We start from the raw sequence: 72,089 nt of genomic DNA, 5'->3' as shown, positions 1-72,089 counted from the left end.
TGGGGTCCCAAATTGTATAATCAAGAGTGAAATAGGGTCACCCCGACGTCAAACAAACACATTAGCTCAAACCAAATACCTCTACTTCATTCTCACCAGTAGAGAGCGCAGTGGCTCAATGGTTGAGCGTTCACCACTGCTGTATGGGGTCCCTGGTTCAAACACCGCGAAAGTAGTTTTGTGGTGAGCAACATTATGCTCCATTTTTCTCCCATCAATTCATTCATTTTTCATCGTCACCGTCTCCTTTACCCTAACCAGCATAATCGCGGGACGTAAAACTAAAGATTTCATTTGCACCAGTGTTAGTTATCAAAGGGATAATAATCCCCAAATTTTATGCCATAAAATGGAACGAAAAATAAAGAGCATCCATAAACCTGTACTAATTCATAACGTAATCATTCACCAAGACCATATTTTTAGTAATTTTAAAGAACCATCATGTCCTCTAATCCAATACTCCCAATTCAATGACGTCATAGCAGGACCAAGGTACCTCTGACTCATTCGCACCACCGTGCATTGCCCCTGAATAAGCATAAAGCAAAATTTCAATAGGTGACGCAATCCCGGGCCAAAGCATCCATGATTCATTCACTATGGTCCATGGGGACCCCGAATTGGATAATTAAGAGTTAGGTCAGGTGGGGCAATTACTACTCATATGAATTATTGTAATTATTTTGCAAAATTCTGCTATTATTTCAATTTATTTACCCCCAGCAAGTTTTAGTGAGTGATTTTTTTCCAAAATATTAATTGGGAAACAATTCACTCGTCCCATGCTGAAATCACATTCGTTTAGTAATTAATACTGTACATAGTTCCAATTTCATTATTTTAATATTCTAATCCTGTTGTTAATATTAATTGTTGTAATATTGTTTGATCTCTTAATCTCCGTTCCTGCCCCTTCCTGGCTACGTTATTCGCTCTGAATATCTTTCATAAGAAAATTATTTATTGATTTAGTTGTTTTCCAGAAATCCAGTTTTTCAATTTACAAATATTTTGTATCTTTCTGTTTTGTTCTTTAATATACCCTAATTTTAATAATCTTAGGGCTTATAGTGGTCTGCTCTTTTGTAAATAGTTGAAAAGTGACCAAAAATGGCCAAAAGCACACGAAAAAGTGACCAAAATCTCATCATGACCCTTTTTCCTTTGTCAATTTCTCCATCACCTCTCTCTTTGTTTGTTCTTTTGTTTCTTCTTTACTTCTTCTATTTGAGCTTCCTCCTTTCTTAGGTTTTCAAAGTATGCTTTGTAGTTACAGTAAGCAGACTTAACAGATGTAAAAAGCTTCTGAGTAAGTGGAACCAGTTCTGGCCTATTTCCGAATTTATTCATCCCAGACATTATATTTAACTTCGCATTAAGAGTTCTCAAAAACGTGAAATATTCAAATTCATCACCTACTCTTAAGAAGAACATACAAGAAGCATAACACAAGATGAACATGATGAACCACAGAGACACACACACACAACGTTAGCGTTAACTATTATGCGAGAAAACTGAAAGATTATTATGATGGAAGAAAAAATAGACACAGAAGGGTTCTCAACCCCACCTTGAGAGCTTAAGCATCCACCAACCGTCCACTGTGCTTTAGAAAGAATAAAAGCTGAAGTGAGAATAAAGCTGACTGTTTCACATGTGGCAGCAAGTACTGAAGCTTTCAGAAGAGTAATGAGTAACAAGTTTCTGCCTTTTTCCATTTGTCTTTATATTTTTCTTAGAAAACTGCCAATGCAAAACATAAATCACACGAAAAAGTAACTTTACCTCTCAAAAAAGTAACTTTTAGTGACAAAATAAAAAAAAGTAACTTTTAGTGACCAACGTGAAAAAAAGTAAATCTTAGTTTTTAAAAAAAGTGACTCGCTATGAGCCCTGTTCCACTCAATGAATTTACGTGAACAAAAATATACTTTACAAAACATTAAGCTAGCGCCAAATACGTTCCTGCATAACACTAGACTCAGTCTAATATATATATATATATAAATCTTAATTCGACCGACCTCTTCATTTCTAAACACGTTTTGACTACACCCTTCTAACGTCCGTCCGTTGATACACCCACCACTTGCAGAGCAGGCTCGAAACCAGCTACACAGCTTTGGGGGGCCATGAATAAGTTAGGAGGGGCCAAGTCATTAAAAATTCTCTTACAAATACCTAAATTGTGCATTTTGTATTGAGGCCTGGAGGGAACATGAAAAATTTAGGGAGAGCCAGGCCCACCCTAGCCCCCCTCTGGTTGCGAGCTGTTGCAGAGTAGCACTTACCAACTGAATCTGGTATAGGCTTATTACTATACTGTCACATTTTTTCCTTATTGAGGAGGAGGTAGGTGAATGACCTCTCAAGACGTTGCCAATTTCAGTCATCTGCATCTGTCCATCAATCTCTTTTCTCGGAAACGACTGCAGAGTCCAGAAGGGTAGGTATCAGCGGTCTGTTTTGTCAATTGTTTCGATCGAAACACCGCCCAAAACAATGAGGTCATGTAGTTCTCGAAGCCGTACATGAGGACGAAGTCGCTTCTTATTTTGAAATGAAATAAAATAAATAAGAATATTGCCTTCTTTTCTAAACGCTAAACCTTTTTTTATCTTGATGTAATAAATAAGATATGTGATACTGATTGATACAATTGGATTTGGGGGAGCATTCCTTTTCCATCCAGGGATGTGTGTAAAGAAATTTGAAATTTGGAGGGGTGTTAGGGGGTGTTGGGGGGTGTAGATTACTCCCTGCACATGGGAACGTTGCTTACATGGGAACGTTGGTTTTACTTCTTATAGGTCTACGACGAAACATAGATCCATGTCCATGTAGAAATATTAAATACACCAAGCTATTTCAACTAGTTTAAAAACACCTGAATACTAAGGTTATTGTCTCTAACTTATTTAACAGAGGAATGCAATGTTCTCATAACTAAATACTTAATCGAAACATGTTTTGATGACTTATTTTATACCTTAACTCACAAAGAAGCTTTATAAATATATGAGTGTGAAAAATTCCTGAAGTGCAAACATATTTGGGGAATATTGCGCTTCATAGTCGTTTCTCGAACTGTTACAGAATAGAATTACAGAACCCTTAATCAACTCCAAGATATCAGTAGATAAAGAACAGTAGGATCTACTGAATCCCGTACATACTTCGTTTACAATTTTGCAAGGCGATTTTGCTTTTGATAGACTGGTATGTTGTGTAGGTAGTGAAGGCTAAATAAATCAATCAATCTAAATATGTGAAATGAAAATGGATTGCTTTACTATTGCACTCACACAAACATTATAATCATCAGATGTAAGTTTATTGAAGAGTAGTTTTAATTTAATTTAATCAGAAGCAATTTTATATTTCATAAAATACTCCTGAATGCAAGTTCCGTACACTACAGAAAGCATGATCATATAAAATTGGACTTTTTCATTTTCGAGCGACGCTAGGAAAGAAGTATGGTGAAAAATTCGAATTAGAAATGTTAACGGATTTACTTTTAACGGATTTACGTTTCATGACCCCTATGTAATAAAGAAGATATTTTCTGAATGTTCGTCCGTTAGTTTGTCCCATTATATGTGCACTAGGCTAGAGGCAAAACCATTCAATGTATCCACAACAAATTTTAAATTTAACTTTTATTCATTTTCCATAATCCTACACTGTGATACAAGTAATTTCTCCGCGAAAAATCTAGAATGGATAGCTCACTCTTGGAGGTAGGCTAAGTCCCTTTAGCGCTCCTAAAAAAACGACTGCCGTGATCAGCGCCAGCCTTAAGCCGATTGGACCGATTGCTCCCAATTGGGTCCCGCCCTTGTGCCGTCTACTCTACTGTCCAGTCTAATCTACTCTCTAGTGCCATTTTAACAGCATATTAATTCCCAGAGCAAACAAGTGTGTTGTGGTCCCTAATGACTAAATTTTGCTCCTAATCCATGTAATTAATACCTGCCATTCTGCTCGCGGGGCCTCCAGCCAAGTAGCTCTGTTACCGTTAAGTTGGCTCTGCTACTCTCGGTTGTCAAGTACACACAACAACAGGCACATCCATGGATTCCACAAGAGAGGGTATGGCCTCTCCCTAACAAGTAATTGACTAGTTTGTATTAAATTTTCGGGCATAAGCAAATATTTGCTGAATTTAGTGCTCCAGTTTCTTAATTTTTTTACTCCATTACTTCTATTATAAAATATATATATTATGTCCAGGGAGTATTCTGCACACACCCAACACCCCTACCCCTCCCGCAAATTTCCTTACACACACCCCTGGGTGTAAAAATATCGTTTTCTTTGAGGTTGTGTTATTCTGGGTGCACACCCTCTCTTATTTTGAACGCCCCACTAAGTAAAAGTTCCTGGCGTTCTTACTGATTGTCATGTGATACTACCGTGAATACCGAGATTGTAAGAAATAAATCAGCCTCAGTGGGACTTCTTTGCATATCCTTTCTCTTGTTAATGCTATATTATACCTATTATAGCTTATCAACATTATTGACATTTGGGATTCGGATGGATTTTGTCATTTCACTTTGACTGTACAACGTAGGGGAGTTGGGGGGCCCGTCGTTTTTGACGGGGGCAGCTACAATGTACAAAGCCAAAAAATGTGTTGCTGCTAGTGTTTTTGAGGCCTGAAAGAAAGGAAAATTTTGCTTTCCTTCTGGAAAACTAAAAACACTATTTTAGCTTCTTCGTCTCTTCTTCTTCTTCTTCTTCTTCTTCTTCTTATTATTATTATTATTATTATTATTATTATTATTATTATTATTATTATTATTATTATTATTATTATCTCCATAAATTATATTCAAGATAGTTTTTATTATACTTAATCAAGAATCTACTGTCCCGGACCAAACGCTATACTTTTGTTCATAACTATAAAGGTAACCAAGAAAGTTCTGTCCCTTTTCGTGGAGGTCTGTGTTCAATTGGACCTCACACCGTGAGTTGAATGCGAGTGGAGATAAGGCGAAGGTCAGTTGTTGGTGTGGGTATATCCAACATACTACCTGGTTGTGCCAATTCAGATACACCGTGAACTTGCGTAAAGACAGAGGGAACATGGGACATCCACAGAGCGTCATAAGAGCATGTATGCTGAACGAGTTCAAATGGAGGTCAAACGCCCCTGTAGCGGGACAGAAGATATGCCAGGCCTTTGGTGAGGGTGTCGTGACGACGCGGACAGTGCAGCGATGGTTTAACAAGTTTAAGGACGATGACGAAATAACCAAAAACACCACGTGCCGGAAGACCAACACATGTACAAAGAGGAACTAGGACTACAATTCAGTGTGTTGAGAAACAATTCGGCAGCACATCCATCAACTTGGGAAGCACTACAAGTTGGGTCGATGGGTCTCACATGTTTTGACTCCGGGCCAGAAGGCAACGCGGCAGTCGCGTGTGTTTATTTACTATCTCGGAGCCATTTCTGGACAGGGTGTTGGCTTGCGATAAAAACTGGGTCCTATACAAAGCTCCATGGCGCCGTCATCATTGGTTAGCATCCCATGAAGCGATTCCAAAACAGCAGAAACCAGCACTGTACCAGAAGAAGGCCCTTCTGGGTGTTTGGTGCACCATGCATCGGGAACTGCTACCAGCTGGTCAGAGTATCAATGCAACTGTGTAGTGTCAGCAGTTGAGCTGTGCTCAAGAAAAACTCAAAACTCTGAAGCCATCACTTCTGAATTGCAAATGGGTCCTCGTTTACGGAACAACGCTAAGTCCCACGTGGCTAGGATGACTCAGGACACCATTCTCCGCCTTGGATGGGAAACAATATTGCAACCACTATATTCCCCGGGTATTGCACCGTCCGATTATCACCTGTTCCATTCTTTGGACAATCACCTTAGAGGACGCCAGTTCAAATACCTAGTAAAAGTCCAAAATGTACCTGATACCTTCTTCGTTTCACGGCCCACCAAGTTCTACCGCGATGGATTCCATGGCCTCCTAGAACGTTTTCAGAAGGTCGTCGATGCTGATGGGGACTATTTTTGATCTTTCAGGTTAGGTGATATGTCGATGTTCGAAGGTGGTGGGTGAAAAAGCAACAAAACTTTTCTTGATTACCTTTATATTTAAATTTAAGACCTTGTATACAGAACCTATCTACACAAGATTGATTTTCTTTGAAATTTCACTTAATTTCTGTACGGTTTCCTGACAAAAATATTTATTTGTTATTCGTGACTTTAAAAAAAACAATTATTTTATTACACCGATTGGAAATAAAAGAGAGAGAGAACGAAATCCAAGTTGAATAAAAACATTGTTTCTCACAAAATTTTCTATCCTCTATGTCTTTTAAAACACTTGTTAAAGCATATAAAAATATACTGTACTTACAAATCAGTTTAGTACCTTTGTTTTATGGCTGTATTTATAGTACCTTGTTGAAATGTTTTTCAAACTGTCAAATATAAATCGCAGTAAATTGTGTAATCTGCTGTCACAAAAATGTATCCTATTTTTCGATCGGTATAAGGAAGAGATACCATACTATTTTTCGATCGGTATGGGAAAACAATATTTCTCCATACTATTTTACCGTAAATTATTAATTGTCAATAAACTTTGTTACTTTTAAATGAATGAAGCGAGATAATTTTACTATGATGTTTTAAAAGCTGGTCATTTGGGGGGGGGGCAGGAAACCATTTGGGGGAGCCTGGCCCTGATGGCCCCCCTTGGCTACACCCCTGGGGAAGTGGGGGAGATATATGTGAAAAAATAAAAATAAAAGACTGTGACTTCATCTCTCTTGAACCACCGGACCGATCTCAATCAAATTTTGAACATAGATTAGGTTAAGTCCTCGGATGATTTTTATCATTTTACTTTGACGGTGCACCTTAGGGGAGGGGAGGGGCATTTACAAATGATCGAAAATGACCGATATTAGTGTCGAAACTATAGTTTTCGGGGTCACTGAGATACATAGTGACACTTCTGATGCTGATTAAATCCAAATTCAGCACCGTAACTTGAGGGAGAGGAAGGCAGGATATATATATATAAATGATCGAAAATGACCAATATCAGTGTCGAATCCGCGGTTTTCGGGGTCACTGAGATAAGCAGTGATATTTCCGATGACGTGCCTTGCTATATGGGATAGGGGTAGGTGGGGATATATAAAATCATAGAAAATGGCCTATATTTGTGCGAAATCCATAGTTTTCGGGATCGTTAGATGAACAGTGACGCTTCCGATGCCGTTTAAATCCAAATTCAGATCTGCAACTTGGGAAAGGCGAGTGAAAAATATATAAAAATGATTGAAATTACCAATATCAGTGTCGAATCCATAGCTTTCAGGTCGCTGTGAAGAAAAGTGACATTTTCAATGTTTAAATCTAAATTCAGCCACGCCAGATGGGAGAAAGAAGGGAAGAGAAATATAAAAATCATCGAAAATAACCAATATCAGAAAGTGCTTTATTAATAGTAAAAAGTGATTGATTAACGGAATACATTACTATATTTTTCTTAATTTAATCCAGAGAAGCGGGTAATTTATGCTAGTGGCTACATAAATACAAAACCAGAGGACAAACTTTGCCCTCTCCTGCAAAATATTCCGTGGGTGTTATTTTTTTTTCTTTTTGAAAAGAAAATTAAGTCAGGAAAACCTAATATATACTAGTGTGTGCTGAATAGGTGGCTGCTTATGAAGGTTTGTCATCCATCTCGAACAATTCAATGGAAAATATGTCACCTATCTTCCATCAATTCCTTAAGGTTTGTGATTGTCTCATCACTATTTCATTTTTAATGCAGTTGATAACGATTTCAAGCTAATTATACCTTTCATAAGTAGCTACCTACGATGTTCTCACTAGTGTACATTAGGTTTTCCTGAGTTGAATTCTTTTCAAAAAGATACAGTTGTTAAGAAATCTTTGAACCAACGAATTCATATCAATGTGCATTTCCTTATGTCTTACAAATATAAAATTATGGAAACATAGATTTCACCATTGTATTTCTTGTAAAATTCTAGCCCAATTTGGTATATTACATGACCCCTTTCTTTTCTTTTCTTTCTTTTTTTAAGTCGAGCGAGACACAAGATAGCCGACCTCAAGATGCTGGCCATGATAAGCATACCCTCAAATAGATGTCTACTTCCTAGAGGTGTCGGTTAATGTGTTTTTGATCCCTTTACCCGTTTTACAAATAAAGTGAAATTTTCAAACTTGAAACACATTATTATGGCTAATTCTGATTAATCAGGTTTTTGACCACTGTGGCTGTCTTTATGGACGGAAGCACTTTGAATTTCGCTTACGCTCGTTTCTTGATATTCCATAATTCTCTGTCAAGTTTGGTCAAGAAACTAGCTTTCGACATCAATAGGTTTACTTGCAAGAGAAGAAAACTATGAAGTACTGATACAGATCCTTCTTCAAAAATTGCGAGGTATAAGGGTGACATATGTACTTGCATTTTAAAATTCATTTACTGTCTCAATAATTCCATTTGAGTTATTTCTCTGAAAAAATTAGGTCCTGTAAGCAATGAACAGGGTGAACGTTTTCACCAGAACATTTTGCAGATGGAAAAATATTATAAAGGGAAATGGGTAAAACCAATATATATATACATATATATATATATATATATATATATATATATATATATATATATATATATATAGATAGATAGATAGATAGATAGATAGATAGATAGATATAGATAGATAGATAGATAGATAGATAGATAGATAGATAGATAGATAGATAGATAGATAGATAGATAGATAGATAGATAGATAGATAGGGTGTTAATGAACTATACCGACGAACTGTAACAGGTGATTCCTCACATCAAAATAAGAGAAAAAGTTCATATGGATCTATGGCGAAAATTACATAGTTTGACAACTAGGGCTGTCCAAAATCGCGAAAAAGCCAAATTTCAACAGGCCCTATTTCGAATTCCAGAAATTGTGGATGGTGGTCCTTATCAGCATAAAGGAAGCCATGCATACACAATCCAAAATTGCATATTTCGTCAATTTTCAATAGCTGTAGAGGGTATTCCCTACAGGGTGTAATTCTCAGATATGCTCTTAGAGTTTGCAAATATACCCTGATTTCAAAGAGGGTCCAAAGTAGGCAGAAGGTAAGCCTTGACAATAATGGACATACAATGCTTCGGAAGGAAATCGGAAGTGTTAGAAACCGGCAGCTCCATATTTTGTTGTGTTTGGAATAATATGTGATGCGATGTATTTCGTCATGGTATATTTCATGTTTTCTTCACTTATAAGCGTGAAAGAAAACATTGCAGCATGCATTTTCCCGAGTACGAGAAACCGTGCTGCTGACGATCCTTAACACTTCTGATATCGCTCCAAAGGGTTCGTGTGTTCACTGCAATCAAGGCTTATCGTTTGCTTACTTTGGACCAATTATAAAGTCAGAGTATATCTCAAAATTCGCTTGATGGTATGTCTGGGAATTTCACCGTGTATGGAATACTCGGTACACCTACTGAAAATTTACTATTGTGCGCATGACTTCCTTTACGCTGATAAGGACAACCATCCACAGTTTTTGGAGCCTGTTGAATTTTGCCTTTTTCACGATTTTGGACAGCCCTAGCTCTGAAACTATGCACTTTTCCCCACAGGTCCATATGAACTTTTTCTCTTATTTTGTTGTAAGGAATCATCTCTTACAGTTTGTCGGTATAGTTCATTAACACACACACACACACACACACACACATATATATATATATATATATATATATATATATATATATATATATATATATATATATATATATATATGTGTGTGTGTGTGTGTGTGTGTGTGTGTGTTAGTTGTACAGACCTTGGTGCAAGTTAATTGTAAACCTGGGGCACCGGCCCTGGACGTGATTTTGTTCATATTTCATAAATAACCAAACAATCCGGCATAACTCATTTGTAATCAAAGAATCCACAAGCGGAAGTTTTTGTTTATTTCTTTCAAAATATTCTGAAAAATAAATAAATAAATAAATCATGTGATTTCATTCATATTTCATAAATACAGGATTCATTATTAATGATTTCTTACTTTAAAAAAAGTCAGAAGAAGTAGTTTGCTTACGGAGGTGAATTTCTTTTTGGATGAATTTTCAAAGACGACTCAGGCGATTTTGTTCGAATTTTATAAATAAATATTTCATTCTTAACCCTAAAATGTTGCGTAACTCATTTCTAAAGAAAACATCCACAAAGGGTAGAATATTTTTCAAATATGACTCATGAGATTTTTATTTCATAAATAAATATTTCATTAATAACCCTAATGTAAATCATATGAGAACGAAAGGAACGTAACTCCAAGAATGGAATTTTTGTTTGTCTGGATTATGAACACAATTCTGAAAGCCCCACTTAGTGTTATTTCAGTATTATTGAAATTGACTTTATCACTGACTTGTCTGCTATGAAATAATGTGTTTGCCAACTTATTAAAACAACATTTGTTTGAAAAGAAAAAAAAGCAATTTTTCCCCTCTCTCCTGTAAACCTACGAAAATGGAGTTGCGTTCCTCTGGTTCTCATGCGACGATATGGCATAAGTCATTTCCCATGAAAAATCCAGAAGGGAGAAACTGAGAGAAACCTACAGACCAATATAACCTTTCATGAAAATGTTATTATTTCAAAACATTTCTTAGATATTAGAAAGGTAAATTCTTAACTCTAATACATTTAGTTTCTTTTCTGATATTCGCTTATAACTAAAAAGAGGGAAGACTGTATGACTTGATTTACTGAAAGTCTTCCAATTTGCTATTCTTTTAGTCCTGGGGGCTGCAAAATTATATTTATGCTATAGAGTTTTAAGACATTAACTAATACAAGCTTATCATGTTTGTTGTCTTAATTAACTATTTACGCACTATTGTTTGAAACAATGTTTTACGTTTTTATTCACAACTGTTGTAATTTTAAACAGTGTTTAGTCCCATGTACTGAAGAAAACACAAAATTGATTAAATTTACTTCCGGAGTTTAAATATTCGGAACTAAAAATTCTAACATTAAAATATTTTAGATACGTAACTTGACAAATATATAAATGAAATATAGGCCTATGTATTTGTTCATATACAATGATGAATATACGCAGTTACACAACAACACAGTAGAAGAATGTACCGTACATAAATTATCAACCAAAATAAATAACATTTTAATGTAAGTACACATCTGTACTTCAATTATTACCTCAAGTCAACTTCACTCAAAAACAACGAAAAAGAAGTTTTGCGTAAGTCAAGTATAAATATACTTATTTCAACAAAACAATTATTTCTAAGCTATCTACATTGTCTGATATCTCTAAGTGGTTCTTTCTTGTTTCACAACTTGAATCTTGTTGAACCACAAAAGTAACTAAATTATACGTATGTACCTATAATGCACTCATGATACTCATTGAAAGCAAATACATTCTTGTTTCTCTACCATTTCCTCCCTAAGGATTTTTCAAATATGATGCAAACAAGCAAACAGTTCGATTTCTTACCAATGAATACCACTGCAGTTAATTCCAACTGTTCGAAAAATTCAATATTTTTTAGATCGTTTACATCAATGATACCCATTTATAATGCATTCCGAGCGAGGATAAAATGAAAATCATACATAAGGGTCATTTTTTAATTTTCCTGTCGACCCCTTTCCCCTGAGGCGACGGTTCGATCAGTGTTATATATTTTTTTTTTCATTTTTAATCTTTGTTCTATTCTGAGTATCCTGTTTCTTGTTTCATGTGTCTAGGACAATTAGGGTTTAAGCCACAAAAGTTTAGAAGTGACTGCTGTATATAAAATCTGAATTTTCTAAACAGCGCCCTAGTACCAATGGTCTTATGTTGCAGAGAAAATAATTTTACGCTTAAATATCAAGTCTCAATTCAGGTATATTGATGTCCAGTTATACTTTTCTTGTTATGCATGGAGTTAAAGAAAGAACAAATCATGCACTTTCTTCATTTTTACTCGCGGACCGGGAATAGGGATGGTCTGTATTATTTATTTACGAGGCTGTTCAAGAAAGGCTAAACACTATTGATGTCAACAGTTCATTCCTGCAGATGTATTGATACTGGTCCCTCAAAGTACTCTCCAGTCAATGGAATAAAGTGCAGAAACCTATCCTCTGACAGTCACTTGAGACTAGTGTCGAAAGCTTTCACTGACTGAATTTCTTCTTAGAACTGACGTCTATCAAGATCCCTCCGGCTGCAAGGTACAGAGAAAATCGCAGGGGACAAAAGGGACAAAGTCGGAACTATTCTATGGTGATAATCTACTATAGAGATACCATTTGTGTTGAGGAACTCAAGTCATTACATGAAAGACACGGAGCTCCGAACTGTCTTGGTTAACCTTTCACTTTCCAACAAGTTCCCTCGTTTTCTCCGGTATGAGATCTTTCACTAACTGTTGCAAAACGTGTTTGTAGTACACGACAGTAACTAAATGTTCTTATTTATTTACTTTAGCCTCATTTTACCCACTTTAAGCTGCTCCATTTCATCTCTGAGTAGTAACACTATATTAATGTCACGTAAGCAGTGATAAAGTTTTGCCACCAAGAACTGAAATCATCTTCAAAATACTGTTTGCAGTAGCGTCATATAATTCCACATTTACTCAGGAGTGAGTCGCACTACACATAGAGCACACTCCCAAAACATGTATAAATTACCATGAAATATCGTGTGCTTTCCACTCCGATATTGCTTGTGCAAGTTCTAGAACAATTAAACCTGAGTCATTGCAAAATAATAAACTGCAGTACTTATACACAGCTATCTTGGTGCTTTACGGATCAGAGACGTGGACATTGAGAAAAGCTGAAATATCCAAGCTGGAAGCATTTGAAATGTAGTGTTGATGCAGAATGCTGCGCATATCATGGACCGAAAGTAAAAGGAATGAAGACGTACTAAAGAAAGCTAATGAAGGACAACAGATCATGAAGATAATCGGAGAAAGAAAGAACACCATGCTTGGCCATTTTATTCGGCACTCCGACTGGATCACCGTGTTGACAGAGGGAAAGGCAGAAGGAAAACCAGGAAGAGGAAAACCAAGGATAGAATATCAAGATGTAGTTATGAAGAAGGGATCTTATCAAATATAAAATAACTCTTCCAAAGGAGAGAAAAGTTTAAAAATTTCCATGTTGCCCACCAACCTATGATTGAGATGAACAAGAAGATCTTGAAATACTTTTACCATCGCAAATAGGCTTGTCGAGATAGTACGCACTACAAGTTTTCCTCAGTTCTTCATAGGTGACCAAAATATGCTAGTTCAAAAGCATACAAAACTTAATGGTATAACGCTTCTCTCACTAGTTGCGCATCTTGGAATTTTAGAGACGGCAAAAACAGACAACTGCTACAGCTCGACTAAGCTTGTTGTCGTTACAGAAGTTTTAAAGGTTTTTGGTGCAGACATTTTCTAACGCCGAAAAGTGAGGTAGAGATGTTGTTATAAGCCACGAAATGGTAGTGTGATTCTTTATTGAACAATATTTGCATTAACCAAGTTCCAGATAAATTCGGTATTTAGCCATTTTATGCTGGACACATTAAGGTTGAAGTCACATTTAATGGCTTGGTCCGGAAGGGTAAGGTTCTTTGCCAAAGAAAGCGTTTAAGTCGTAAAGCAGTCACATTATGAGTATCAGAGATGTTTACATAGTAGCAATGAGCAGACATGGAATCAAAAGCTTAAATAGGTTATTTCAAATAATGCTTTATCACTTGATAACATCTCAAAACTTTATCACAGAATCGACACACTTGATTGGCAAACAAAATCACTTAATGGTCAATATTTCTGCATTAAGATAATGAACATACGTTAAGCATGTATAAACGCTTTTCTTTCGGCGTATTCACTATTAGTAATTCAAACATAAATAATAATATTCAACTGCTATTGAATTAGTTCTCAATGAAAAGTATTACCTGATCACGGGCCGAATAGTTAAATGTGACAATTACTTAACAATGCAATTGGGAAGGAATTTATCCCGTCAATCTGACAGAATACATAGAGAACTCTAGTCTGAAGGAGTTATTACAGAGTTCAAGCCAGAAACTTTCTAATACGAAGAGAAAATATTAATCTTCACATATTTTGGCCCAGCAGAGTATTAGCTTCAATCAAGGACAGCGGTGTTACAAAAAACTTGATTTTTTCTAGTTTCATCTTTCTCAGCATTGAAGCTATATGAGATGTGAATCCACAGCTTAATATGGAATCTGATCAGGCCCGTATCCACGGGGGCAGGGGGGCAAGAGGGGGCTGCCCCCCTAAATTTTTTTGGCCCTCCTAAAATTTTCATGGAAGGCTTGCAAAAAAACTCGATTAATTCTATGTGTAAACACTAAGAATAAAATGCAATATAAAAGAGATTATTCCAAGAATTTTTCCATTTTAACTATTTGATGAACACTTCTAAACATATTTTAAAGGAGTTGAAGTAAAGTTTATCAGTCTTCTCGAATCTCGATATGAAATGACACAATACATATTTAAGCAAGTTTTTACGAAAAGAAGGAATATGTTCATAATACTTCATGCCACAGTTGCAATAGCGACCTGGGAAGTAGGAGAGGAAGTGTGAAGTGCTTGCTGCAAGCCAAATCATAAAAACAGGAGCAGGAACTAAGCGTTTATCTTTTGTCGATTGCAGTAACGGCGGTAGGTTATTGTTATTCTATTGTATAGTTGCAGTACATACATGCATTGCAAAATCCTCGTCAACAGCAAACCTTAAATTAACTGTGGAACAATTAGTTGTGAATTGAATTAAGAGCTCCGAGTTCCGTTAAAGGCGATTGGTTCTAGTAGGGTCCAAATTATTGTGGCGTGATATGTAAAATAAGAACTGTGGTGGAATATTCACCGAAAAAGTAATGGCTGTAAAGACTTTCATATGTTTGTTCTTGTAGAAGAATAAAGTAAAGCTAAATTACCTTAATTAGATGAGTAACTGAGCAAGTGAACATATTTAACGTTTAAGTTTAAGGATTAAATTCCGGGTTGTGGACAGGGGCGTCGTTAAGGGGGGGTAAAGGGGGGGAGCCTCCCCCCCCAAAGTTACCAATCGCTTGACAAGTTGGCAAATTAAAATACATAGTTGGCAATTTGAAGAATGCCGTTTTGTTCAATTGACTTATTCGGTTTAACATTTTCTTAGGTAGCCAGTTGCTGTAAAACATTATCAGTTCTTTTATAGACTTGGCATAAATTTTGTGTAGTTACCTATCTTGAAATAAATTGATTTATTCGTTTATAGCTTCTTTACTTGTTGCAAATGATTACACTTCACTTTTCTTCATTTGATATTCGTAAACATTTTGAAGAATCTTTAATGAAAATCGGAAATTGTACCACTGACAAAAGCAGAATAGAGTTGGCATGCAAAGACAGACAGAAGAGGCGTTTCGGTGGCAAGTAGAGAATTGACGCAAAAGCATTTGATAAAAGAGCGTATACAAGGCAACAGGTAGTGACTGGAAGAATTGATATTAATAAAACAAGAACTAGGCAGTGACTGGTTAGTACTAAGCCTACCATTTGTCCCGTAAAAAACGGGACAGTCCCGAATTTGGTCCCGAGAATACCGCTTCTCAATAAATTTATTCGGGACAGACAAATGTCCCATATTTTAATTCAATCCCATTTCTCCTATCAATATAAGCTTATTCGAAAAGTAATGAAGTGGTTGGGATAATGTGAATGAACGATAAAGTGTAGCATGTAACAGTTTTGATCAAGTTATCACAATACCCTGTCCGACTTGATAGCGAGAGAAATTCGCAACAATGCTTTTTCCATTGTACCTGGTGGAAACTCGGACACTCTCCAACATAAAAAAAAAGGTAAGATGGCTTTGAGTGTTTCTACATGTACAAGCACAGGAAAGATGAGTGACTTTTTCTTCAGAGAGACATTAAATAAAGTAACAAGAATTATAATATCTTTGAGATGCTATGGGCACAGAATTATGCTTGGTCCAGGGCTTAGAAATATGTAAATCTGGTCCTGACAATTATACACACCACAAGGAGAAAAATCAACTTTTCATCAGATTAAACTGACAAACGTAATTTTGGCAAATACTACCATGTAAATAAATATTGCTAAACGCGCGAAGAATATTGAATGTAGATTGTATCACTGATTTGAATCGTTTGCATATTGTTTTTCTGTAAAGCATTTTTATAAGACATTATCTTAAGTTTGTAAGGCATTTTTTTTTTTTATAGTAGTTGGATTGTAAACATCTTCAGTCCGTAAAGTTAATTGCAGGGAACGACGAGAGAAAAGTGGCTGCAGCTTAGGGAACTTCCGCCTATTATATTGTTGAAAAAAATAAATATCGGCTAGGCTAAAGGAGATGGTGATGATGAGAAATTAATGAAATGAAGACAGTGGGAGGAAACGGGAGGACCCCGAGACGCACACGGTGTTTTTCCACTACAAAGCTTACTGGAAGTGAGCTGGGATCGAACCAAGGACCCCATGCACCAGAAATGAACGCCATTCCACTGAGCCACCGCGGCCTATTATACTGTTATTCATAACCAGAGGTACAGTTTATTGGATTTTGTTGGAAAGTTTTTTGGGGGAAGGGAATCTAAGATGTCCCGTATTCCCATGAAGAAAACATGGCAGGTTTATTAGTATAAACCTTTTACTATGTATAGTATGTGAATTTGACAAATTTAAGAGTTTCTTTCTAATTGTAAAGTGTCAAAGGGAAGTATATTTTGATACGAGAGTGAATATATTTTGTATTGTGTAACCGTGTATGCTTTGTGTGTGAATAAACCTTTCGCTTTGAAACAAAAGGTGATCATAATAATATAGAGGACAAGAATAGCTTATTTCAGTTCTGTTTTGCAGTAAGACTTTCTATTTACAGGGCTTTTCGAGTAGGGAGAACTGAACAAAAGTGTGTTTTGGAAATGCTATCATCAGTGCCTTGCATAACGGGCTCCGAAGAAAGGGGGCGCAAAATTGGGGAGTAAAATGAAAAAAGAGAATGAAAGAAAAAGAGAGACAGGAAAAATTATTTGGAATACAACTAGTATGTACTTAAATCCTCTTTCTGCTTTAGGAAATGGTCCTATAATGTTACTCATGTTAGGAAAATATATGTGCACATATATAAAATGGAAGGAAAAAGTAATAAAAGGTGTTCAAAATCAAGGTAAAGCAGGGTTTATTTTGGAAAATTTTATTACGCTTCGCGCCAACCATGGTGGCGCTTTGCGGATGATCTGTCGCCCTAACTCATATGTACGAGGACGCCGTCGTATACTCTCGCCCCGGCTGCTGATTTTCCATCCCACGGCACAGGGGGGCATAGTAGGTTTCTGGAAATGTTCGATGGACGAAAGCTACAATGGATGAGTCAAGTCGTTCTGTCTCTTCCGCTATGAACCTAAGTGCATGATTCCAAAAGTCACATTTTGGGGGGCCAAACAATACGTCTGCTGGGTGAAAGCATAGACCGGTGTGTGTTTCACTTCATTTTCATATAAATGTGTTGGCTTTCCTACTTTATTTTTAATCACGTAGTTGGTTCTTTCGGAAAGTAAAACAAAAATTGCAATTCTTCCTTTCTTTATAGTATTTATAAGTCAAAGTATTACGTAATCATTGTATGTTACTTATGTAGCTCATGGGGGAGCAAGCGAGGCACGTGCCCCGGGCTTGTGGTTGGAGGGGCGCCTAAAAGGGAGGTTATATATTAGTATTTTTCTTGCCGGTATTTAATAATTTTCATCAGAGTGCGAAATTATGAAATCGAAGTGGGAGGAGACTGGAGGACAGAAGAGAAAAAAACTCTCCGCATTTCTGGTGAGGACTGACTGGTGCAGACTATCAAAACTAGCCATAAGTTGTCAAATTAACAGTTGTGCATCGTGGGAGATGATAGTGATTCTGAGTTGAGGTGTGAAATTTTACTCGGAACAGGGGGCTGTTCGTATTCGTATCTCAGATGGGGCGAATATGAAAATAAGGTTGCTGTGAAGTTTTCCGCAGGGTTGGTAAAAGTGAGACTAAGATTTTCGAAACACTTGATATATATATATATATATATATATATATATATATATATATATATATATATATATATATATCAAAACTTGGCATTTTTAAAATCAAGACTTGGCAATTCAAGTTTCATCCCCCCCCCAATCTTGTAATGCTCGCTACGCCGCTGGTTGTGGAGCCAGAACTAGTAAAAATTTGCAAGATTTAGAGGAGAAATTAAGTAGCAAAATGTTTTGTATTGTACTTGGGGTGGGGGATCCCATGGAAGTAGCTAGTTTTCATATAAAAACGTTGTAAATTGGAACTATTTCTTAGTCGCGTACGCGTAATAATGTTGTATTTCAACATGGAAGAAGTAGTGATGCTTTTACTCGATACTAGATGGGTGTAGCGTTTTACTTACATTGAGAAAAAATCCGTTCTCCGGCCAGTGGTATATTGTACAAATATACGGAATCCTCTTGCTTACTACAAAAATCAGAACGGAACATACGTTATCCGTATGCTACATAGGCACTGCCCTTAGGTGTTACATCATGCCGTTGCAGGATGTTTGATATCTAACAGTACATACATATATGTTTGTTACCTTCCTCAGCTGTTATATACGTCCATTTGTATGTGAGATCCTGACTGCCCATATTATTTCATACGGAAAGTATGTATAGATGGAACACTTATACAGAAAGTACTATAAAACATGCGTTTTCAGTTATACGCTTGCTGTACGTTAAGTCCAAAAACTACAGGATTTACAAATATAATGTACGATATTACGTACGTCGCATACATTTTTTTCTCAGTGTAGCTTTGAATAACATTATAATATTTTTTAACCTGTTTTGGTATAAATGTGTTTTCTTGGTATAGCGTGCAGGTGGTTCATTTATATAAAACGAGTTTAATAAAATATTTTAAACAAGAACTTAGTATAAATATTTTTAAAAAATACAACTGTAATTGTAAACAAGGGACTTACTTCAAAGTTACCCGTCCACCTAATTTTCAACAAAAAACATAATAAAATCTACAATCATCAATTTCTACTTAAACTTTACTCATTTATGTTCTGTTACGTTACCTCGAGGGTGTGAGTACGGGGGAGAAACCACAATTACATATGGAAATCCATTATTAACCTAAAGGGGAGACTGGCGGGCCGCGCGGAGCACGGTTGTGGGTAGTTAATGGGGAGTGCGTTGTTGAGGGAAGAACGAGCGAAGCGAGAAGCCGAAGTAAGGTGGGATAACGCACTACTAGGTTACTTAGGTTAGGTTATGTCTAGTTCGCACTTACCTTAGTACGTACTTAGGTTTGTAGAGCTCTCCTATCTCAAGTAGAAACTCGTGAAAGATTGTTGTGGTCTTTGTTCTTTCATTCATTAAGCCATGAATATTCAAAAGATTAACCTCATTATCAACATCATGTTTTACAAATGTTAGTACTGTCAATTCACATCCAGCGAAAAGACCCTGTACACTTGCAGGCATGTTTACTCGAAAATTATCCACAATCCAATCGTCCTGAACCTAGAGACAAGTAGTTCCCTCTACTTGCGAACTAGTCCCGTCTTTATAACCACTTATCAAAAGGTATTACACATAAATTACGCTTCACTTACATGTTATCAAGCAGACAAGTAATCAAATTATCAAATTCTTCTAGGTAAATTTTCAAAATTTTGATAAAAACGGAAAGGCAACTTCGCAAGTTAACCCTAAACAAGATCCTAAGTAAAGTTGAATTTCCTTATTTCACAGTAGATCATCTCTCGTTCTTGGTCTTAATGTTAGTATTACATGTGGGACTATTAAAACATTCATATTTCAATTCTAATTCGTGTAGTTAGTAATACCCATTCAATAAAATTCGCGTTTTTTTTTTTATGTAGAATACAGAATGTTAACTTAATGTGTGTGTGTAGTGGGGATAATAGAATTAAGTAAAAGCAACATACTTAAACATTCAAGAGCAGATATGATGAATTGCTGATGTTACTATTTGATGAACTATAATATGGTTGGCTCGGGCCCTCCCTAACTTCTACCGCCCCCCCTACATTTTTGAGCTGGCTACGGGCCTGAATCTGATTCAAAGGAGTTCTCGCTAGAATCCGAACCGAAATCTCCCTGATAAAGAACTGGAACGACAACTAGTTAACACACACGAAAAGAACAAGTTTGACTGATTGTTTTTATATTTGAGTAACGTATGAAAAGCAAAAATGGGTGTCAAGATTGCCTGGTCTTTGCCTCAATCTTCTAAGAATGTAACTAATGTGCATTTGTAGCTTCTTGCTGTGCAGCTTTGTCAAAAATGTAAAGTTTTCGTGGCAATTTTTATACCAAATTATAATAGAACTGAAGATTTTCAATGCAGAAGCAAAATGACAATAAAAATGGCATAAAAACTGATAGAGCAATAATAACAGACAGAAAAAAAATGTTTTAATGGTGATATCGACCTTAAACATTATCGTTAAATTTGTGAATTATCGAAGTTAACATGTTTATTGTTACCAAACAATAACACAAACGTTTTCCCTGTACAAATTCTACTATTTGCTAAACGTATTTTCCATAATGATCTCGAATTTTGGGGGTAATATAGAATTTTGCACAAAACTAGGACAATAATGTCCGAAGTTTTGTTTTGGATGCGTTTTTTGGATTTAATAAAAATTATTATTACTTTTCAATATTTTATAATATTCACACTTAAATTTGCATAGATTCTATTCCTCATAACGCTGTTTCTAACTTGCAAAGCTGAGATCATTTGTAACACAGTTTACAGTGTTTTGTTCATTTTTCTACATATCTAAATCGCAAAATTATTACTATTCAAGTTGCTGAGTTGTTGTTATTGAGTTTAATATTAATATTCAGCAAAGCATAATTAGATATGAACTTACAACTTAACATGAGGATCAGAATATGTCCTTATCAAGGATCACATTCGAGCTCACGCATATTAACCACACACTTACTAAAAAGCCAACGTTGTGAAAGCTGAGAACAGAGAAAATAATATAATGTAATTACTTTTCAGGTAAAAGACTGCAGGGTAATGAGGTTTCTCTTTTGCATCAACCAACTTATTTGCTACTCAGAGAAAACCCAGTCATACAACTTGTTATAAGCAGGGGCGTCATTTAGAGGGGCCAATTGCCCTCATAAGTTTCACTCACTTTCTCTCTCTCTCTCTCTCTCACACACACACGTGTATTAGAAAGATAACATATGGAGAAACATAGTTCGAACTGAATAGAAATGGACGTTAATTGTTAACTTGTTTGTTCTTAGATGATTGATTTTAAGATATGCAGAAAAATGATCAATGTGTCAATGATGTATGACTAGAGGTATTTAGTAAATATAAGCACACACTTCTGCGCTTTTCCATTTGTGTTTCACAACATGAACCATAGGTGATATAATTTAATGAATATATAGCTAACACACGGATATAGCTTTAAAATGATTTGAAAATGTACAGCGCCAAAAGATCAAAGTGCAGATGAACGATTTTTTCCCCATTTTTCAAGAAATAATTTTAAAAAGTGGAAGTTTACACTCATTTGAACGGTGCAAATGTTTTCTTTAAATATTTATTGTATCTAAACATTAGGTTAGATAATGCCTAGAGTCAGGGCCGGATCCAGGATTTCTGAGGGAGGAGAGCACCAATTACTACCAATACATTTGAATTAAATTTGAGTTTTTTAAATGCCTTTAGGCATTTATAATGTGGATGAAGAATTCCTTTGGAAATGCTGTGTGTCTGCTCTCGATGAATTCTTTTCCTTCAACCTTCAGAAAATTTGCTTAAACTGTTGATTTTGCAAAACTCACTCTTAGCTTCTCACTTTAGATAGCGTATATTTACAACGAAGGAAGAGGGGCGGGTGCACGTGCACCTTTGCACCCCCTAAATCTGGCCCTGCCTAGAGTATATATAAGGCTATAGGCACAAACGATCTAACCATTGTAGTACGTTCAATGTTCTCTTATTGGGGATCTAATCGGAACCTTGTGAACGCACGCCAAGTACACACTAGACTAGTGGAGATGTACACTCATGTCCAAAATTATTGTCGCATACCTATAAATATGTTGTAGTAATATAATTTGATAACGAATTCGCCCGGTATATCTTATAACGTTAGTAGGTGTATAATCGGCAAAGACATGTATGTGGAAAATTTAATGTCAAAAGAGCAGTAAATAACAACAATAAAACGAAAATAAAACTTTCTTGTTCATTTAGCAACATTTTGTTTTACTCATTCTAAGTTTCGTATTTATAATTCTTTTCCTATGAAATTTAAGAAAAATATACATTTCTCAATTATACACATAGTATCAGTATTAAAAGTATCCTGCAAAATGATTATCAAATTATATTCTTACAAGAAAACAGTTATAGATATGCGACAATCATTTTGAACATGAGTGTATATCTATTTATCGCCTCTCTTTCTTTCTTTCTCCCTCTCTCCCTCTCTTGCTATATATATATATATTTTGCCCCCTGGTTATAAGCTGAGATCCAAACTAAAAATAAGTTTCGTTTCGCATTATGCAACTACGATAACCTTCCTGTTTATGGAGACCCGACATTGATCTAGAAATACGAACAGAGATGGACCTGTTCCTGGGACGCTGAAATCGTATCAAAAAGACATATCTTGCTATATCTTACTGGTTTGCTCTGATACCTGTCGACAGTCCGAGTCATTCGTAGTATAAAACTTACAGCACTTAATATCCAGATTAATCAAATAACAACATGGATTTGGCAAGTGAAATATTCGTCCTATTGAAAACGAATAGGAAAAATTCTTGAATCGTCTTGGTAGTACCGTAGAACTAATACAAGACTTTGTCGTAATGAAATGAGAACTGGAAATTTGATACACGTTTATTTTTGCAAATCTTACAAATTTTATGAACTCGTATCCAGATTTTGGAGTTGTAAACAAAAGATTTGGAATTACCAATTACATTTAATTTAATGGGTTACAAGATAATAGATATTGTTAATTTCTTTACTGTATCTGCGTTATTAACAAAAATTAAAAGTGGTCAAGAGCACATCATTGACAAAGTATTCAAATAATCAATAGGGTTTCACTTACTGTATATGGTATACAAAGAAATTGTTGTGATATAAAATTGGTTATTTTCCTTATTTCACACATACAATACTGTGGATGTTAGGAGTATTGTTGCTCACATTACAACTATTGCACGAGAATCTATTTAAGCAGTACATTCAACAATGATCATTCCTGTTTTATTGTTGAAAATTTTCAGTACGGTACAATTCTTCTGATTCTTTACTTTACAAATCAATATTTAAAACTGTTAACAAATACCAGTAAAAATTATTAGTAGTCATTTTCTTATTTCAAATCCGGTAAAATTTTCAAATTGATATTGTTTACTCTGACTTCAGTGGAAGACCTACCTACATAAAAATAATAACTACAAAATGTGCGTTAACATTAATCCTCCGAGTGTATTATTATGGCAGCTTCATTTCTCGTAACTGAAATGTAAAATAAGTATATATATATATATATATATATATATATATATATATATATATATATATATATTTAAAAAAACTATTGGTTTTATGTAAAAACTTTTCTTTGAGGTGCACTAAGACTAGAATGTAAAATTCCTGTTGTTTGTTGAAGTTTAGCGTCTATTTCCAGCATTGAGGATATATGATACTTGCATCTCCAATTTAAGGTGAAATTCATACCAAAGTAATGCATTCAAATTTTAATACTTTCCCAGCAGAAATCGAACATGGGATCACATGCACTTAACAAGCACGCGTTGGCCATTGTACAACGGGGCAGGGCAGAGTTTAACTACCGAATTCAAGGCCACTCTTACCTTATACACCTTAAAATGGATCACCTTTCTGCATATCTTATGTTTCTGTTATCTTTTATGACTTTTCACAAAGGCACAAGGTAATGTATTGTTCTATTAAATAAATGCATTCTTTTCTTTCTATCAATATTCAAATGTAGTCTCCTTGATGAAAAAAGTTAAAATAACACACGTAAGATAACATGGACTCTGAAATAAATATGATAATATATTACATTGCATTGTAGTGAAAGACGCTAAACCTAAGCAAACACCCCATCCAATAACAAAACGAAATGTTCGTACTTACAATGCTAATAACGTTCTGTCTAACCATTTTATATTAGCTTTTCAAAAAGGATGAAAGAGCAATAAAGAACTATGCTTTGGTTTTGAGTGTCAAATAAAACTAAGGAATGTACTTACAACGAAGGCTGATACTAATAAGGTCGTCCTTAACATCTACGTTTATGGAAGGCAAGTTATTGTTATGGCAAGTTAAGAGCAGTGGCATTTTGATTATTATTACTTAGGAATTCACGAATTACGTGTCAACACCGCCTTAACTGTGTTGAAGTAAAGCATATTAATTTAGAAAGATGTACTGAAAGTGATCAGTTCATCAGTAAGGTGGAAAGAAGTTTTGTTTCTAAGGGACACAACTTTTGTATACGACATTACAACATTCCAATAATGATATTACAAACATACATCCTCTGAAGTGATGGAAGTTACACAAATAAGAAACATTTCTCAGTTATCACTATAAAACCTTCAGATAAAAATTAAACTAACTTAATATTCACTTAGAAGTACTTTTGTGATCAATAGTGTGTCATTAAATACTGACACTATCTTTTGCCAAATTCACAATCTACAGAAAAGTAATTGAATATTCTCCCCGCAAATATGACGGCGATTCAAGTGAATTAATGAACTTGCTTATTTTCGTGATTGTGTTAATAAACAAAAAGATGAAACTTCACATTTTCGATGTTGTTTACAGTTTCTAACGTTAACCATGGTTCACCTTTGTAGAAGTTAGCATAGGTAAATGATTTGATCCTGACGTAATTTAAGCACACTTTAGATCCAGAATTGATATTAAGGAAAACATATACACGATACACAGTTTGCGAGAAGTATGATACGATATCAATTATTCACTCCCTTGGAAATTATTCACTAATGTAATTAATAAAACTACTCCAATGAACAAATATAAAGTTCCACGATTTAAAAATCACATTTAAAAAGGTTCTTACAGACATGATTAATTGTTCAACTTTTACTTATACGCGTAAACATTAACATCCAATCAGACACTATACACACACAAACACGTTATTTGTCAAACATGTCTGATATGAAAATTCACAACATATTCTGCATTTGTTCTTTGTACACTGATTGCAAATGGGTCCGTTGGATGAAACGTAAATGCCACCAGACGTCGTGCAGCTGGAGGAGGACTTTTGCCCAAGACACCTGCATATATTCTAAACTTCAATAAACCTGAGTCACGAGCATAAAATCTGAAAATACACAATACAAAGTGTGAACTTATCAAAAATTGTTCATAGAACAAAAATGAACTACTGACTATCTAAATTAATTTATGATGTTCTGTGAAATTTTTATGGACGCAAACTCTGCCGAGTGGCTGCTCTACTAAACCAAATTAATCGAACAATGGCGGATATTTCAGTTGACGAAGCTTAGTGTGCAGTACATTCAATTATTTAAGTGTTGACCAAGTGCAGTGATGACCAATATTCACAGAAAAGTGAATCTTCCACTTGTGGAGACACGAATTCTGACAAATTAGTTGGTAAAGCAATTGCCCAGCAAGCAAAAGATCTGCATATTGGTTTACCAGACGTTCAGTTTCGAAGGAGTAAATTGATATCCTCCCTTGTACGCAATCCGGACTCGTTTTGTCTTCTTTTTATGATAATTTTTAATAATTTCATAAAGATAATTTTTCTTAATATTTGAGGATCTTAACATGAATGAATTTTATAACGAATATTATGGGGGCACGGTGGCTCAGTGGTAGAGTGCTTACTTTGCTGTGTGAGGTCCCTAGTTTGATCTTCTGCCAAGTCAATTTGTGATGGATAACACTGTGTTCGTGAGTTTTCTTACGCTACTCCTGTTTCCTCCCACATTTTCATTCTACTATTTTTCCCATCATCATTCACTTGCCTTAATCATCTGTCTCCCTTAGCTTCAAGGACACATTCGTGGGACGTTAAACAGATACATTTCATTTCATAAAGAATATTGTTTGGTTAAGGAATAATGTCATCTGAGAGAAGCTAAAGCAAGTCACATCAGAGGATATACAAATATAAACTCATTTTTAACGAATGTTTCTCTATAAACTTAAGACATCACAAAACAACAGCCTCTCATATTTAATGCATTACTGACTGTGAGAGAATAGTTTGGAAAATAAAGTTTCTGTAGACAGATACTAGAAATAAACTCAGTGTTGATGCACTGAAAGCAAGACAAATTTTACAAATTATGGACAAACTGGTGATGATGGAGATAGAGAGCCTGAAACAGGTTTGTGTGCTGCAATGTATAGCAAGTTTTTAACTGACAAGACTCTACTCGAAGCAACTCAAAGTGACAAGAAATACCACTAAATTTGGTCTCTTTCGGTGAGTCACAAGTATATACAAATTTCTCTTTACATTATCTTTGTTATTCTTTATAGAAAAAAATATAAAATGCAAGAGTTACTTATACGTAAATTTAACTATAGGCAATCGCGGAATATTTTAATGGTAAAGAGGCAGTGTCCTTTTTGAGTTTAAAAATCTACCATTTGTATCTGGATAGGATCTTCATCAGTTGCGTTATTATTTCTCTCGTTGTTCTCCACCTATTGGAACTTAATGCATCTGAAATTATTTGCGTAATTATAAAAAAGTTATCATAGCAATAATGACTACGATACTCCATTTATAATTCATGTTACATGCACATCTAATGCAGTTGTCCTGACACACGTTTCGGGAATATTTATTTTTAGCTGCCTTCTTGCTTATTCATAGTTTTCAACTTAGTTCTTTCTTGAGAACTGACATTTATATCATAATTTTTAAAACTAATTGCTTTCTATTAATATAACATCGGTCAATAGAAATTGAGAAAGAGCAGATTGTGTTTTGTTTGTTTGTTTATATGTAATTCCTCGTTATAACGTTTTGATTTTAACTACATGGAATATTTTAAAACCCAAAAAGTACGAGTGTTACCATTGTATTAACTAATAAAACTAAAATTTCAAGATTACGCTAGAATTACAAATAAAATGAAAATTAATCTCACGATTTTTTAAAATAAAAAAAAAAAACGTATGCATGAATTTTCCGAGAGTTTTCCTTTTCCTCTCGCTTTATTATTTTACTATTTCGTTCATTATCATCATCACTGTCTCTCTTAGCCTCGAGCAAAATAGTGGAACATTAAAAAAAAAAACTTACTGACATAACCATATTTCACAAAGTACTGACTTATCTAAAGTATTTGACATTCCGATTTGGTGAATTCAATTGCTGAAAATGATTGCTGTCACTAGATCCAGCATCAAAAGAAACAGAGAAAAAGAGGATGTTTAGTGGCAGACCGTATACAGTGTGGGAGATAAGTGAGTGCAAAGTGCAGAGATGGAACGTAGAAAATGTCTAAAAATGTCATGTTAATTTTGAAACGAGTAGAGGGATTGAGGTCAAAAGTTGGATATGAGTAATGCATGTAGAGCTGCACTGAATAGACGTAATGTGAATCATGGGGGACATCTGAAAAGCCTCCATGTTGGAATTAGCTCAAGAAGATATGCGGGAAAGGGGTCATGTGACATATGGCTCTTGACGTACACCGTCTATTGAAATTACTATTGGCCAATACAGTTTGAGACCTCTGTTTAATTGCAAACGTTATGGACCTTAAGAATGATTATGTGGTTGATACAAAAATGGAGACAATTGAGGGCACATTTGAGAAACGATAAAGATGGATAATAGGGCTCATCACAGCTGTCTTCGGCATTGAAATTGAAGCAGTAGTCGACAGGTGTCATGAATGCGCCAGGTGCTGTAAACTGGAAGTGAGTGATTGCAAGTTAATGAAGTTGTCTCGTTGTCATATTTTGAAGTCAGATGACAGAAAAACTCTCTCTCATATATTTTACGAAATTCTTATATGGACGGAAGAAGAACACAACCAACGGTTGTATAAATGACGTGCAACCATCAGGGATAAGGAGTCGGGTAAGTTCAATATTGTCTGGTTTCTGCACCAACTCTTCACCTTTATTTGTTCTCCATGAATCGACGAGGAGCAGCAGTTTTATCTGCTCTATAGAAGGCAATAAAATGTCAGTCATGAACTGTTTTAGGTTGTCCTTAGTAATATTTACACTTTTATCAGCATATGAACGAATATTGGGTGGATCGTAACGTTTGTTGGCTGGAAAGTGGCCTCATTCACGTTTGTAGTTGTTCCCCATTTATGTCACCTTTACGACAGTATTGGCATTCTAAAAAAAAATGTTTACAGTCTATTAGTGTGTGAAAAAGCATTGAGTAGCAGCAAATTACCCTCATTTACTTAACAGTACTTCTACACTATGTTCCCAACAGAAAGAAATTCCACCATTTATAACGTGAAGTGTAACAAATCAAAATATCTTCATAAATTACATTCTTAATATTAGAAATAATGTTGTGTACAACTGTACATGAAGTAGTAACTACTTTACTTAACAAGTTTACATACTATAAATACAACTCCTAGAACTCAACGAAAAACATTTATTTGTAGTGCTTCTTTCAACAAATAATGACTGAATTATTGACTTATCTTAACAAATAGGTAAGATGGACAATAGTTTCATTTCCTGACAAAAATCTCCAATTTTCCCTGATTTCCAGGTTAAGCACCACTTTACCTGACATTTGACCTTCGTTTCATTTTCTCTGACTTTTCCCTGTTTTCCCAGTTTTCCAGATTTGTAAGAACCCCTTTGGTATATAGCGAATTCAACGTAACGTATGGAACATTCGTGGACTGGAACAGGGATGTTACCCAGGTTAACAGCTGCAAAATTCAGCTAAACTGTTTAAGTTACTAATTTCTGTCAGATATTCAGCCATTTATGACTAATTTGAATCATAAAGAAGAAAAGTTGAATTAACAAGTGTTATATCAATCAGAAAGATGTATAGAGTAAGGTGGATGCCTAAGCATTAGAAGAGGCACTTACTCTCTCCTTTCCGCATGTACACTCATGTCCAAAATTATTGTCGCATGTTTATAAATATGCTGTTGTAGGAATATAATTTGCTAACGAATTTGCCCGGTATTTCTTATAATGTTAGTATGTGTATAATCGGCAAAGACATGTATGTGGCAAATTTCATGTCAAAAGAGCAGTAAATAACAACAATAAAACGAAAATAAAACCTTCTTGCCCATTTAGCAACATTTTGTTTTAGTCACTCTAATTTTCGTATTTATAATTCTTTTCCTATGAAATTTACCACAAATATACATTTCCCGATTATACACATAGTATCAGTATTAAAAGTATCCTGTAAAATCATTATTACATTATATTCTTAGAAGAAGACAGTTATAGATATGCGACAATCATTTTGGACATGAGTGTACATGTATGCCTATGGCTACACCACGTATTGGTCTGACAATTTTTTCCTAATGGTACTTGAAATAAAATTAAAATTTCTTCTTAACAACTAGAGAGCTAGGATTTTACCCACTTTCATATCTTTATTGTACAATACACAATTTTTCACGTGTCTATCACAAGATTTGAAACAAAATTTTACTACATTTTACACAAATCATTTTTATGAACATAGAAGCAAATTCGAAACACGAATAAGACTGAAGCTACCTTCAGAGAACTGAAAAACCACCAACAGCTTACCTGATAGGGTGTTCCCCGCAAGCTTTTGGTCTTTCCATTACAGATACCCACTTGTCATCGTAACTGAAGAGTGACAGATCAAGGTATGGAGAACTGCTATATGACTGTGCACTTATTGGAAGTTGAGCTAGTAACCTCTTTGTAGCCTCGGTGGGACCGCCAAACCTAGCACTCACTATTGTCTGTTTAAATCGTTGTTGAATTAATCTACATGAAGATAAGAAGATAGATTAACAGATTTTGAATTTCTTTTATTCTATGATTATTCACATAATACGCTTGGTCATTACACATTAGCTCATTCCCTCGAAACTCTATAAAAGAATATACGATTTGTACGCTAGGACAAAGTGGTAAGTCTAAAATTTATAATAAAATCTGTTTTGTGTGTAATGTTATTTCTCAATTATTGTCAAATTTATTTCTTCTTTTTAACCAATCTTCGAGAACGTACATAAAATCTGAATCCTTAAAGCCGGAATACTATCAGAATATTGCACTTGATATTTCGATGCATCTTGTAAACGTTTCTTTTCAGAGTAGTGTCCAATTATTAACATATATAAAAAAGTTCATAAAAAACAGTCTCAATAAGTTTGACTTAAGTAATCTATATATTCCTTTTTCCCCTTATCTTTTCTGCCTCCTGCACAATATAGTATTTTTTAAACTTTATTTAAAAATATAGGGAGATAGGGAGCATTCACTGAATCCTGTAGAACAGACATGAATCGTGTTGCTCAAATATACTTCAGAGCAACTACTGATCTTTAATCATTGTTCCTCTTGCCTTTTTTTTTTTTTTTAATTATTAATTTTTTGAAATATATTAGTCAAAGACAGTTTAAGTTGGAAAGCAAATATATAATACAAATTCAAAGTAAGGCAATAATAATAATAATAATAATAGCCTTTCTTGTATATTCAACTCACGTTTATATATATATATATATATATATATATATATCGGATCCAAGGGGCTATAGTCCCCCCTTAACGCTCAGGTATACACTAGATAAAATGAGCTTCAATTCTGGTTTCCACTGGATAAAGCGGCAAACTATCGTTTAACCCCTCCCTTGACCATATCCTGGATCCCCCACTATATATAATTGCCCTGTTTAGAGACAAAGAATTGTTTTATTCCATTCTAATAAGAAATGAGCACATCTGTACTTCTTGCTTAATCGAGTTACATGTGTAAAATACATAGAATTATCAAAATAATGGAGACACCTCAATAAATTTCGACTGATTAATACGCCTTTGGACTGTCTTCATTCTGTAGCATAGTACAGCTTGTTTTCAAAGAACTGAGGCACGCTACTTATGAAACATTTAAAGAGGATTTCCGGATTATTCAAACAGTTCAATATTCGTTGCGTACGCGATAATGGAGGAGATAATCTGCATAGGATTTGCTGATCTCAAAGTAACTATAGACGTTTGAAGTTACGCAACTGAGCGGATCATGGGTTGTTAAATTCCTCTTGAACTCCTCAACAAACTACACATGAAGAGGCCTGGCTATGTGCAAGGCGTACTGTCATTTTGTTAGGAGCAACACCTTCATCATAGAATGCCCCAAGTCACCTAAAATATTCATACAATAATGGAAGTAATTCGTTCCAAAATTGTAATAATATGATTAGTGGAGTATCATCACACTAACGCGCACTAAGTCTTCTTCATTCAGTTTCTACAAGTTTTACGACCTTTCCCAGCAGACAGGCTGTATTGGTTGCTCTTTTTTTTTCTGCGTGAACATAAATATTTTTACATACATTCTGTTGAGGTATTTAGAAACATTCACTTGGAAACCGTTTGGCGACAAGTGGCTTCACTTGTGAACTTGTCGTCAGAAGAATCCTTAAATTTGATATATCGTTTAATATTCTTAAGCACACTTACTTATCGTTTAAAGCTTTCACTGGTTCAGTATTTAAAATTAGAACAAAAATCCCAATGCACAAAAAAAAAAAAAAAAAAAGTATATCTATGTGCATATATATGTATATCTCAAGCTCAATGACTGAGAAGCTAAGCACAAAGGTCTTAATCTTGTTTCCATAAAATAGCATGAGAGACGTAAAACTTGGAGGCCAGTTTTCACGAAATTCTACTTTTGTAATGCAATCTATATTATATTATAATGCAATCTAGACCACTCTTACTTTCAATGCCTCATATTGAAATATCTTTGTATAAAAAATTGATAATGTTAATTTTTTTCACATTTGTATGATGAAAAAAGTCATCCCTTTAAAATCCGGCCTTCATTTAAACACACCTAACTATGTTTTTAAGTGCTAAAATGGTCTAAAATATTAGTTTCTTTGTGTAACTAATTTCTATTCTTTGGGCCATGAAGAAAAAGTTATGAAAGGAGCTATAAAGTTATGAATAAAGTTATAAAGTTTATTTATGATGTTTATTTTTAGTTTTATTTTATTTTAAGATAAATGCTAATCTCATGAGACAATCAGTAGTACTTGCGTGTACTCGATTCAAAGGAAAGCATTCGCATGATACGATAGCCAAACTACTTTTGGACATCTTGCACGAATACGACATTCAGCTGACCAAGGTAACAAAAATTGTAAAGGATAGTGCATCCAATATGGTGAAGATTTTTGGTGATGGATCTACACTATCAATGTGAGGAGGAATCTTCAGACTCTGATATTGTGGATGTAAGATAAACTTTAGCACTACTAATTCATTTACATTGCCAGCTCATCAGCATTGTTGTGCTCATAGTGTTAACTTTGTTACATCCGTTGATAGTAAAGATGCTTCCAAGGAAGTAGGTGGAGGGAACTTCAACAGACATCAACACTCTGTCTTCGCAAAGTATAATGCTCTCTGGAACTTCGCTGTCAAAATCCCCGAAATCATGTGAAATTTTCAAAGATATTGTTGGTGTGTCTGCCACAATATCTTGTCGTACAAGGTGAAATTCTTATTTTGATAGTTTAATGAAGCTTCAAAACGTAAAAAGCATGTTAAATGATGCATGCCTTGCACTGGGAATTCCAACTTTTAAAAATAACGAGTTGGAATTTCTTGACGAATACTTAAATTGTATGGAGCCCATCGCACAAGGACTTGATCCACTCCAATCGTCTGACTATGGCGACCTCATCCCAGAACTTATTCGCATAAAGAAAGTTCTGGAAAAACTGGAACTCCGTTCATTAAAATACTGTAGTCCGCTGGTGAAGACATCGTTAAAGGCCATGCACAAAAGATTCCATGAATATTTAAAATTGGAGTCATCAGTAAATGATGCTATTCTTGCTTCTATCACTCATCCGTTTTTTAAACTTAGATGGGTTCCCAAGGTAAAAAAAAAAAAAAAAAAAAAAAAAAAAAAAAAAAAAAAAAAAAAACCTGTGAAAGATGCATTTATGAAAGAGATTCGCCATGAACACCCAACCGACAAGATTGTACCATCAAATGAGAAAGCAGATGATCTTAATGATGAACAATATTATTTGTTCGAATAAGACACCAGCGATTACGAGAAGAATATCTGTGCGTCCACCCTTTCAGTTACAATGTTTCCAGTACCTTGAGGATTCAGGTATTTCATGGTGTGTACTGGAGAAGTACCCGCTTGTTCTCAAATTATTTAAGAAGTTCAATACATGTGTGCCAAGTTCAGCAGTAGCTGTTGAGCGACTCTTCTAATTTGGGAGCCTCATTATGGGACCCCACAAAATGAATATGAGTAACAAAATGTTCGAGAAACAATTGTTGTTGAAAGCGAATAATCATTTCCTTAAATGAAAGAATGGTGTTTGATGTCTTAAACTATTACACGAACCATAGTCAATAAAAGTATTTTGCAAATAATATATAAAATTAGTGATACCTATTTTGTATTTTGCAAATGTATTTGAAATACGTAATTGTATTTTATATTTTACATACATTTCTGAAAACTGTTTTGTATTTTAAATACATTTTGTGATACTATTTTGTATTTTGTATTTCAAATAGGTTTGCTTACCTATTTTGCCCAGCACTGATTATAATTAAAAGAAAATCAACTTTGATATTTCACCCCTGGAATTTGTTAAATTTTGATACTAAACTTAGAGCGTAATTTTCACCTATTAGGATTCAATTATGGCCTTTTATGTTAAAAGACAAAATTAAAGACAACAAAATGCTAAAGAAAATGGTGTTTGTTGCAATGTTTCTGAACAATCCAGTGTTAGGACGTATAATAAGTTTACATTAGCATCTGCAGCGTCACTAATTAGCACACGCTGCTCAACAAAAATGGCCGTCACTCACAAACAGGTTGGGATTAGCTTTGCTGCCAATGTATATAGTAACAGTATAACATACATATACATATAACCAAATAATAAATAAAATGTTCAAGTAATTCTCATTGGATCTCTTCATGGGCTGGCCCAATAGGAAATAGCAGCACGAGGTATACACCTCTTTACGTATCCAAAAAAAACTGCTCATTGTAAGAAAAAGACGACTCATCCGATTTTATTACTTTCTTCCAATCATTCATGGTCCATGTTTTATATTCTCGGCATCATCTATTTCGGGTTACTGCATTGGTGTTGATCATCAGAGGTATTGAAATTGCATCCCGATCGGGGATGTTGAGATCATGGAGCTTTTTCTAAACTCTGATTGTAGAAACAAGTAATTTCAGATTCTGATTGACTTTTGTATTGTGCCGCATCATTCCTATTAGCTCTATGATTCCTTGTGACAGGCTTCGCGATACCTCTCACCTAGGCTTAGTTTCAATTTACTATCCTTCTTCTTTGAATCGTGCCCCTGAATATTAATGCTTTCGATTCATTTAACACACTAGCATGTCTTGGATACATTTGGCCTAACTGCCTGCACACTCACAATTTGGCATCCTTAAAAACTGGAGAGGTCTACCACTTTACACCATAAAAATCGGACTTATTGTGCACAGAAATCACTTAATACTCATTATCAACTAAAATCAACATAAGACAGTCTCAATACACGAATTCGCAGTCTCACTGACTCAAACGATTATCTGCTGCCGGACATGGATGTTTCCATTATTTTGATAACTATAATATATGTATAACTTAAATACGTTTAAGGAAAATACCTATTACTTATGGTTAATAAAATCTGATCTACTTGAAACTTTTCTATCCTTTTATATAAAATTTCATATATACTGGTATAGAAAAGATATATTAACATGATATGGAAGTCAATTCTAGAGAAGCTGCTTTTCCTATTTATTCGGTAGATTCAGTCCTATTATCGGAAGATGTTAGTTACAACAGGTATTTTAAATTTGAATTTAATAACGAGAAACTGACACTCAAAATTTATTTCCCCGCTGAGAGAATACTAAAAGATTTGAAGACATTACGGTAGTTCGAGTCTATCTGTAACTGTAGGTCAACGTCTCATATAGTCTCGGTGCTGAAAAGAGACGCTAAATTTCATGAAACAAAATTATTTTACCGAACATTATTTTTCTGAGTAAATAAACTCCCCTTCCGTTCTGAATTCAAATTGCGAAAAGGACGGCTGTAAGATTACATGACATATTCGTGCTAAAAACTAATAGTTAAAGTATCTATTGAAGCTTTCCTGGCGACGTATTGTGAACAGGTCTTCTCGGGCCACCAATCAGAAAAGTCCAATCATACATACATGAGTATATATATTTCATACACTCTAGTGCATCATCATATTCGCCTGAAGATGAGGACGATGTCAGCCCTTGAAACGTCGCACAATATAACGTTATTTACCTGGCTGCTAGCCCGAGAAGACCTGTTCACAAATAGTCAACTGATAACTCTGTGAATTTAAATATGAAAATTACCTTCCTTGACACATCTCACGACAGAAAAACTAGTGGTTTCTTACGAAGAGGTACCTTTAATGTGTGATTATTTTAATGAAGTGAATGTAAATATGACTTGACATTATTTTGTGAGTTTTGAGTACTTCAACACACTCATTATTTTCGAATTGTCGATTTTCCTGAACAAAATAAATAACTGAATTACCTTGCATAAATATTATTCGATGGAGAACACGTAAACTGTGACTCAGAATGGAGTTTAGCGTTTCTGAACAAATCACAAAAGTTTTCAAATAAATTTAACAATTCTTCTGATGTATTTTCGAACACTGCAAGTACTTCGGCTGTAAACATATTATACACAACAAAGAAAGAAGACTGGGAATTAGGCTCCGTCGATTTTAAAGTCACAACATCCTCCCCAGCGTATTTCATGAGCAAATGGTTCTCGTCTAGCAACTGCATTTTCCACATTCGTAAAGCTTTAAACTGGTCAAAATACTGGTAAAACTTTCTCAACTCAAACGGGTCACCTGTAGTGTCTGAAATATATTTAGCTCTTTTAAACAAATACACCAACAGTCGATGTTTCAAGGAATTAATTGTAGCTTCTCTAAATGGCCGATGTACACTCGACCCAGAGCCTGCTGAAATAACGGAAGACAACAGGAAATCATCATCTTCATAACAAAATCTTCCTATAGTGCGAACATCAATGAACATTCCGTCAATTAACTGAAAAATATGAATTGTTTGATGCTGCACTGAAAGCACTGCTAAAGTGTCTTTATACAAATATAACCCTTGATTATGAGATAAGAATATTTTGTCAACTTTAAATCTTCTTGTATCACATAACTTTCCTTGTGTTAAATCAACTAAGTGCAACGAATAATCCTCGAGGGGGGATCGCGGATTCGGTGTCACCGATTCATTGTTTGTGTATATTTCATAAAAATGTGGTCTTAGATCATCTGGCACATACGCAGCCGAGCCGACAATCACGTAATGACCATCGTCAGTAAACAGACTGCATTCTCTATTCAATTGTTCACCACTTTGAGCAACATTCACTGTATACTTAATTTTGAAAAACCTCTCGAACACTTTACTGCGAATGTAATCACCTTCTCTGTCACTTTTATTTCCAATATATTCACCTTCACAATTTTGAACAAGATCTGCTGCAGCTGCCGGTCCTTGATATTCGTATATTTCAAGCGAGGTCTGATCAGAAGAGAAGGCAATAAAATGTTGTCCATCGGGACTAAATTTTCTTAGAAAGCAAGGTGGCTTCTCAACATTGACGATAGTAAAATTAGGGAAGACATTTTGATGAAATTCTCTAGCAACGTGAAAATGAGTTCCAGGTTTAATGCAGCCAAATATTTCTCTTCTTCGTAGTCTGTTCACTATATTTTGCGGAGGAATGCGTCGTGGCTTCAAACTGTATTTTACACTCTCTTCCGTTCCACGAGATGAACCCATTCTTTTTACATAATCGTTTGCTGCTTGTCGTCGCTCGGCTATTCACTCTTCCAGGTGAGAAATACATTATGATCTGCAAAAATAAAATAAAAGAGATGGAAGTATTACGATTATTAATAATATTATCCAGATTACAGAAAAATCTTATACAAGATGCACGCCACAAGTATGTGCCGCTTCTCCATAGTTCATAAGCTAAAAAAGGGTGGATTAATACAATCACATTTGAATTAACTTTAGACTTAAAATTTAACTGTGCTAAATTTCAAGCTTCTATGTTTTTCATACATTCATCTGTGAAAGTAAAACCTTTTTTGATACTGACCTGAAATGACGGATTTCACCATAGAAGTGACTAATGGATATTTTCTTTATGTGTTGTGAAAAAGGTATCAATATTCATCGTCAGTTAAAGGATATTTATGGGAACATTCTCTTTGATAACTGTATTATGCGGAAGTGGGTGTTGGAATTCACGAAAGGAGCGGGGGTATCAACTGAAGATATACCAAAGTCCGAAAGCCCAATTTTTGGAACCATCTTTAAAAAAAAAATATTGCTTTGGTCATGAAGCATAGAAGGCTAACTTTATGGATATGTATATAATAAAACGATTCTTTCATTGCATCGTAGTGGGAAGAATTTTGACAAACCCCTTGAAGCAGTCAAGGTTGGTTGTTAGATCCCTCGACAGTTGGATGAAGAGAAGATGGTCTTCAGATAAGAACATTGAAGTGGTCCCTCATCCAGTCTGCTACTAAGAAATATCCCGCAGTGAACACTGTATATGTTGAAAATTGAAGATTCACTCCGAAGCAGTAGTTTTCAGTCCAGAAGTGTCCTCGTAAGTGTTTTTTTTTTCAGCGTTTAACCCCCCCCCCTCCCCATAAAGACATCTCAGATGCTTTAGGCAGTGAGATACAAAGATTGCAGTACTAGGTAGAAAGGGACGGGAACTGTGTTGAAAACTGCCAGAAATATATAACCCGAAAATTGAAAACTGTGGGAGTTATCGGAAACGGCACGTACTTTTGATGTGCATCTCGTACTTTTTAAATCCTTTTCTACCATTCTTTTCAATACACTGGTGTATTATAAGTAATAAAATACATACGCCACATAAAGCAAAAAGCTTGTCCCTCATGATAGTTTAATGATATATTCTTTAATTAATCGATATAATGGATATCTAATAATAAATCAAAATTCAGCATTCACCGAAGCATCCAAAAATGCATTACTCCATGCAGTTGTTTCAGCAGAGATTTGAAGTACTCCGCAATACCACCCGATTAACAGTGTTACCAACCCAACAAACTTGCCAATATGACGTCAAGTTATTGCATATCTCAAATCTACATGTTAATGAAAACTCACAATATCGCATTTATTATTCAGTGTTAATACAGTGTATTAAACTAAGGACGCTACAATATCACAAACATTAGTAAACATCCAAATTTTTGAAATAACAATAATAACGCAAGTGAGACAGACGTGCCATTCTACATCGGAAGCCTTAGTGTCGAATACCATGTTATAATGTATTTCCAACAAGTAGGGGAGAGCACGGTGGCTCAGTGGTAGAGCGCTTACCTTGGTGCGTGGGGTCCCTGGTACGATCTCCGGACAAACAAGTTTGTGGTTGACAACATCGTGTCCGTGGTACTCCTGTTTTCTTCCACATTCTTACTCCACCGATTCTTACATCATCATTTATTTGCCTTAATCATGCGTCTACCTTAGCCTACAGGGCATAATCATGATACATTAAACTGAAAGATTTCATTTTCATTTTCTAACGAGTTGAAACAAACTTAAAAAATTAAAAACTTACTTTCTTCAAAAGGTTATTTCGAAAAAGTGCTTAGATAAGATCATAATGAATCAAGTAGACGCTTTTCAATAAACGTAAAAATGATAATGCTGTTTACAGCAATCTGATATCTCGTTAATCCCTTAACCCGTTCTGGAGATATAATGAAAATTAGTAAAATTAGCAACACTGCTTAAAATTATGTAATTGTGAAAACTTATTGTAACTATAACTATTGATGTAATATTACAGAAAAAGACGAAAGTAACATTTTTAAAAACAATTTCCTATAACTACATTTTAAGCAGTATAGATATATCTACTGATATTTAAAACTACCTCCGGAATGGATTGAGATACCAAATTGCTGTAAACGGCAATATGATCTCTACATTTACTGGAAATAATCTATGTGATTAGATGTGATTCTTATCTAAATATCACCTTTTGAAGAAAGTAAAATTTTCAATCCCTTGTAATTTTGTTTCTATTTGATATAAATGTTTTTTTTTTATTATTATTATTTCAGAATAGTATCCCTTTCAGTAGCAAGGCTATACGAGACGTGGATCTACAGCTTAGCGTGGAATCTGGACCACATGAGTTCCGGCCGGGAATCGAACCCGAGTCTCCCATACCGAAGGCGTATACGTTAACTGCTCAGCCACGAGAGAGCTCTTCTTAGAAATATCATATCTTGGTCATCAAGGTACTTCCAATGTTTAGTGAGACTGCAGCATCCTTAGTTTGTAACACTGAATAAGTAAGATATTGCATTGACATGCACATTTGAAATATGTAATAACCTGACGTAGTGCTCTTTAAAAAAAAAAATACATAATAAAGAAGCTATTACATTACAGTTTATAGTACAGTTTGCTTCATTTTTTTTTTTAAGTTGGCCACTCATCTTAAGTTGGTCACTTTTCAATGGAATCTAATAGTGACCAAATTTTAGACAGGTTTCACTGTACTGCCAATGAAGTATATTCTACGCAGTAATTTGCTACTCGTACAAGCAACTTTCAGTGTTTAGGCTAAGCATTAATCTGGGAAAAGCAACGGAATTATAGTACTTTAAAAAAAAAAAAAAAAAAAAACTTTAAAAAACATGAATATATATTGCGTTTTTCATTGAAAAACTTGATAGATTTTTTTTTACAATACTAGCTGATACATACTTAAAAATATCAATTAATAATTACATTAAATCTTTATCTAAATTCACACAATTAAAACGGCGAAGCCCATGATTACAAGGATGCTGCGGAAATACACACGGTGCATAGTCTGTGCTGTTTTGTCCGCAACGTCGAAGCATTAAAAAAAAAAAAATGCTTATGTTCCGCAAATGGCACAACAGAAATGTGAACATAACGGAGGAAATAAAATTATACGAAATATGGGTGGCAAATAACAAAACAAAAAACACTGAAACCAAGGTTATCACCGTAAAGAATTCGTTCTTAACCTTGTTTACCTATCGCCCCTCCTTCGTCAATCCCTTGCGTTTAAGATGCAGCTTTGAAATCTCAGTTCCTCAATAATAATAATAATAATAATAATAATAATAATAATAATAATAATAATAATAATAATAATAATAATAATAATAATAATAATAATAATAATAAATAATAATAATAAATAATAATAATAGCAGGTAGTGTAAATGAAGTGAGATTTTGTACACGGATTCAGTGGTTGCTTCGCTTAAGTTTTGTACATATTCAGTGAAAATGATACTGAATTCAAGCAGTGGGTATCTAGACCGAACCATATTTGTAACTCTTGTAAAGTCAGTGGAGGACTTTCAGAAGTTAATTGCAGAAAAGCAATTAGTTCTGAAGAAGCACCACTATGTATGTACAACACAGTCAGTATATCTAAAGACACTGAAGCAGAATTTATCAGCTGACCATACCTTCTTCCTCGGAGATTTTTCTAAAAACTATTTTTTCATACTACAGGCTGCTGTACGAGGCTTCTACTGGAACATACACCAATTTGTTGCGTACTTTAGAAATATTGAACATTCAGATATGCAGCACATTTGTATGTTGCCGTCAGTGATATTATCCATTATGACAATGCTGCCTTCTACACATTTCATTAATTCACTGTCACAGAAATAAGAGAGTAGTTGCCTCATGTAACGATGGTCCATTACTTCAATGATGCAGCAATTTCGCATTATAAAAACAAAAGAATTTTTCTAAATCTGTGACACCACGAATGGAACTTTATCCTGAAAGCAACATTTTTTTTTTTTTTTTTTTTTTTTTGGTACAGTTACAGTAAAAGCCAATGTGATGATATAAATGGAATAGTGACATCAATAGCAGCAAAGGCCAGTCTACGTGGAGAAGTTACTTTGACAGCACACCAGCTATACCAATGGGCTAGAGAGAACGAAAGTGGTATCAGGTTCGGTTACATACAAGGAAGTGTAACAACAGTACTAAACACTATCTTGCAACAAGTGTGAGAATGCTATTATAATCGCCGAGACAAGGGACGCACACTACTTTGTTTCGCTTGACACAAGTCAGTGGTGAGTGTAAATATTCGTGATACATCAAGAATTGTGACTGTGGGAAAGTCTTCACATCAAAATAATGTCATGTTATAAATCTGGAAATCGTTATAATGCTACTAATATACAGGTAAACCTGTAGAGGCACAAGATAACTGACTTTGTCAATGAGTCAATGAAAAGATTCTATCTTTAGACAGAACATTTAAATGGCCGACTAGCTCACTATGACTTATCTCTTATGTCATGTAAAACGAAACAATACGCCACTTACACTAGTCCATCGTGGTCAGTTTAGATTCACAGATCTTTCATTGGACCACAATGAATCTTATAATAATGCAACGATTACAATGTACACCTTGTCTCAAAAAGGTTGAGCGCATTCTTTATTGGTGTTTTGAGGCAAAAATTTTCTAAGTCCAGCTTCGGGTATCTTCGGGAAAAAGTAAGCCAGGTTCGAACCTCCAAGCCAGCCTTTGCAATCGGGAAAAAGTTTGCAGATGTGTTTTTCTTCTTTTAAATATAATAGGACTTGTTACCAAGTGTTTAAAAAAGCAACATTGATTGAAATACTTAATGATACAGTATTTCGAAACCTTTTATTAATCTGAGCACATGCTTGTTTGTCATTTAGCTCTCTATACGTAATGGAACATTTAAATACGTTAAAGAATCTTTCCATATGTAAAAGAATGCTCAAAATTAAGAAATAGAACATAATTATCGCCTGAGTACTAAAATAAAAGTCAAAGTAGAACAGAAACAGCGTTTGTAATGGATATAAATGTCATAATTATCTTGAGATCCGTTATACATCGCTAGAAGCTTATTTCTAGAAGTCCTTGTGTTAGCTCATTGGTAAGCTGTCGGATTTCAAATCATCAGGTTATAAGTTCGAATCCCATCTGGGTCAATCCTTTTTTTAAAATTATATTTTCCGCAATGCATGAAAAATTATATAAAATAATTACATTAAAATACATCAGTTGTATATATATATAACATAATCATTGCAGAACATAGTAATTATTATGTTTAAAATATAACATCTAAGATAATTTTCACAGTAGGTCGGTATTATATATGAGAATGTTAAATACAAGTTAGGAAAATCGTTTAGTAGCAATAAATAAGTTATGTAGTGTATTTATTTGCAGCTATTTGTCATACAGATTTAACTTCTCAATATTCTCATTACAGTATGTTATTTATATTCGTGAAATACAGTATATTCCTACGGATATAGAAAGTATATAAACAGAGTATCCAAAGTCGTATCCTGCTTCAAGACACAACTTTTCCCGATCCCCTTAACGTCACGGGAAGAAACACAAATTCTCTTTAGAAAGGAATGTCGTTACTTAGAGTCTCATTCGAATACGTTGAATATGCTTTTGTGTATTCATCTCTCTCTCTCTCTCTTTCGCTTTGTTTATGTGTGTGTGTGTGTGTGTGTGTTGCGGAATATCCCAAGTTTAATACAACATTTGCAAAGTATATGAGCATCATTGTCATCGAATACCAGAAATTGAAAGTCGTGTTTCTTCAGGTTGGGTTTGTGTGTTCATGTTAGCTCACTGGTAGAGTACGGACTTGCCACTGAAGAGATCTTGAGTTCAAAGCCTACAGCTAATTATCATTCTTTTGTTAGTAGGATTGCACAGAAATCGGATACAAGGAGTGGTTTACTTCTAGAAATATTTTCAGAAGCGTTTAGGTAGTCCTGAAAAGGGCTGTTTTCGGGAGTTAAGGCGTCGACATTAATATTGTGTCCAAGACCCTTCTGAATTTATTACACGCTCCATTCTTCTGGGCATGGAATCTATTACATGGGTGACAAATCTATCTCCTTCCCCTACCTCCAGCCATGCTTCGGAAACAAGATGCCACAGGTCATCCTGAATTCTTGGTGGATCTGCCTCAGGCCAACTTTCTCTTAGAGTACGCTTCATTTCTGCCCACATATTTTCCATGAGATTGAGGTCTGCTCCACGAGGCGGCCAGTCGATTAAATCAATCTCAGGGTGCCCTGGGAACCATTCCTGAACCACACGGGAAGTATGTATTGGCGACTGGTATTGCTGGAACTGAATTACACCATCAGGCTGAAATACTCGTCCAGATGGCACCATGATATTACTGATAATGTCTAAGTACTGAGCATTCTCCAGATGTCCTTCAATTCTATGAAGCTGTCCTGCTCCGCGACTGGAAATCCAACCCCAACATAAAATAGATACATGGCCACTGCGATTGCAAGCAGCCACATATCCATGGTCATATCGGGTGCCTCTCGGACGATACACGAAACGGCGTCCCTCCTTTGATGTTGTGAATATGGATTCATCTGAGAAAACTACGTTTTCCCAATTGAGACCCACATTCGCCTGTGCAAACGCGAGACGGTAAATTTTGTGGTCGTCTGAGAGTTTTTACTTCACGGCAGCAACACGGCCACGTAACCCAGCATGACGAAATCAAAGACGTATGATATAAAACTAATGAGAACTGTATATAGAAATACTAGAAAAATACACATGAAACAAAACCTGCACATTGAAATACAATTAAAATTAAAACCTAATGAGATACCTAAGCATGGTGTAATTTCACTAGTGCAGCAATGCCCGGTTCAATCTTCATGACGAACATTATCAAGCCATTTTCAACTGATAAGCGATTTCTTATCTTTGTTTTAATGTTTACCATAAAAAAAACACACTTTCGCACAAGTACGATATAGCAAATGGAATTATTACTTTCAAAGCAGCAATCACCAGACCAGGATATTCTTCTCTCCTCATCAGGCAGAACTTGTCCAAGTCTTCGTTACAGAAAACCTTGTCCAAGTCTTCGTTCCAGTTGCAAAGACTTGTCGCATGATCATTCTATTATTTGGTCAAGAAGTTGTGGGCTTAGATCGGATACGTTAATGGCCTCTTCAATGAAGGAGTTTAACATCTATCTTGAACCAGCACCTTCGTCATTGGGAATATAGATATTACAGTTACTGTATCCACTGTCAGTGCCGGGCGCCGAAAAGAGGGGCCACACATTTCCGAGGAAGTGTGTTACTCAAGTTAGGAAAGTGCATGTGCACATGTGTAAAATAGAAGGAAAAACGTAATAAAATGTGCTCAAAATTAAGGAAAGGTAGGGTTTATTTTGAAAATGTTATTGAGCTTCGTGCCAACCATGGTGGCGCTTCGTAGCTAGTCTGTAGACGTCACTCATATATACGGTGACATCGTACTATACTCTCGCCCCGGGCAATGATTTTCCATGTGACTGTTCACTATAAACAAAAAAATGGATTCTACTATTATAGAAATAGGTATGTTAAAAATCCCACACAAGCTTATTGTAAAACAAATTATAAAAGGGTCGCTGGCAAGAGCGTGTGATAAAAGGGGATCGTGATAGGAATTAGATTGAGAACCACTGGCCTAGAGTAATTTCAACCACATTTCTTATAGTTTCAAAAAGAGTGTTGTCGGGTTACCTATGGTGAATGGGAGGGGGATACATATAAAAGATTGCTAGAAAATGATCGATATTAGATTCATAGTTTTCGGGGTCGCTTAGATAAATAGTGAGACTTTCAATTTCGCTTAACTCCGATTAAGCTCTCATTAGTAGGGATGGGCACGAACGACTTTTCTTTGAAACTCGACTCGACTCGAAACAGACATCTTTGAGATCTACTCTTGGACTCGGCGCGAAAAATATCTTCCAACTCGACTCGGATTAGAGTCAAGTCGAACCAAAATGAGCCAAATCCTGTGTGTAGTCCTACCTAGACAATACATAGACAATAATTATTCTATCATCAATTATACTACTGTTACTACAAATAATAATAATAATAATAATAATAATAATAATAATAATAATAATTATTATTATTATTATTATTATTATTATTATTATTATTATTATTATTATTATTATTATTATTATTATTATTATTATTATGACAACACCGTGTACAAACATGAACAGTTAGTAAAGGAATACTAAAAGCTAGTTGACTGCCGACGTTGGTAGTCATGAAGTCTACAAGGCAAGGACATCGTTCATTACCCTAAGCTGTAAGCATCGGTGGACTACAGATGGTCAACTATTAACGTCTCGCCAGAAATTGGTGGCCCCGCAGCGACGATCCGTGATGGCCCAAGTTCCATTTTGAAAACTTTACTACCAGCGGCAGAGACGCGATGAAACGCCAACGAACCACAAAATTACTCTCCCAAAATATGTTAAAATGCCTATATGAGTGATTTGTTTATATTTAGGTGAATCTAAAAAACACAAAACAAATACCCCGGGATGGACGCGAACTATCAATATTACGATTACTAGGCACGTGTTCTGACTTCCCCACGGAAACGATCATAAAAAGCTTGGTTGTTGAAGGATAAATCATTGACGTCTTAATTTAGCCAATCAGACAAACCCCTACATCTCGAGTTCTAGGAGGTCATACCGTGAACCGTTTCAGATTTATTGCTTTCTGGTGGAGTACTATCCATGCGCAAAATTTGAGCATAATAGCCGACATGCATCTTCGGTGCCTCTTATCTTTAGTACAATTTTAACCAGAGATGGTGTGGGTCAATGAAAATTTGATCCACGACCCACCATGACCCACTATCACCCACCACCCAAATGACCCATTGGCCCACTCTGACCCATCAACCATCGTGATCCACTCTGATCCACCACCAACTATGAACCACTCTGAATCATTGCGACCACTCCGACCCACCAAAACCCATCGACATCAACTCTGACCGATGACCCACGTCCTCCTCTCCATTGACTAAAGAGATTACACTTGTAATAAAACAAGACTGTGAAATTATCACTTATCGGAGTTTGAATTTCTACCGTCATTGGCTCAAGCACCTCTTTGTTACAATACTGGTGGGTCTGACCTTTACGATATATAATGGCAAAGTGTTTCTCATCTTCCGAATTAAAATGAATTTAAATTTATCATATTTATTTCTTTGTTGCCTTACAGACACATTTCAGTAGAAAATAGGGTGAAATTTAAAAGTTTCGAATCAAGGAAAAGTAGACCAACGTAAAAAAAAAAAAAAAAAAAAAAAAAAGAGAGAGAGAGAGAGAGAGAGAGAGAAACTAATTTTCTATATAATTAAGCATGCCGTACTAATTGAAAATGCCCATGTAATTAAGTTTAGAATACAAATTTTATGGCCATTTTTCTCTAACTTTATGGCTTGATTGCCTTATGCTCGGAACGCTCCATATATTAAACACCAGCTTCAGCGATTATAAATAGAAAGCAGTGGGTATAAAATTCAAAAAGAACTTTAGTTTGCATTACTCAATTTTTTTCTCAACTAATATCAATCGTTTTCGATTATTTTTACAAATCAACCCACTACCAATTTCCAATATATAGAAAATGCACCCCCGTCCCCCGCTCATAAAAGACAATTTTAAAAAATGCCAGGGCATATTCTCTTTATTTTTAATAGAGTTATATGCTGAATTTCAGCTCTCAGTTGAACGGCTTGTGAGATACTAAATTTTTCGCAAAAATTCGGACTTCTACTCCCCCTAAGGATATGTATTATAATGAAAGTGATACGCGTATGATAACTTCCCAGTTGGGATATGAGCCTGATTATATACCAAACGTCAATTCATTTGACTTTGCAATTTGACCGTGATGATTACGCAGACATAGTTACTTTCAATTTTTTATGATACATATCCTTATTTCATATGTTACAGATGATTCAAAAATATTTTTTCAAGCAGTTAGCTCCTCTAGAATCTCACAGGCTGCATCCCAAAATCCAACTCCTACAATCCTATGACAATCCAAAAGTGACTGAACTTTTTTTTATTAGGAACAAATGACAAAAGAAAAATGGAGATCTTGAAAGTAAAATGTAGAAAAGCTCGGTGCCCCAATAACTACATATTTCTCCGCCCCTTCATTCGGAACTTAAAAATAAAACTTAATTCGAATATGGTTAATTAGTGAATTTATTACAGTTAAATTCCACTCACTACATGCTACAGCTACAACTATGTAACAAAAAATAACAACTGTGAAACATGTTCTGAATTACTATTACATTTCTTACGCTATTATTAAACATATTAGAATAGTAAAAGAGAATTGTTCGTGAAATAGTATATTTGCTCATGATTTTTAACTTTTTCATACGGAAAAAATTATAATATTATTCAAGTTTTAAAATTTGCACTCTGCAAATATGTTGCCCTCTAGGCAATGGGACTAATGTGGACTCATGGGAAATGCTGCACTGTTAGCGGCGCTGAAAACTTACGATTCAATTCTAATATCGGTTGATTTCGATATCTTTATGTCGCTACGTAACCACCCTGGGTGCTAATGGGAGCTTAATTGGACTTGAATTGAAAGTAGAGTTATTCACCTAAGCGACCACGAAACTATGGATTCGGTACTAATATCGACCCGTTTCTAGCATTTTTGATATGTATCCCGACAGTACCCTTTTTCCAGACTGTAAGAAATATAGTTAAAATTGCTCTAGATATATCAGAATTATGTTGAAACACACACATAAATCCACTTTTATATTCTGTATAAATAGAGAGTGAGCGAGCGAGCGAGCGAGAGAGGGCGACTCAAGGCATCACCACTTCCACATTGCAAAAGCATATATCAGGAATTGAATTGAAAATCTATGTAAAGACTTTCTGCTGTGGCATGCTTCATAAGGACAATTCCAGTCTTCTCACGTGATCTTTGGGGTTCATGAATTTTTTTTCGAGTGTTCCGACTTTGGATTCTCTGTTTATACCCTCTGTTTATGCATCGAATAACTTTTCAAGAACATAAATGACATTCTGTATTATGAATGTTGAGAATTACTCTCTATATGACAAATAGCTGCAAATAAATACACTACATGATTTATTTATTGCTATTGAACGAGTTTCTTAACTTGTATTTACATCCTCATATATAATACCGACCTACTGTGAAAATTATCTTAGATGTTATATTTTAAACATAATAATTACTATGTTCTGCAATGATTATGTTATATATAAACAACTTATGTATTTTAATGTAATTATTTTATATAATTTTTCATGCATTGAGGAAAATATAATTTTAAAAAAAGGATTGACCCAGATGGGATTCGAACTCACAACCTTATGATTTGAAATCCGACAGCTTACCAATGAGCTAACACAAGGACTTCCAGAAATAAGCTTCTAGCGATGTATAACGGGTCTCAAGATAATTATGACATTCATATCCATTACAAACACTGTTTCTGTTTTACTTTGACTTTTATTTTAGTACTCAGGCGATAATTATGTTCTATTTCTTAATTTTGAGCATTCTTTTACATATGGAAAGATTCTTTAACGTATTTAAATGTTCCATTACGTATAGAGAGCTAAATGACAAACAAGCATGTGCTCAGATTAATAAAAGGTTTCGAAATATTGTATCATTAAGTATTTCAATCAATGTTGCTTTTTTAAACACTTGGTAACAAGTCTTATTATATTTAAAAGAAGAAAAACACATCTGCAAACTTTTTCCCGATTGCAAAGGCTGGCTTGGAGGTTCGAACCTGGATTACTATTTCCCGAAGATACCCGAAACTGGACTTAGAAAATTTTTGCCTCAAAACACCAATAAAGAATGCGCTCAACCTTTTTGAGACAAGGTGTACATATACAACTTTCTTGCCTTCTTTCAATTGTACAAGTACTGCTTCACCCATTTATACACACAACCGATTATTGTCGGAGATGTAAAAAACACTACCTTATATTAATTGGTGGCGGTGATATTCACAAACATTTATATTTCTAAAGATTGTTTTATGTACAAACTAATTCTTTTTGCCTTGAACTATCATTGACGTAGCTGCTGGATATTATTTTGTTCTTGGTGCTGGCATCAAACATGGGATACAGTGTTGCCATGTTGCCAACAAAGTGAGTTTTATTTTTTTTACTGTTTGAGGTGTTATATTTCGTGTTTGAAAAGAGAGTTACAATTAATATATCTAGTAATCACCTACGAAGCGTGAATTCTAAAGATCATGAACACTTGTACCTTTGCTTCACAAGAACGAAAAAAAAAAAAAAAAAGTTGAAAATGGGACATTTTTCATGTTTTTCATATATATATATATTATATATTCGAACACTAAATCCGATCCGAAGTTATACTATGTTGAAAATACGCCAAAATACTTAGGTCAGCTATATTGAATCCCCTCTCCCACTGCGATCACCACTGGGGTGACAGGGCAAAAACTTCAGATTTGTGTTTCTATTATGATGTACTTTCACATATATCAGGCTTTCCAGTACTAATGAAAAAAAAAAAAAAAAAACATAGGAAATCACGACGAAAAAATATAGGAGGTTTCGTCAAGCTGTGAAAAATGAACATTTCAATTATCCAATAGTTTTCGCACGTAGCTCACCAGTACTAAGCAACGACCATAAGGAAAATACAAAAGAAGATCTGCGTCAGAAAATTGGTGTTTACAAGTATACGTCTCCAAGATGTGAATAATTTCATCACTTGCAAGAATGGAAAATAAAATCTAAATGTAAACATTCTGCAGCTGGCGCTTTTAAGGTAAGATTTGACTATGTGTAACATGTTCTACAATTATTTGCCCACAGTTAGTGCAAAAAGTATTGATACACCTAAATAAATTATTTATGTCTTTAAAATAGCTACTTCATAGAACTTTTTAATGAATATAACGAAATTAGCTTTTTTTTTTTTTTTCATTTCATTTGGTAGGTGTATGAATACTTTTTGCGCTCACTGTATATTGTTTGGTGTAATTATCTTTCGACAATAAGCAGGAAAGGACGAAACACAGAAGTCTCTCCATTCAACCACCCTACTGTGGAGACAAAAGGCCCTCCAACCGTATTTCCTTATGTTATTTCCACAAGTGGAAGTAGCAATGCCACAAAAATTTAGGAGGTTTCGTTAAAATATAGGAAATATAGGAGCATTGGAAAGCCTGCATATATTTGTAAAAGAAAAAAACGGAAACGAGCCACAACTAGGGCCGTATGCATAGTTCTGCGGGCTACTTAGAGGCTACGTACGGGACACGTGATAATTTGCGTTGCAGAGTTCTCCCGCAGGGTCAAACAAGCCCGCAACCTCCGCGTAAGTTAAGCGAAAGGCTAGGGGTGCTTCATCGATATCTAGGTATACATTGTGGGTAGAAATTTACAAATATCATTAAGAATTTCCGTCGCATATTTTGTAAGTGGTTCCTCCACATAGTATGTCTATCTTAAGCGTAAGGATGATGGGTTAAGTGTTGCAGAATGGGGGCAACGAAATAGGCAAAATTTACAGAAGGAACGTAATGATTGAAGAAGTTTTCATTTTGTTCCTATGAACAAACATGGTTTAATATAACTTACTGAGTATTTTAAAGCAAATTTTCATGGTGTGAATAAGAAAAGCGTAATTGAGCACACGGAACACGTTATAACATATCAAAAGGTAAGCTGGGTAATGTTCCTTTTTAAAAGAATTTTGCCGATATTTTCAGTATGTCCACGGGTACTCTTCTTCGGTGCTAGGCTTGAGAATATCCTCTTTGCTGTAATTCACATGTTAATGTTTTAACAAACAGTGGTGTGAAAATACACACAAACTCTTAATGTTATAGTAGTTACTGTACTAACCCTAAGAGCCACCTGCTCTGAATGTTTTAAATAATATCTAGTCCTGTGATTTTCTGCTTTCCATATGTCTTCCAATCTCGGTAGGTTTAAATCTTGTATAAGCAATGTTGTCATGCTTATATTATTATTATTAAAGTATTAATACAGTATTTGTAGTCTTAATTTTTGTTTTCATTAATGTTATTCGTAATAATTATATCCAAGTCGTCCTCAAGGATTTCTTTTCCGGTGTTAAAAAGCGGGTTTTAATCCTAATACAATAAACTTCCAATATAGTTGCCGCAGCATTAAGACGGCCTTAGTGGGTAGTAATCGCAATTGTCCGAACAGTCGTATCCTCTTACTAGTGACATTGTAACTTAATGTGTGTCCAACGACATTGCCATAGTTTTGATCCCCGTTACACTCCGATTTACTACTCACACATGTGGGATTAAGAGGTCACTTTTCATTTTCCCCCTTGCCCAGGGTTTGAGAGAAAACTTTGCTGTTTCCTTCCCTTCACCAACAAAAGGTAGATGCTCCATTTGCGTTGATGCTAGTAAATAAAATGAAATAGAAATAAAATATTTTCACGTACACTTCTACACCAATATTTTAATATTCCAGAGTACACTATATTTTTATTGTTTGTTTTATCCACAGCATGAAATTGTGTGTAATATTCACTTTAATTTAATGCAACTGTTATAATTTATTCTTGAATATATGTTTAAAATACAAAATATACATCACTTTAAACTACTAAGAAGAATGAATTCTTTTTATTTATTTATTTTGCTTATTTCAATCTTGTTTCAATAATTCATAAAAGTAAGAATATTAATTAAATAAAATGCACTACGTCCCGTTTAACCGAATCTCCGGGTTAACAGAATCGCTAAAAGAAATAAGCACTTACTCGTACACAACCTTTATTTTAAAACACCAACAATGAGTAAAATATTTGTTTTTAAATGAGTAAAATAAGAAACGGCTTTTTGCAATCGATTTAGTGTCCCAAGAATACGTTCTAATCTCCTCCTTGAATTCGCATAGCTTGGAAATCTTGAAACGTACAGTGAAACGATACTCACTTGCTGTCATCTAAATCATATACTAAAGTGGAGGAATAGAGTTAAAAATGTATGTCAAAAACAGAGTATTTCACGGCATGTTAGGAAGATGAAACTTTGTATATACTCATTATTAAAAGTAAGTGGGCACTTGCTCCAGCATTTTCTGAAATTTCGCTTTTAAGAGGGAAAATTTTATAATTATTTTCTTAATATGTAGTAAAAGATATAAGCCACTCCACTAAATTTTCTCGCTCCAATTTCTTAAACTATATCATATTATGCTGCAGTTATTGCTTAAACGTGAAATACGAACAACATTATGTTTTGGGGAAATTTTGGTCGAAGAAAATCACCCACATGAAGTTTTTCATAAGAAGTGATTAATGACACCCTCGTATATCAGAGTCATTAATTAAATATCTGTTTATGAGGTATCAACAAAATTACAAAAATCGTATTAAGGAAATTGCAAAAAAGAAAGAAAAAATACTACCTCCTATAGATATTTTCTTGCGAAATGATTTATGCAAGATTATAGAATTATTAATGATACATAAACAAAATTGCTTAATAAACTCACTGCTCTTAGGAAACTACCTCTTGCGGATTTATTCGTGAGAAATTATTTAACCCATATTATAGAGTTATTAATCAAATTATTATGTATCGCCTGTTTTATTTCTTGAAAAAATCGTCCGGAATAAACTTACCCCCAAAAGTAAACTACTTCTTGTGGATTTTTTCAGTTTTGTGACATTCTTTGTTTCAATCCCGTGGTCTTAGAATGTTTTTATTCTTTCAGCGAAAATTCAGTTGCCATTAATTTCTCCAAACGGAAATTTAATAATTCTTACGTCAAATAACTAATGACTACATACCTCTATGAAATTAAATATATAATGAAGTAAGAGCGAAAACAAGAATCTTTGTTGGCGTTACATTACTATAGTAATATAGCGATTGCTAGTTTCTTTCGTACAAGTTCCATATTTGGACGATTATTATCGTTGTATAATTTGTTTTATTTATCACTATTACCATTAAAATGGTACAATGAAATAAATAAATAAAAAAAAGCTACTTTCTTCTTATCATTCAGAAATACCAAAAAAATAGTTCCCAAGACTTAAGACGACATTAGATTAATAATGTCAGAAATACCCATAAAATAATAATGTTATTAAGTATTCTGTCAGGCGCGCACCCAAATATTTTGTTGAAGGGTCCGAAATCGAAAGACCGGAGGGGGTCCGAATCGAACGGGCCCCTCGTAAGTGTGCCCCTGGTGTGTAGACGAAACACAAGTACGGTATATTATTAAAAAGAAGTACGAAGTTCTTAGATTCTTGGTCTGAATCCAATGGACCCCTTCTTGGACACGTCCCTGGCTATCGCTAAGAGAACAGTTACAAAGTGTGAAGATTCCCTACGCCGTGATCTGCTAATCTTTTAGCATTAAAATAAAATTTATCCTGTTTAATAACATATATCAATTGTAATTCCTCTTTCTCTTCTTCTTCTTTCTGTCACACCCTCTATCGCATTCATTATAATACACTTCTCCGTAACACACTTAACATTCTTCTTCTCCTTCCCTTCCCTATTTTTGCGAACATTAACATGAGCGGCTGGACGGAATTCTCTTTGTTTTACTCTTTCATTTTCAGACTAGCTTTTCTCCAACCATGTCCTGAACACAACACTAGGAATCTTTCCTATCTTTATCGAATAAGGAAGAGAAAGAAGCAAATTTAATACTGTAACAATGTTCCTCTGGTGCCACAAGGAATATCAGTTAAAGAAAATTAATTAGGACGGCGTATGCTCTGCTGGAAGATTTTATAAAAATAATCGATGTAATATAATGTAATTATGTAATAAAATAATTAAATATAATGTAATAAAATGTAAAATATAATTAAAATACACTATTCATAAATTTTTGATCTCTTGTTGCCTTGTCTATTATGTAAATGAGAAAGTTAGATACTTCTTTATCAAACATTTCAGATATTATTACTTGATTAGAATTCAAGAGTATTTTGTATAGACTAAAATCCCATTCTTCTTTCTCAATAGATGTATCCATGTTTATAACTTTAAAAGAATGAACACTCCAAAATAGGGAAGGGGAAAATGAACACATTAACCACTCTTCTTGCATATGGTTCATTCCTGCTCAACGGAAGAAGAAAGATCTTCCGCTGAAAGTGTCAAATAACGAAACAACACAAACTATTCGGAGTTTCTAGGCTACTCTTTTTTCGCCAAAACATTTAAGACATTCCATTCTTTTCACAAGTAACAGAGAAGATCAGCCTTTACTCACCCCTATTCTGGCCGAGAATTGTCAGCTAGCTCGAATTTCGGAGAATATATATGTTTCACTACCATGTAGCGGGCGGAGAAGGCTAATATGTCAATTTTCTGGACACCATACTAAGGCAGTCATGTTATTGCAAAATGTCTACATTCCTTTCGATGTTATTGGTGGCCTAATGTAACACCTCTACCTTTTGTACATAATGTTTTGTGGTTTGCAGAAGTTTATATTGGCCCCAAACAGCTTCTTTGTTCTCACGAGACTCTCTGAGGTGTTCCGAAGTTTCTGGGAGCTTTAAAATTATTTGTGGCTTTAAAATTAACTGTAAGACTGTGTTCTTTAGCTATTTTATTCAGTCCGTTATATCCACGGATAAAAGGAAATAAACGTATAGGACGTCTTGTTTATAAATTTCTCACCTACTACTTTCGTTCATCTTTAAAATATATTGGACATTTTGTTTCCATGTTTACATAATAACAGAACTGCACACATTAATAGACCCTAGATTTATTTTCAGGTCTCCTTCCAAATCTTCCTGAAATGTTACCAACCTAAAAGCCCTGATAAACGTGCTTATCCATGTTGGCTTTTGTCTATGCACTGAATTCCTTTTTACAAATGTATTGCTTGTTAAAGGTTTTCTGTATACTTTAAATTGGAATTTATTGAATTTCCTGAAAAAAGTAATCGGCAAAATTCTTTTAAAAAGGATCATCACTTTTGGATACATAAGAAATGCGTAGTTCACAATTTTTTAATGGCTGCATCGGAGCTGTCCAAACCCCGAGATAAATATGTTAGTGTTAAATACGAAAGCATAAAACAGGCAGTGTCAGCATTAACAACCTGACCCAATTTGGTTTTCATTATCCTCGTATACCCACCAGAACGAATTCGTTGACGTGCCTGCTACCACAGACTCAACTCATTAACTTCGCCCTGCTTGACTCGGTTAGACAGTATTCGTGTTTTTCGGTGGACCGCTAGCACAAGTTGGTTTATGTTTTTTGAATTGTCGTTTTAAGATAAATGTCCTCACGACAAATGTCAAATAGGCCTAACGGTAATGCCCTCTAAAGTGAATCTACACCCATGAATGTAATTCAACCCATAAGGAAACAAATTATATGACAGTAGTAGTACATTTCCTAAAGGAATAAATCATAATTTATGAATGCAAGTATAGATACCTAAACTAGAATAGTGTGAAAATTTTACATTTTATACAATTAGTGCCTAACCTAATGTAACCTGCTTCTACTTTGAAGGAAAATTGTGAGAATTTTACATTTTACGCAATTAATGCTTCCCTCTCCCTCATTCTGTTACACAATAGCCCAGATGGCAATCCTATATATAGTACAGGTGACAAATCGTTACTGGGATCGTTTTAAAAGCGTTTCTACTGTACTTGTAGCCACTAATTGTTTGTCTTGAAACACGGTGATGGCTAGTCTTTCAAATTTAAACTTATAAATAAAGTAAACGTTATGCCTTAATTGTTTTCAAGAGAAAAATTTTTTTTACATCATTACTGTGCTACCATGGTGTAAATTTGTGCAAAAGAAGGTCCAACACAATACCCTGAAATATGAGATCCTTTTACTCTTACATACAGGGTGTTAATGAACTATACCGACAAACTGTAAGAAGTGATTCTTCACATCAAAATAAGAGAAGTTCATATGGACCTATGACGAAAAGTGCATAGCTTCACAGCTAGGGCTGTCCAAAATCGCGAAAACGCTAAATTTCAATAGGCCCTATTTCGAATTCCAGAAACTGTGGATGGTGGTTCTTACCAGCATAAAGGAAGCCACGCATACACAATCCGAAAGTGCATATTTCATCAATTGTCAATAGGTGTAGAGGGTAGCCTACAGGGGAAACATATTTCACATGTTTTCAATAGAGTTTTCAGAAATACCCCGATTTCAAGAAGGGTCCAAAGTAGGCAAGAGGTAGACATTGACAACAATGGATATCCAATGCTTCGGAGGGAAGGCAGGAATGTTGGGAACCGGCAGTTCCATGTTTCTTTATGTTCGGAATAACGTGTGGTGATACGTATTTCGTCACGGTATATTTCACGTTTTCTTCACTTGTAAGAGTGAAAGAAAACATCGCACCATGCGTTTTCGCGAGTACGAGAGACCGTGCTGCTGACGGTCCTTAACACTTCCGATATCGCACCAAAGGATTCCGTGTTCACTGCTATCAAGGTCTATCGTTTGCCTACTTTGGACCAATCATAAAATTAGAGCATATCTTAAAATTCGGCTGATGACATGTCTGGGAATTCCACCCTGCAAACCTGTACACCCATTGAGCATTAATAAAATATGCACTTTTTGATTGCGTATGCGTGATTTTCTTTACGCTGATAAGGACAACCATCCCTCGAATTCGAAATAGGGTCTCTTGAAATTTGGCTTTTTCGCGATTTTGGACAGCCCTAGCTCTGAAACTACGCACTTTTCGCCATTGGTCTATATGAACTTTTTCTCTTATTTTGATGTGAAGAATCACCTCTTAAAGTTTGTCGGTATAGTTCATCAACACCCTGTGTATATATACACAGGATGGCCCATTTTAATCTTTCACGAAAATATCTCGAAAACGGTTGAACATGAATGAACCAAACAAAAACTCAAATAGGAAATACAATGGGGCAAATCGAATGGTGATGTTGCGGCGCCCCCCAGGGCCGCCCTTCATGGGGGCCCACGGCCCAACTTTAAAATTTTAAACGGAAACATGGGGCGAGTGATACTTCGTTCGATAGATCTTTAAAAACTAAAAAGCACTGTGGCAAAAGATTTTCCATGTAGGTCACTGACTTCAAAATGGCCGCCAATACATGGTACCTGTATCAGATAAAACGCTCAGTACTACTAAAGTGCTTTCAAAACTAGAAACAAATTGACAGCTCAAAAACACGTGCAGATTTGTTTTGAAGAGAATCTACGTCACATAGTTATTGCGATCACACAATGAGGGTCGAATCATAAAATCATTTTAGCAACAGTGGGTGGAGGGTTTCCTTGGCAACCGATCTTACATTCCAATGTTGCCGCTAGTAAACACGTTTATTCAGAAGGAAAAAATCTATTTCAGTCTTTCGTCTCATTGTGCGTGGAAATGATTAAAAACACACACACACACACAGCCCCCCTTCCCCACATGCACAAGCTGGGTCGGGATGTGCACGAAGTGGCAACAGCGTACCACGTGTTTCTCCAAACGTCAATTTGTTTCTAGTTTTGAATACACTATAATATGAAAACAGTTCGAGATAAATGAACAAACTGTAACTTGTATAGGAAATCACAGAGGATATTTATCATTCCTCGGCTCAAGAATAATGCAACGGAGAAAAAGAGTATTAAAGTATAATTGACATAATGCAAAAGAGGAAATGTGATTCTTAGAAAATTATCTTTCTGATCTCCCTCCGTAAGTGGGTGAAGCGGTAATGAATGGTAAAATCTCAAATGAGAACCCCCACTTTTACCTGCAATAGGTATGGTTTGGCTAAAACACTTTTGTGTGTACAAGTGACTGGTACTGGAATGAATAAAACAGGTGAAATACGGTGAATAAAAATAAGGTGAAATTCAAGTTTAACACTCATTTGAATTCCAAAGTGTGATTGGATGGGAAGAAAGAAGCAACTGAAATGAGAAGAAAAGGTTTCAATAATACAGTTTTGGAACTTGCATACATTTTGCCAGCCCCTTCGCCCTTGATAATTTAACGCGATGCGTGCAAGATGTTTGGGAGGCATCTGCATTACTATGTTCCGTTTGGTTACCGAGGATTGCACTTGAGATTACCGCTGAAAGTTATTCGGAATGTAACTGTGGACAAATTTCACTTAAGCTCATATTATATCACATGAAAGCAGACATAGAAGGAGAAGAATCGAACCAATACCGTGCAGACGACTGTTGAACAAAATTAACGTCTGTACACATTGTTCTAAAATTGCATTGTTCATTAAATGTGTTTCGCATTTCAGTTGTTTCATTTCTGCAACAAATCATTGCCTGCAATCAAAATGGAAGGTAAAGAATTTTACGTACTTTATCCGATTACAGAGACATCTATCTCTTATAAACACACATTTCAGGCCCGATGACAGAACTTTCTTTGTATTTCTGCGATGAGCTTTTGTAAGTCAAAAATTTTCTGCAGGAATTCCAAAATAAAAAATCAAGATGATCAGTTCCAGCAGAAGAAACACTTGTGATTGCTAAAAATATGTTTTGTACGATGTGATAAACAGTTCAAATGCGAGTCGTCCGTGCATTTAAGACATCTATACATAGCAGGCACGTTTTTATACTTTTCTGTTAACTATTTTATTTCCTCTGGTAGATTTTTCTGCAAAGGTGCGGCACATTTTCTGCGATCACATCGCAGATCGCTGCATGTGCTGCTATGGGGATTTCAGGTAACTTTGTTTCATAGATACAATTTGCAAAAACTAAGGTTTTCATGTGTAATTTCACCGTTCCTTCCCGTTTCACCCACTTACGGAGGGAGGTTGGAGCGATACGAAATACTAGTAACCGGAAATGCAGGATACTTACGCTAACATACCACACTACTACAGTAGTTTTCGGCTGAAAAAAATTCTGCACTGTGCCGTTTCGGTTGTTTGTCAAAGCCAAATGGGGCCCGCTTCATGACTTCGAATGGCAGCCTCACCCATGTTGCAAACACCGAACACTTTTGAGCAAAGCACACATTTTGCACTGTACTTGTCCGGACCCACAGTCAGCCACTCTTTATATTCTTTTTTCTTCAGCCAAGTTTCACTGAACGTGGATTTACCTTTAGGCATTTTTTTTTTTTTTTTGTCTAATCGTTAAATAAAATAACAAGAAAAGTATTGCTATTATTCAACCACATGAACAAAGCACAATCTATCAAACGAAGATCACGAGTTAACTAACTAGACATTTCTCTTTCCTTCGTTATGGATATTGCTCTGAAGGCGGTTAAGGAACCGTAAACGCATAGTATACACAATGTTCAGTCTAATGCACTCTCGCTTTTATACAATGTCATTGCAGATTAAGATGTGACGTTGCTTAGTTGTTACTTCGACTACACAAAAAGGCCAAAAACATGATACGAGAAGCAAAACAGTAATGTTTTTAAATCAATACACTAAGCACAGGAATCTCTAATGAACACATCTCTCCACAGAACGGAAGTGTATTACACCGAACATGGTGTATACTGTGCGTTTCCGTTTACTTCAGCCGCCTTAGAATGCGGCACTGAGAGGGAAATGTCCTAGATCTCGCCATTTTTATTTCTCAGGACTGCTTTCGTTCGCATTCTATTGCATGTAATTGCAACTAGTTAGGAAATTGAAAAACTTCCACTTTTCCAGGATTTTTCCAGGACTGAAAAGAAATTCAAGGATATTTCAGGACATTCCAGGGTAATTTCAACTTCCAGGGTTTTCCAGAATTTTCCAGGGGCGTGGGAACCCCGTGGATGTGTAAATTATTATGCCGTGTACAGCACTTTGATATCTCAAACCGTTCCGTAGATATGATAAACATTGCTAGTTTGCAACACTGCTTAAATCGTGTAATTGCGAGAAATTATAATTACAGCTACTAAAATCCATTGCTGTATGCTATAGAAGAGAAGGGAACAACAATCATTTTAAATATTTTCTACAAATACGCCATTTTCCGCAGGACAGGATAGGTAGAATAACGCAACCTTGAGAACAGATTAACTTCCGTAACTGGAATTGGATTTCAATGATACTTTACTGATACATTAAGTGCCTTAATACCGCGCTCTAGTTCGACGATCGGTGTCGTGGGTGCAAGGGGGAGCTAACCCTCTTATAAATAGACGTGGCAATGATCATGGAGCTAGAAAGATGCAACAAACGCCACTCGCAAGTTTTGCACAACATAACACTAACAAAAGCGGGTCAAATTGCTGAACCATGCGTGGTTTCTGAGATCTAGCATCAAACATATCCAAGACATTTAAATTTTTAGGGCTAAGACCATCGTCACGCGAGTGCTTTCTTCGTGTTTTTACGATGTCCTCACTTTTTCCTCCATGTAATAACAGTCATGATTTTTTTGTAATATTTAATTCACATACAGAATTTCTTTGTGCTCTAAGCAACAATCTTTAGCAGTTTGCCCTCCTGAGATATTACGCCACCCCTCAAAAAAAAAAAAAAAAAAATCACAAACTTCAACTTTCGGACCTCCATAAATCTACGATGCCAGTAGTATCATAGCTGTGGATATTTCTGCATACGCTTTATATGCAATAGTATTCAGTACAAAACTTATGAACCCCCCCCCCACTTCATGTCATTTCAAAATTCCTTTAAAAGTGTATTTTCTTTACTTTTTCTAGTGATTTCATGTATTGGTTCGCAACTCTGCATATTTATTTAGAAGCAAGAGTATATATTCTCCGCATATTTCAGTTTCTCCTCTAAACATTCGTTGTTGTTTGGAGTTTGTCTGATACGTACGTCCTGAGCAACTGTGGTTTTCGCAAACGCTTGCAAATGCAAAAAATGGCACTACATCGACAAGGATGGCCGCCATTCAGAAACACTTGTACATACGACAACGTGAATGATGTTATTGACCTTCTCATACACAAGGTTCGTCACACTGAAAGTTTTATAATTTTCGGAGATGGTCGAGCAACCATCTTCCCCATCTTTGGACCACTTCAGATGGATTGACCCTATTTGACGTTTTATCTGATGCAGGCAACATATCTTGGCGCTTATTTTGAATACGGTAGCCGATATGAAAAATCTTTTGCAACAACGCTTTTTAGTTTTTAAAGATCTATCGAACGAGGTATCACTCGTCCCATGTTTTCGTTTAAAATTTTAAAGTTGGGCCCCCACGAAAGGCATCCCTGGGGGGCACCGCGACATAACCATTCGGTTTGCCTCATGATATTTCCTATTTGAATTTTTGTTTGGTTCATTTATGTTTAACCGTTTTCGAGATATTTCCGTGGAAAGATTAAAATGGGCCACCCTGTATATCTATCTATCTATCTATCTATCTATCTATCTATCTATCTATCTATCTATATATATATATATATATATATATATATATATATATATATATATATATATATATATATGGCAGCCAGGGCTGAACTTCAAAATTTTAAATAGAAAAATGGGGCGATGGATACCTCGTTCGATACATCTTCAAGAACAAAAGAGCGTTGTGGCAAAATATTGTTCATATAGGTCACTCATGGTGCCTGTAACAAATAAAACATCCAGTACCACTAACATCAAAAATTGTTGGAGATAAATGAACAGAGATGAAATGTTTATTTTTTTAAACTAGGAAGCAACGATTGAAGTACACTAGGAACCATACAGTGTTGCCAGTTGTAGCCGAAAGTGTAAATCAATTTTTTGCAAAACATGTAAGTTGACTCATAACTCATACGTATAGACGTTCTGTCGTTAATTTTCAGTTTGTTTAGTTGGAACAGCATGGAAACTATGGAGCAGAAAAAAGAATTTTTCATTTCCACCGATAACTAATCGGGTGAGACCTCTCTAAGGAAGAACTAGGGAAATCGTAGTTTTCATATTAACACTCTGATTTGGCAACATTGCTAATGCTTCAGTGCATCAAAAGGCGTGTTAAGCATCTGTCTACGTTATGCAATTCCTGAAAACACTGAAAAAGAAACTTTGAAATTACCATGATAAAACCTTTACTTATATGCACCCGGCAACACTGCTATTCAGTTCTATGGGGCTACTTAAAGCAAAAGGAATACAAGAACAATTCTCGAACTATACAAGACAAACATTCGTAGTGTCATTGAGAATTAACACTTTTAGTCTTCGTAAGTCGCAGCCAACTTAATGAAACGTGTGAACCAATTTCTGAATTTAAAAAGGGGACATTTACAGTATCGGCTGTAGATTTGATAACTCACCGCGTGGCAGTAGCAGTGTTGCAGGGCGCAAGTATGATATCACTGGAAAAAAACATGTTTTCACTACCCTAGCGTACGAATATACCCACCGTTGCTGATGCGCCCGCGCGAGCCCAGCAGCTTCGTTCTGCACTGACTCGATTACATAGCATTCGTTCTTTTTAGTGACCAGCTAACAGGGTTTGAAAAAACCCGGGCTTTTTTGAAAAAGCCCAACTCACCTGGGCCCATATGGGTATTTTCGGGTTTAATTGTTTTTTTTTTTCGAAATATTTCAATATCTTTGGGATAAAAGTGTTAAAATGTGATTTATATTTCAAGATTGCCATTGTCACAACTTAATACACAATAACACACTGAGCAAGGCTATGTGATAATATGTAAAAAACAGTATCACGTAACAGTTTCAACACAATAACTGTGTCTTCATCAGACTTCTACTCCTCCAGGCTGCTTGGGAGTTGGTCATCACTTACATAGTCTCAGGATATCAACTTGTAATTAGGCTCCGCCCCTTCATTAAAAAGCAACACTTATGTGGCTTTCACTTTCACTTTTCAGGTTCACACGTGTCCAATTAAAAGTTTACTTTTTTCGTTGGATACATTCTGTCCTCTAATTATCCTTATTAATTTTTCCTCTCTTTTTTTCTTCCTCTTTAAGCAGAATCTTCTCCCACTCTTTATTTATCGAGAATCCTGCATTCCAATTCATCACCTTGTCTCCTGCTCTCATAATCTCCCTAGCTTCCTTCAATTTTCTCACCAAAGTTCTCTTCTCTACTTCTATGACCTCTGCTCCTTCCCACCCTATCCTGTGGTTTCTCTCTTTGTGATGCTTGTATATCGCATTGTTGTCCCTTTTCAATCTTACATCATCCTGGTGCTGTTTAATCCTTTCTTGCATTTTCTTTTTTGTTTCTTTTATGTAAATTTTGTTACACTCCGCGCATCCTACTCTATACATTACTTCCCTTTGATCTTTGTCCGCTACTGCTTTACTCTTGGTTCTTCTTACTAATTCAATTATTCTGCTTCCTCCTTTCCTGTACGTCCTAATTCCTGCTTTCCGAAGCATTCTCTATATCTTCGCTGTTTCTTTGCCTAGGCTTTCTATTCCAAACCATTTTTTGTTCTTGTCTTCTTCCTCTTTCTTTCTCTCTCTTGCTAAGTCTCTTGTGATCTTATCCTCTTCGTTGTATCCATTTCTCCTTAGCTGTGTCCAGAACTTCTTTAAATCGGTTTTCCTCTGTTCTTCATTTGTGTTTAGATCTCCTATTCTTTCTTCCATGGTTTTTATGAAATTCTTCCTTGTCCCCTCATCCACATCACTTCGTTTGTGGCAATACACTCCCGCTGCACACTCTTTTTGTTACCAGGTTGTAATAAACTCTCCTTCTTCCGACTTCTTAATTTTCATATCTAAATAGTTTATCTCCTTGTCTACTTCTATTTCATTTTCTAGCCTAATCCCTTTCTTTTCATCCTCCACGTCCCTCATGAATTTCTCCACCTGCCTTTTCGTTCCCTTCCATATTCCTAAACAGTCATCCACATAACGGCAAAAAAGAAGCAGTCTTTCTTCTCCTCTTTCTATCATCTCCTTCTCCCATCGATTCATTACTATATCTGATAGTACTGGACTCAAACAAGATCCTATATTAAGTCCTTCCTTCATTTTAACAATCCTGTCTCTGATTATGCAGTATCCATTCTCCCACAATGCCTCTAATCCTTTTCTTACCTTCTTACTGTCCCAATTTTCTATTCTCTTTTCACCCATTTCCTCTTCTATTATTATCAATATTTCTTCTCTCTTAAGGCTCGGGAACATACTCTTGACATCCAGACTAAATAGCACTGTGCTCTCTTTTCTTCTTCCTAAATTATCTATCATCCTCTTAACCTCTTGCATATTCTCTACTCTCCTACTTTCTTGACCTTCTCTCACTGCCTCGGCTATCCTCTTAAGCTTTTTCTCCAATAGTTCTAACATATTATTCCTGCAGTTAAGCACCGGCCTCAACTTCACTACTTCTTTGTGGATTTTTGGGAATCCTTTCATTCTAGGTAGCTTTCCTTCTTCTCTCACTAACCTCTTGAACCCTTTCTTTTTGCAGTCCTCTATACTCTTTTTCTTTATCTCTTCTTCTTGTCCTTTTTCCGCCACATCTTCGTATGTCTCGTCTTTCAGATCTCCAAGCTTTTCTTCATACCATACTTTATCCATCACAACTATAGCTCCCCCTTTGTCTGCCTGTTCCACTACTATGTCCTTTCTCGTTCTTATCCTTTTCATTCCCATTTTCTCTTTGTCAGTCAGATTGCCTGTTTGTCTTCTTGATTTGTTATTTAGTATATTTACTAGTTTCCTCCGAATTTTGTTCCTATCTTCTTCATCTTTTATTTCCTGAAGTGCTTCCTCTATTCCATAAACCGCTTCTTCCTTATCTACCTCCTCTTTTGCTACTCTGAATTTATATCCTAGACTTAAAAACTGCCTCTCTTCCTCAGTAATCTCAATATCTCCTATGATTACTACTCTTTTCTCGTCTATTGTTTCTTCTTGTTTCCATCCTATTCTTTTACCTTTCTCTCTTAACCTCTCTTCTTCTTTCTTCTGAACTTTTCCAACCACACTTTCGTGTCCTTCATTGTGAATACTCTTATAAAAATGCTCAGACTTTCTTCTATTTTGCTCTTATTTCTTTCCTTTATCTCGTTTATTTCCCTCTTCTTCCTTCTTATCTCGTTCCAAATTAATTCCTTCTCCATTTTCTTGAGTAGCTTTCTCCATCTAGTGGTCCTGCAATCTACTTATTCACTCTCAATCCTTTGGGCGTTACTTCTTCTTGCAAGCAGATCCTAAGAAATTTAAGTTGTTCTTTTTTGATCTCCTTCCTCTTACTATCCTTCCACTTGTCAATTTTCCTCCTCAGTTCCGAAAAATATCCTATAACTATTCTATCAGGCCTTGTTTCCATTTTGTACTAATACACAATAACACACTGAGCAAGGCTATGTGATAATATGTAAAAAAACAGTATCACGTAACAGTTTCAACACAATAACTGTGTCTTCATCAGACTTCCACTCCTTCAGGCTGCTTGGGAGTTGGTCATCACTTATATAGTCTCCGGAAATCAACTTTTAATTAGGCTCCGCCCCTTCATTAAAAAGTAACACTTATGCGGCTTTCACTTTCACTTTTCAGCTTCACACGTGTAGAATTAAAAGTTTACTTTTTTTCGTTGGATACATTCTGTCCTCTAATTATCCTTATTTATTTTTCCTTTCTTTTTTTCTTCCTCTTTAAGCAGAATCTTCTCCCACTCTTTATTTATCGAGAATTCTGCATTCCAATTCATCACCTTGTCTCCTGCTCTCATAATCTCTCTAGCTTCCTTCCATTTTCTCACCAAAGTTCTGTTCTCTACTTCTATGCCATATTTTCTCCATGAGAATACGGGATACCTCAAATCCTCCCTTCCTTAACTTTCCAACACAATGCAATGAACTGTAGTCTGGTTATGAACAAAAGTATAATAGGCCGCGGTAGCTCAGCGGTAGAGCGTTCACCTCTAGGTCATGGGGTTCCTAGTTCAATCCTAGCTCGCGCCAAGTGAGCTTTGTGGTGGACAAACACCTTGTGCGTGGGTTTTCTCGAGATTCTCACGTTTCTCCCCACTTTCTTCATTCTGTCATTTCATTCATTTCTCATCATCACCATCACCTTGAGCACAGCAGGCATAACCGTGAGACTAAAACTAAAAGATTTTTTTTCAATAATATAATAGGCAAAAGTTCACTAAGCAGCAGCTGCTTTTCTCTGTTCGTACCCTGCAATTAATTGTATAGACTGAAGATGCCTAAAAACTTAAGATGTGCTATAAAAATGCTTTACAGGAAAACAATATGCAAATTATTTAAATCAGTGGTACAATCTACTTTCAATATTTTTCGCGCGTTTAGCAATATTTATTTACATGGCTGTATCTGCCAAAATTACGTTCGTCAGTTTAATCTGATGAAAAGCTGATTTTTCTCCTTGTATAAAGTGTGTAATTGTCAGGACCGGATTTACACTTTTCTAAGACCTGGGCCAAAGCACACTTCTGTGCCCCTAGCCTCCGAAAATGATTATAATTCTTGTTAACTTATCTAATGTGTTGCTGAAGAAAAGGCTAGTCATCTTCCCTGTGTTTGTAAATGTGGAAATCAAGCGCAATGGAAAAAGTAGCATTGCAAATTTCGCTCGCTATCAAGTCGAACAGGGTGGTGTTATAACTTCCTCGAAACTGTTACATGCAACAGCGTGCTGTTCATTCACTAATTACAGGATTCCTAGCCAATGTCAGAATTTTTTGTTTTTCACTTTTCGAATAAGCTGATATTGATAGCAGAAATGGAACGGAGTTAAAATAAGGGCCATCTCCCTGTCCCGACTAAATGTACGGGGACGCGAGACACTCGGGCCCAAAAACGGGACACACTCGGTTTTTACGGGGCGTATGGCAGGCTTATGCGTAAAATAAATAGTTTTATTTTTGAAGTATTCATTTCCGATCCTTCTGCGTTTAACTCGGGAATTTCCCGAGCACTTCTTTCACGGCATGTACATCAAAACTTCCACTAGTACGGAAATTTGAACTCAGCACTTGAAATAGTACGCGTTACATAGTCTTCCGAACCCCGAGCATTAAGCTTCTTAAATTTGACAAGAATTTTTACGCTATTGCTGGTGTTGATTCTACAGAATGCTTATTTGAAGAGTAGCAACAAATGACTGAATTAAACTGTTATTGTTGGAAAACCACAGTTCAGTTCAAGAACCTTGTGTTTTATATTAAAGGTAAGAAATAATACTAATAGTTTTACTAATGTATTTACATATATACTATTAGTACCGGCACCTATGACCTTAAACCCGTCAAACGTATAAGTGATAATGTCCCTGGGTGTCGCCAAGTCGACGAGCACACTATTCACAGAAAATATTTTCTAAAGTACAATTTTGCTTATTTTATTTCAAATAGACTATAAGCATAAGCCATACATTAATTTGTTTTATAACTATCTTAAGCTAAGGTGTTTTTTTTAAAAATTCATTTAGTGCATTCAGAACTTTATTAAGGTCTTATGTTGAATGTTGTTGTATGCCTTAACCTGAAAGCCTCTAATTCGCCCAAGGAAAGTTTAAATCTTATAAAAATCACTTACAATGTGATGACCTTAGTTGTATTAATAATATACTAACAAATAGGTCAAAAACCCAGGTTGGTTTGAAAGTGGTTTTTTTCAGGTGGGTCCAACCCGAAAAAATCCACCGAGTTTTTTCGGTCTGGGCCCACTTGGGCAAACCCTGCCAGCTAATAGAGATTAGTTTCTGCCTTTCGGTTTTTTTTTGTTTTTTTTTTTGGGGGGGGGGAGTAATGTGACACTGTATTTATATACAAATCGTGAAAGACAAGTAACTTTTCAACAACTAGCTACTTCTACCGGAACTCTTGAGTTTAATCTACATATGCTGTCATTGTCGGGCATTGTCATATTCGCATTATTCAAATCTTCTGGAGGACAAGAAGAAGGAATCCCAGTGAAAGAATTACAACTTTTCAACAACTATTTCGAGTGATGTATCTAAATTTGACCTGCACTGCTACCCCAGTTTGGTGGGGTATAAATTTGTAAATTCTACGACAGAATTATGAAACTTGATTTAACAATAGGATCGTGTAAGTAATCAAAATATATTGTGCTCTTACCTCTCAGATGTATTATAAATAGAAATTTTAAACGCAGTTTGCTATTTATCACAAAGAGTGCTCGATAAGAAATACATGATCTAGAGCGGGACAGGACGTTTCGGCGCCACCATTTGGACGCGGACGTTTCGGCGCGAATAGCATAGTAAAAATCACAATTTACGAAATATAAAGTAAGCTAGACACTGAAAACTAAGCGCGAATCAAGATATATACATTTCCTACACTTCTGTCTTTATCTCACCTCATTTATCTATTTATTTTCTATCTCTATCTTATTTATTCATCTAAATTAAATAGTTTAATGCGTTTGTGGCATTTGTTGCCTAACCTCGTCATGGATTGAGTTTGCGCTTGTTCACGATTCTTGTACTTCTGATCTAATGTTGATCTAATTTTTGTATTATATAAGCACGCTAGGAAATGAAGAAATCAGACGAACTGTTAATAATTTTCTTAATGGTAATTAAAACATACTGATTTAATTTTTGTATTCTTTGAAAAAGTTAATAATTACATACTTATGAATATTAAAATTTATTTTCTTTCGTATTACGTTTGGAAAACTCTTCTCCTCCTTAAGTCCAATAAAGAACTACCAATAAAAGATTTCCGGCACTCGAGTTGAGAGAAGTGGCCCCGCGTAGCGTAGGGGCGCTCGGTCGAAAAAGTGTAACATGCTCTTTCAGGCCAGCCACCCTGAATGAGGTTTTCCTCATTCACACCAAGCAAATGCCGGGGTGGTACCTAATTTATAGGTCCAGACCGCTTCCCTTTCCCCGGATAGTGTACTCCCTCAAACGTGACGGGCTAAATGGTCTTAGATGGCGAGAGCCCAGAAATCTAAAAATCCTAAGTCCTAATAGAGTTGAGGGAAAAGATGTTAATACAGGGTGTCTAAGACATTGAGTTTAGGAACTGTAGTATGCCGTACTTCTGATATCACTTTTTTTTTTTAACATTCCAATATAAAAATCAAAACTTAACACACTTTTTTTTCGTCCCATTGTAAGCATTTAATCTGTACTAAAGAAAGTGGCGAAAGGAAAAAAAGAACGATTTCAAAGTGAAAAATAATAGTTAATTGTACATATATTGGTCATTTAGCCACTAGAAATGTGTGACATTCACACTTATTGCATAACTACAGTAGAAGTCCTGCTTTAAGTTTTTTAATGGAATAGGCTCACTATGTACGTAATGCAGTCAATCATATCTAGTCTGGTCTACTTACCTTTGGCTTAAAAAGTTATCAAATAAAAAGCACACTTAAATTTGGTTGAAACTTAAATTTACAAAATTCAATTGTTAATTCAGTTTTTAGAACTTTCAAATTCCAGTATTTGTAGTATGTAAAACAAAATCCAGTATAATTCAAGGACTTCCACTACAGTAGACACCTTGTGATATCTTGATTCGAACTTAGTACTCAGCGCCTAACATAATGACATTTTAATTTAACTAGCGCCCAAAAGTCCAGTGCCCAAACGTCACGTACCGATCTAGAGACGTGCTATGTGAAGGAAGTATACAAAGTGTGATCACAGAAGCATCGCAAAACTATGCCACACGTAAAGAAAATGTTTTTATGCCATACTAAGTGTTTTCCCAGTATCACTCTCTATACGTATACCTACTGTCTTTGATGCGCCTACACCTACGGACGCATCCCCGTGTGGAATAGCCCTGCTGTGCCTCTGCCCTGACTCGGTTAAATAGTAATCGTACTTTATAGTGACCAACTAACACGAATTGGTTCGTGATTTTAAATTGGTTCATGTTTTATGCACTGTAATTCTGGTGGTGCAAATTAAGAGTAAGAGTGCCAAATTAAAAAAGCGTTCTTCCACTTTTGTCCTTCAAATGATTCCCTAAGATGTTCTGGACAATAATTACGTTGGTGCACGCCAGTACATTTCCATACAGATTATTAATTTGGTGCAAACTGATATACACTGGAAATTATTGCGTGCTATTCTATTACCTGATATCCTACTACATACTACCTACTCGTAGTAAAATTGCTTGTTACGGTAAGAGTTGCATTCATCGGTGCAAATACACTTCATGAAGACTTGACCTTACAGCTATAAATATGCGTCCCGAGTATGGTATAAAAACAAACAACACAAAACAACTTGTACTAGTTGGATACTAAAAGCTATATTGCTATCTAACTTTATGCACTAGGGTTTCCGCACGGTAGTCTGTCCGCAGAAAGTAGATGAGTCAGCGACGGTGACTACGAGTATACACGAATTTAGTGCAAATATGCTCGATATTGCATAAAATCGCGTTAAGAGCACTTTTAATGATTTAATTTGATTTCTGAGTTTAGGGTATCTTTCAGCAGCGCGGCAATGAGATGTGGATCTACATCTCAAAGTGGGATTCGAACATGAGCTGTTGAGGGAATGGAACCCGGGCCTCCCACACCAAAGGCGCGTACAGTAGTTATTTGGCAACAAAGGAGCTCTACCACTGGTTACTCTATACTTGTAAACATAAAATACTCGCTTACTACAATGTGTAGAAATACTATTAAGTTACACTTGTATTTCATATGTACTCATACACTTTAACACTAGTACAGCCCTTGGTATGGTTTCACAGTTGTAGCATTACATTTGTAAACATAAAATACATGTTTCCTACATTGTGAAAAATTCCTCCGACAGTAAAATTAAAATATACATAACACCCTTTCACATTATCTAACTCATTTCAACCGTAAAGTTACCATTTTTACGACGGACAATTCTTAACTAGTGCCTTTCTCAAGCATTATGTCCATACATTGCATCTTATCTTAGTCCTACTCAAGTTTATTTGCACCCATTAATGGAACTCCTTCCTTAAGAAACACTTCCTAAGGCGACTATTCTTAATATTCTTAATCAGTGCCGTTTTCAAGCCATATGTCCACACACTGTATTTATACTCAGTCCTCCCAAAGTTTATCTGCACCGATTAATGGAACTCCATCGAGAAACACTTCCTAAGGCAATGAGTGCATTTCCTGCTGAGACAATATTTCATGAATGTAAGTATGCCCCCTAAAATGGGATTACACAAAAGATCATAAGGTAAACTTACACTAGCGCCTTGTGATCAAATTTCATTATTTACAGAACATTATGTTCTTCTGCACCAATTGTAAATAGTTCTACTGCTTGGAACGAATCGAAAACATCCGTGGACAGTAAAAGGACACTTTGAAATGAAAACAGCAGACGTCCGATGTGCGCGAAGTAAATGTTTACTGTTCTCCCTTCGATTCGAACAACTCTTCCCTATGAATTGGTCTGGTAAAATTTCAACGCAAAAATGGATACCGGCCAATACTCTAATTGTACTGTATTTTATTTATTGCATTTCATGTACCAAATACATATACAAATCACACCTTGGTATGGAACTTGTCGGAACAGAAACAAAAAGTGCGATTATTATTATTATTATTATTATTATTATTATTATTATTATTATTATTATTATTATTATTATTATTATTATTTAT

The 72,089-nt window shown here is 35.4% G+C and overlaps 1 protein-coding gene across 3 annotated transcripts; it reads right to left on the bottom strand.

The window, feature by feature from the left end:
- Positions 1–23,061: 23,061 nt before the first annotated feature.
- Positions 23,062–71,862, bottom strand: abo (de-etiolated protein 1 abo). 3 transcript variants are annotated; one of them, XM_081733936.1, is made up of 4 exons: positions 71,666–71,862; positions 36,066–37,421; positions 30,016–30,222; positions 23,062–25,582 (listed from the first exon to the last, which is right to left on the bottom strand). In XM_081733936.1, exons 2-4 carry the CDS (start codon positions 37,346–37,348, stop codon positions 25,399–25,401), a joined length of 1,674 nt encoding a protein of 557 aa, XP_081590062.1. In that variant the 5' UTR covers positions 37,349–37,421; positions 71,666–71,862; the 3' UTR covers positions 23,062–25,398. The 3 variants fall into 3 exon arrangements, with proteins under 3 accessions (XP_081590062.1, XP_081590064.1, XP_081590063.1); XM_081733938.1 differs by lacking the exon at positions 71,666–71,862 and adding an exon at positions 71,310–71,629; XM_081733937.1 differs by lacking the exon at positions 71,666–71,862 and adding an exon at positions 51,853–51,957.
- Between the last annotated feature and the right edge of the window lie 227 nt (positions 71,863–72,089).

This window comes from Thermobia domestica, chromosome 12, assembly GCF_964235325.1.
Source record: "Thermobia domestica chromosome 12, izTheDome1.hap1.1, whole genome shotgun sequence".
Lineage (NCBI taxonomy): Eukaryota > Metazoa > Arthropoda > Insecta > Zygentoma > Lepismatidae > Thermobia > Thermobia domestica.
The sequence above is the reverse complement of the archived record's forward strand: the minus strand, read 5'-3'. Positions and strand labels throughout refer to the sequence as shown.

Bases quoted from the DNA above. Each gene is read 5' to 3' on its own strand.
- abo (XM_081733936.1), bottom strand. From the start codon at position 37,348: ATGGGTTCATCTCGTGGAACGGAAGAGAGTGTAAAATACAGTTTGAAG. The intron at 30,223-36,065 runs GTAATTCAGTTA...ATCTTCATGTAG, and splicing joins TCGAATAATATTTATGCAAG to ATTAATTCAACAACGATTTA. The intron at 25,583-30,015 runs GTAAGCTGTTGG...GTGTATTTTCAG, and splicing joins TGCGGGGAACACCCTATCAG to ATTTTATGCTCGTGACTCAG.